Below are 72089 nucleotides of genomic sequence, written 5' to 3'. Positions count from 1 at the left end.
GTGACTGAGTGGGCGTGGTCTGAGTGGTGTTCATGATGGTTGATTTTCCCTACTCTGATACCATGTTGAAGTTTAGAGAGAGAAGATAAAGAAAGAGAGAATCGGAGAAGAGAGAGAGTGTTCCGAGACTTTGAATATTTCTTGTATTTAATATTAATTTGTATCACCTATTTATACATCAGGTGGGTACAAGCGAGAGTGTAATAAATACATGTGTAAAAACTACTTCTAGGAAAAAGAGAATAATAAATATACACAGAGAGCAAGACATCGGAAATAACATGAGAAATAGATGCGACAATTTCCCATGAGGAATGAGTTCCAAGGAGAGGACTTCTGAGGCAAGCTCGACGCGGAAGGGCGAGCTGACGAGCTCGACGCGGAAGGGCGAGCTGACGAACTCGACGCAGAAGGGCGAGCTGACGAGCTCGACGCGGAAGGGCGATCTGACGAGCTCGATTTCAACAGGAATTATTGTCAAGAAATAGATAGTGGAATAAACAAGGAGGGAGAAAAATGAAGACATAATCAGAAATTTTGTCATCTTGGAATCAATCTGGAAGTGGAGGAATGATAGAATTTTTAGAGGTGATAGCAAACTCGACAACGAGTTGATGAGGAGAACGAGCTAAGAGTGCAAGAATTATGTGGAGCGACGAGAGAAAGTCTGAAGAAGAAGGAAAACTCTCAAGCGGGAGAACAAGCTCCGATGTGGAAGAAACCAGATCATGGAGTTAATAAAATTAATACCAACGCTGCTTTCAAGAACAAAAAAGAGATTGTGGGTATTGTGGCTCGCAACGAAGAAAGCATCGCGGCATGGTGGTGGAAGAGTAGTATCAAAGCGCAGCTTGCGATAGAGGCAGAAATGTTGGGCGTTTTTTTGGCGGTTCAACTTTCCAAATATAGGAACATTCTGTTAGCAATATTATAATAATATTGACGGAATATAAAGACATTTTTCAAGAAATTAAATAAAATAATTTTTCAAAATATAATAAATAAATTACAAAATTGAAAAAACATTGATCGGTACGAACACAAGAATGAGTGAACGGAAAAGAAAGCGTCGAAGCTCGTTGGACAGTTTCCTTGAGCTTTTTATCGCCCTGCACAAGTGCTGGATTAGTTTAGCGAAAGTCTCCCAGGATACAACGACAACAAGACAAGTTTAGCACTACTCGGCTTGACTTCGGCGAACTAGAACCTTAGTACCAGAAACTACCACCGGACTACGAATGAAAATAAACAAAGAAAATAATTTCGGAGAGATGGAGAGAAGAAGCTATGAAAGACTTGCTTTCGATGATCTTCGAATGAGAGACTTCGACCTCATTTTATAGGAGAGGCCAAGAACGTTTACAATCATTGTCCATTAATGCTCGATTACAAAACGTCTTCATAAGTGCATAGTAAATGCACGGTTACAAGCCTTGAAAGCTCGTCCAGCCAAGCTCAGAAACGTCTCATTAAATGATACGGTTACAAGCACTAAACTCATCCAAAATCGTATACTTTAACACCTATTAATATAATGATTTTATTTTTATATAATAAAATAAAAAGAAATAAGAAGGAAAAATTTAGGATCTAGGTTCGACCCGACCAGCCCGGTGGACTTACCATTTTCACCTTAAAAATAATAAAAAATAAATAAATAAATAAAAGACAAAAACATTTTAAGAAGTTTGAAGGTAGCCATGACATAAGACCATGTTATAATTGAAGTTGAACCTTCCGACTTCAGAAATAGACTAAGAGGGTCATGAATATTTTTTCTTACAAAGCTCTCTGCCCCGACTCCTAGCTCAAGTTTGTGAGAGACAGTTGGCACACCCCGCCCGTCCTATCTTATGTCGTGTTAATCTTTCTTCGTAGATTAGCAACCGACTTTAAAGCATCTTTAATGGTTTAGCTAATATGCATAGCTCCATTTGCCACATAGATTTTTCAAGCCACAACTCATTTAAGCAACTTTCTTCTTTAATAGTTAGCTAATATCTCTCATCTTTCTTGATAATTTACTATATTTTCTTTTAATTTACATGCAATTTTCATTGGTTGAAAAAGGTGGGGTCTACTAGTTTTGCTAGAGCTAAATGTTAAGCAACTTGCTCTATAGAGCTAATTTGCTTAGCTAAATCAATAGCCAATATGCAAAACAATAGTTAAGCAACTAGCTAAGAACTTTTGATATTTACTAGCGAGTCCCTAAAATTGTTAAGCCAAATATCATTAAAGATGCTCTAAGTACCTCGGAAGTGACAATGAAGAGGTACATCGATCTCCTCTGTCTAAGACCTCGCTTAAATTTAGGCGATTTAAGTGGACTCTCCACGACCAAAATGGAACATGATAATTTTGGAAAATAGTTCATTGTCGCGATGTTATATAAATGCGACAGATTTGCATAAACGAATAATATGACTGCATTTAGTAAAACCCTGAAATCTAGTGAAATACAAAGCTCAAATTAACCATCATATCCATGCTAGCTAAAACCTAATCCAATTTCTTTCTTCTCCCAAATAAAAATACAATACAATAAGCCCAGTCCCATATCAAGAAGAAACTTCGGTTAATTATGGTTAACTTATAACCGAAATTCTCGGTTAATAATTAATTGTTATCCGAAAACAATTCCTCCCAGTTAACCGAAGTTAACCGGGTTGACCGAAACCAACCAGCCAAATTTTAAAATATTAATGAATGAGTTTAATGTGAAACAAAACAATACCTACTAATACTATTAACTTTGGTTTGTGCGACAGACTTGTGGCAATTTTTATCAATTGAAATTAATGCACTTTAATTATTTTAGCTCTATTTAAGGAAAACCTATAATATAAAAAAATATATTAATATTATTAAACAGCATAAGTAATTGTGCAAATTAAATGCATTTCATTGACATTCAGATTATGAGTTTATATTCACGTATGCTAATTTAAAAAATTATACGCCTTGATTGCGACAATCTCATTTATATCAGCAATAACTACAACATTAATTATATTACGTTATTTATTGAGAAAATTCGGTTAACCTCAATTAACCTATAATATACTCGGTTAAAATTAACCGAATAATTAATTTTAACCGAAAATTCGGTTAAAATTAATTGTGCAGTCAATTTTATCCGGTTAAGTTCAATTAAAAAATAAAAAATAAATATTTAATTAACCGAATTTACTTCTTTAGTCCCATATATGATGAAATTTTATGTTGCACAAAACATGAGTTAGTATTAGAGAATGTGATCAAGAATAATACATTCTGATTCTGCAACTGTAACTTTTATAACCATCAATGATTTAAGGAGAAAGTTTATTAGTATATATATAAGATAATAGCACACACCACAAAAAGAAAGAAAAGAAATAAAACCAAGACCCTTTCTAATCCAAGAACTCAACAGCATAATTACGTACTAACACAACTCAAATCAAACAAGATTCCAAGTTGACTAAGTTGATGAGAAAACTGCTTGAACAATGGCATGTTTCCTCTTGGGAAAGCCGAGGCCGACGAGGTGGCTGAGATAGACTTTGCCGTCCTTGAGGGTGGCGGCGGAGGCAATGCGGTGCCTGGGCCCGCTGAAGGAGCCGGTGACCTCGGCGGTGCGCCATGCGTCGAAGCTCTCGACGCGGCGAGCGGAGGGGTTCCCGGCCACCACGAGCTGCGTGGGAGACACGAGCTCGAGCCCGTCCCCGAACCTCAAGGGGCCTCCCTTCACCGGGACCACCTCCACGGTGGGCCCGTCTGCGGCCCCGCCCGTGACCCTGACCCTGAAGAGCTTGCCGGAGAAGGTGTGGACGACGAGCAAGAAGCCGTCGGGGTGGTGGACGATCCCGTTGAGGCCCACCAGGTTCTTGTACCACTCCTTCTCCGAGAACAGAGGGCTCTCGATCCTCGACACCAATTCCCCCTCCGGCCCCACCTTCCATATCTTGCTCCCTTTGCAGTCCGTCACGTACGCGTTGCCTTCCTCGTCCACCGCCACGTCATCCGCAAACGACTGCTCATCGTCTGCGTCAATACGATTACAAAAAGGAAATCAATGTCAAAAGTATATGCCATTGTTGACTGGGTGTCTTGATAGGAATTGAAGGTCACAAAAAAACAATCAAGTCCACCAAAACTATGAGAGAGCAGTAATTCAAACATATGGCTATTTTCCTTCTAAGTTATGAGTATAAGACAATTTATTTATGACCATAAATGTGTGACAGGAGTGTCTTAGACAGAAAATGAAAGCCACAGATACACAAATTTAGAGTGTATTCAACTTAGTTGACTTTTTCTCTAAATAGCTTGTAACTTTTTTTTTCTTCCTTCTCATTCAGCGACCAACAAGAAAGAAAAAGACTATTAATTATGAGCAATGAAAAAAAAATATAATAAAAACAACACACTCACACTACTATAGAAGGCTATTTCCTTCTTTGATTCTCCTATTTTGATCTGATCCTTTATCTACGGAATAACTTTCATATAGCCTAAAGATTCATTATTTCATCATAAAGAGCATAATTGACAAATATGCAATATTCATCAACTTATTGACAAAAACAAACCGAGTATGTTTCATGAACGAGCGACTATGTAAACAATCTACTCCTATTTCGTTCTGATCCTTAATCTACAGACCAACTTTCATTTGATATAACCTAAAAATAGATCATGGTTGACAAAAAGGCTGAAAACTTACTGAAGCCGCTGAGGTGAGTGAAGAACAGCCTCCGCCACGTGGACAGATCGTAGGCGAGCAGGCCGCTGAATCTCTTCCCCATGACGTCAGCGGCGACGACGAGGACTCGATTTCTCGGCGGGTCGATGACGAGCCCCAGCGAGGCATTACCGGCGTAGTCCTCGCCGCCGACAAGACGGATCTCGTCGAGAACGGCGCCGGAGGAATGGTCGTCGGGGACGGAGACGGATGAGATGCCGCCGGAGAAGGAGGAGAGGAGGAATCGGCGGTGATGGGGGTCCCACTTGGCGCACTCGCGGAACCAGTCGGTGGTGTGGTAGAAGTAGACGTGGGTGGCTGAGGGGGCGGCGAGTTCGAGGGAGACGATGTAGGCTATGGGGACGGCGGAGATGAGGACGATGAGGAACACACACTTGCCGGAGCAACACCAACCCATCTCTTCTCTGAGGAATTTGAATTTGGGTTGGTCGCCGATGGGGGTGCGTGCCTGTGCAATATATAGAAAAATAATTTATTTTTTTTGTTTCAAAGAAAACTTTTCTTAGACAATGGTTAAACATTATTTTTTTTTTAAATATCATTATTAATTATCGAATTAATGACATTTTTGTCCCATAAACTATGTCCGAAATTTTGAAAATTGCTTTTTCATCCCTTCAGCTCAGACTTCAATTTATTTCTAGTCCTTCTGTTAATCTTGTTGACAAAACAGACTGAAAATAGACACGTGCTCATCGCGTGTGGACTAAAAATCTCGTCGCCAGCATCATTCTCGTCATCGTCGCCGTCGTCGCTGCCATTCCGCTCGTTGTCGTCGTTGCCGTCTCGCTTTTCGCCGTCGTCGATGACTCCGAGTTCTGCGTCGCCATCCCACTCGTTGCCATCGCCGTCATCATTCTCATCGTCGTCGCCGCTCGTCGCCTTCGCCGCCATCCCGCTCGTCGTTGTCGCCGACGACTTCAAGTTCCAAACGTGGTCCGCCGCGCGTTAATTTCTTTGGGCCGACTGTGTTCCGACGCAACTCTTCTCCGACATCGCTTCTAATCCACACTTCATTCATAATAACTCTAAGTTAATTAATTACTGATTGAATTAGGTTAACTAAATTAATTTAACAACTATAGCTTATTTAGATTTTTGTATGGATTTGTGAATGTATAAGTTAATTAATTTACTTACTTGTAGCGTTAAGTTCATTAAATGAATGAATCTAAATTAGATTATGAGCTTTTGTAAGTAAATTGATTTACTTATGCTATTAAGTTCATTAACAGCATTAATAGAATGACTTAGGTATATATAATTTAATTAGGTGTATGAGTTGATTAATTTACGGCACTAGTAAATCGGATTTTGTATGCATTTTAGTAAATAAATTTACTTATATCAAGTCGTGAGTTAGTTGTAAAATCTGAGTTACAGTTAATTAATTTACTAATATCAAGCAATGAGATATTCTCCACACTTCCAAAGCTTAGATCAGGCCTTTGATGAATATATCCAAGTGATACAATGCGGAAAAAGAACGAAGAAACCAAAGAAGATTACATCAACTCTTTACGCGATGGAGTTTGAATAGGCAACATAGAAAAGAAAGGAGACGTGAAACCAAAATGTATTTCTGGTTAATTATATTGACTATTTATTTGGTAACACTGTTGTGTGATATCTTTTTGAGATTTATACGTAGTGAAAATTTTAGTTCATTAAGTACTAAGAGAGTTAATTATATTTACTATTTTGGTTAATTAATGTACTTGTAAGTGTTTCATCTTGTAATTGAAAACTCATTATTACAAGTTATGTTTTAGAAAATATACGTAAAATATATGTGAACAAAATATAAAAGAATACAAAATGACAACCTGTTGCTATTGCATACCCACATGAGACCAAGGTTTAAAATGCCGTGAGAAGCGGCCGGTTCCAATCCGAGAACCGGATTCTGGACACTAACCGGCACGATTTGCACAAAATTGTGTGGTTCACTGGGAATCGCTGAGAATAAGACGAGATTCGGCTTTCTTCCCGGTTCAGCAAAGCCGGTCCGGTCCAGTTACTATTTTTTAAAAAACTGCGATTTGGGACTTCAGATCTTCATTCACGCAAAAAAATTAGGTCACTGTTTTCCCGTCTCCTCGCAAGAGAATTTTCACGCCAAATTAGGACTTCCCGCCGAGTTCTTGCAGATTTCGGAACCCAGACGAGCAAATTTTCCTTCTTCCCGCCGAGATTCACGAGAAGCTCTGGTATCTCCGTCAGATTCCGACCGAGTTCTTGATATGAGTAAATCTGATTTTTTTTTTAATTTCTTATGGATTTTTGAGTTTTAGTTAAATTTTTTTAGTTCTTTTCATGTTTATTAACATCAATCTGATCTTGGTTTCGAAATGTATTTTTAATCCAAAATTAGAGATTTTTAATCCGAAATTAGGGTTTTGAATGTGTTTGGGTGATTTTGTTGAAATTTCTTTTAGATTTGTCATGATTAAATTAATTTATTTGTTTTGAACATGATTATGAGCTAATATTATTCAAATTCGAATTTTGAATATGTATATGTGTATGTTTATGTGATATGGATTGTTGAAATTTCATATGAATTTTGAATATTTGATATGGATTGTTGAAATTAAGTTTAGAATATATGTATATGATTTTGTTGAAATTTGTTATGGATTGTTGAAATTTCATATGAATTTTGAACAATATGATATGGATTGTTGATATTAAGTTTAGAATATGTGTATATGATTTTGTTGAAATTTGTTATGGATTGTTGAAATTTCATATGGATTGTTGAAATTTTTTATGGATTTTTGAAATTAAGTTTAGAATATGTGTATATGATTTTGTTGAAATTTCTTATGAAATCTTTTAATTCTTATGAATATGTGTTGTTTGTAGAGTAGACTTGAAGAATGCCGCTACCCGACCCAGCAAGAAAGTACTGCACGCCCGTTTCGGGAAAAGCAAGAGCAAACACGTGCAACTTTTGTAGTAATATAATGGGATGAGGAGGGATCATGAGAGTGAAAAATCATCTTGCACATTTGGACGCCCAGAAGAACACTAAAATGTGCGATAAAGTTCCTCCTGGGATGATGGAGGAGATGCGAGCTTTAATCATCGATAATGTTGAAAAGAAGAAGCATAAACATACCTTAGACGAAAGCATTCGCATGACCTTCAACAAACCGTTTCACACAGATGCTGATGAAGAGGGTCCTGAGTACGAAGCAGAACTCCGAGCAGCGATGAAGATGTCGTGACAAGATACAACTCGGTCAGAATGGGAAGCGCGGTTCCGATCGAGACACGAGGAAGTTTATCTACATGGTGCGGTGTTGTCCAAGTTACAAGAAGTGGCCCCAGGTGAAATTATCCGTTTAGAGGCAACAAGGTTTGCAACGAACTACCTTGCCCTCAGAAGTCTCCGAGATAAAAGAGCAGCTTTAAGGTCGTTGTTCACTAGTCAGTGATGGGAAGATGACAAATTGAGCCCTACGCCTGCTGGTAAATCCATCACCAAGACTATTTTCAACCCGCGATAATTTTGGCAATCCGTCGACCGGTTATGTGCAATTTTTGAGCCTATGTACATCACACAAGGTACTCGTACCCGTATTATGAAGGGTCTTCCTCTTACCACAGCAATCTATATTGTCCACCACCACCTCCCATCATTACCCCAGTCCAACCGCAACAAGGTTATTTCTCATGCTCTTTCTCTACATGTATGACTCAATGGGAATACGACTACCATTTGGAAATGTACCAAACTTCGTACGCTCATTTTTTGAGTTTGTACGATTATTATATGATACTTAATCGAGGGATATTTCCGGACATTTTTTGGGTTGTTTTTGTTGAACTCTTGGATATTTGGTAGATTGATATATTTTAAATAAGTTTGTGTTGAACTATTTTCACTAGGTTTGTGTTGAACTATTTCAAATTCATTATGTAATAAAATTTGTAAACTATTTTCATTTTTAGCCTAAGGTATGTATGACATTTTATAATTATTGTTCACTGGATATCTCATTGGTAAGTCTGGTATTTGTCGATAAACTACGTCGGTAATAGTAAGTTCACCGGCACGGTTTACCCTCAGTTTCACTGGATACTTCAATGACCCAGCAAAATCTGAGTCCCGGTATAACATCGGTAACGGTATTCGAATCCTTGCATGAGACTATGTTACAAATAAATAAAAGCGTATAAAATATAGTAAATATATCAAATGATATCATAGTAGTTTATTACAAAGAAACAACAACAAGAAGAAGGAACTATGTTAATAGTTAATTTAATTTCCTATGTTGGTTAATTAAATTAACCTTAATAACCTTGAAAATATTACGATGAACCTTGGAGATGAGAAGGCAAAGCCATGACAGACATGCAAGAGAAGAAAATCTAGACATTTACTGAACCAAACAAACTAGAATCGGAAGAGTTGACTAAATTAACTCTTTTAGTAAATTAATGTTCTTCACGAACCTGTAAATTTTCAGACGCAATTACATGAATCAATAAAAAATAATTCAAAGAATTAACAATTCGAAATGACGAGATAATGAACCTGCAAGAGAAAATTTTCGTTTAAACAATGTAAATTGGAAGAATTAGTGAATTTGGGAAAAAAAAAAAAACCCTAAACTCTCGTGAAGGTATCCATTAACCTTCATGCGCCGCTCCTATCTGCGCAACAAAAAAGAACGCCACAGTGGCGACTCCAATGACGAAGGAATAGGCACCACCCGAAGGATTCACTCCGCCGACACTCGATTCGAAAAATGCCTAGCTTCGCGATTTCGAACCATAAGCTCTCAAGCATCTTCTCCGTTGTCATCTCTTCTTTGTCTCCACCACTACTCATCCGCTTCTTCTCCGACGTCGTCATTGTGTGTTACTCATATAACTTGCACAGTCCGAACACAAGCTCGGAGGCACCGAGAACGGAAGAGATCCAACACCGAGCCCGAGTCAAATAAGCTCGTTCATAAGTTAAGAACGAACCCTATAAAGAAGGACTTCGAAGATAATAGAAGATGATAGGTCAAATACTAGTCAAACTAAATATAAACATGTGTAAGCAAATTCAACCTTAAGTAAAATGTTCACTTCGACGGTTATGCCGAGCACAGATGAAATAACCACCCACTACGCACGTTTTGGGAGCGGTTACTTGATAATTGCCAGAGACGTGGGACTGATCACCCCACGTACTCAACCCGAAGTCCTATAAATACAAGAAGAGATGGCTGGAAGGAGACGATTCACATTCTCGCACACACAAGCATACACCAGAAGTTTCACCTATCACTCAGCACCCTCTATTACTTGCTCATTTTACTAGATTCGTCTGATTTAGAGATAATCTTGCCTAGACACTAGAAGTTCTCGAGATTGCATACTCGGAACTAAGTCCTCTTCGTGAGAAAATGGTTGTGCTAATTTTGTCAGTCAACACTATGTATAATCTCTGACGGTTCAGCGCCGTCTAATCTATGTCGAATGAGAGTATTAGATACATGGGTATAATTGTACCTGGAAAAATATGCGGGCAAATTATTTAATGAAATAAAATTTAGGCTAGAATGGTAAAAAGAGGTAAAAGATTGACTAGTAAAACAAATTCTTATAATTATTCCTTTAACAATTCTTCTATTCAAAGACAATTTAATCATATGTAAATGTGAGAATAAAAAGTAAATATATTATTTATCGTAAGACATATATATTCTATGTTTTAGTGAAATGTCGAGTTTAACCTTTGGTTTTCAAAAATGTCGAGTTCATACATTCTGTTTAACTAAAATGAAGAATTATACCATGAAATGGATAATAGTATTACAAATCTCCATTTCGTTTATATTAACTCTTATATAAGAAAAACCGAATCAAATTCAAACTAGTACTCTAACTTCCAAATTCCGAATTTTGAAATAAAAATAGCCTTAAATTGAAATTAAATAATAAAACTCATATCTCACAAGAGATGAATTCATTCCGTTCGAATTGCAACTCTGAATCCTGGATTCTTTGTTCGAATATGTGATTTTGATGATTATCAGTTGTCGATTTTACCCATTTGTCTCTTTCTATGTTCTTCACGATTAAAAGAATGTTGTTTATTTTTTAGTTTTAAAATAAATTAATTATATGACGCGAATGAATAAAGATAATTAGTGTTTACATATAAATATTATAGTCAACGTTAATGAAAAGTCAATAAAAATTCAATAAAAAGAAGATTTGTGACACTGTTGTCTATTTCATAGTATAATTTCGTTATTTTAGTTAAACAGATAGTGTGAAGTCGACATTTTTGAAAACCAAAAGTTAAATTCAACATTTAACTAAAACACAAGGTATATATGTATCATTTTTTCAATTACATTAAGGTTACTTTTGTGCCGATATGGTAATAGTTTTTTTTTTCCTTCGAAATTTTTGGTTCTTTAGCATGTGTTTGAAAATAGTTTTTTTTTTTTAATCAAGTAATTCATTTGCAATTTCCGATCAAACAAATATGAATTAAAATATATAAATTTGTTTAAATAAAATAAATTATGAATCAAATATATAGTTTTTTTTATTAAGATAAGATTAAACTTATATTTTCTTGACTAGTTTCAATTTTCTTCCTATCAGAAACTTGCCATATGAACGTTTGTCTCATGTATGGTAGGTGATTAATTAGGAATGCCATTTAGCAGTTAGCACAATAGTGGCTTCCTCTTTATGTGTAGTAGGTCAAAAATGTGTTTATTTTATTTGACTTAGTAGAAAGGTACGCAAACAACTTTTTCCTACCTCAATGCTACTTCTCGTTAGACTTCTATTTTATTTATTTTACACGTATTACTTGGACTTTTCTATCGTCCTTTATTTAAAATATAAACTCTATCGTCCTTTTTTTGTATATATGAGGGGCTATCGTCCTTTTCGTATATATGAGGGGCTATCGTCCTTTTTCCCCTTTTTTTATATAAAATTTTATCGTCTTTCTTTGAATGCATATTATCTTCTTTTCTTTTTTGTCATTTCCTATTTTAGATGTTAATTTTCATTTAATAATTTACAAGAACCAAGAAAAAAAAATGTCGTTTTCGTTGCCGTTTCGAGGCTCATGATTTACGGAAAATCGTATGTCGATAGAAAATCGAACGGAAAAAATGTGGAAAAGAGCAAGTGAAATGTCGTTTTCAAATGTCGTTTTCCATAGAAAACCGACGTACCGATGAAAAACCGAACGAAAAAAATGTGGTAAAATATATTTAAAATATATACATGTAATACATACATATATTTTTCAATTTTTAAACATATATAAAGAAAATACATTATGTATATAATCTTTTTTAATAGAAAATTGTAAATATATATATATATATATATATATATATAATATTTTATAAATGTGTGCTATTAATAATATTTAATTTATATAATTTATAAATATGTGATATTATCTATTAGAATTGTCTCATAGTATGTGTGATATTATATATAATAGAATTGGATATTATATATAATTTTTTAATGTGTGATATTATATTAATTTATAAATGTGTGATATTATCTATTAGATATGTGTGATATTATAATTTATAAATAGAGGTTAGACTATGAGACAAATATCTAGTAAAAAAAAAACCGACAGTAGCAAAAAAACGACACAAAAAAGAAAAACGACAGAAAAAAAACGACAGACGACGAAAAACGACAAAAAATGAAAATCGACGAAAAACGACGACGAAACGAAAAAAATAGCTTTCGTCGGCCGGAAACCTTCCGGCAGCGATTTTTTCGCCAGAAATCGACGATTTCGTCGACATTTGAAACCATGACAAGAACTATATAAAGCTCTACCTTTTAATTAAAATTATACCCAAACTGTTCAGACAATTAAAAAAAAAATCAAATTCATATCTACGGCTCCATAGTATAGTGTATGCGTCATGTTTTAGTTTATACTATTGTTGTCGGTCCGTTCCGGGTCGACGGCGCCCGCGGGGTCCCATTGCCAAGAGGCCAAAGATCGGCCTGACGAGCTCGACCTCGGCCTCAGCTCGACCTCAGCCCGACCTCGGCCTCGCGAGTTCGACCTCGGCCTCAGCTCGACCTCGGCCTGGCGAGTTCGACCTCGGCCTCAGCTCGACCTCGGCCTGGCGAGCTCGACCTCGGCCTCAACTCGACCTCGGCCTGGCGAGCTCGACCTCGGTCACAGCTCGACCTCAGCCTGGCGAGCTCGACCTCGGCCTCAGCTCGACCTCGGCCTGACGAGCTCGACCTCGGCCTCAGTTCGACCTCGGCCTGGCGAGCTCGACCTCGGCCTCAACTCGACCTCGGCCTGGCGAGCTCGACCTCGGTCTCAGCTCGACCTCAGCCTGGCGAGCTCGACCTCGGCCTCAGCTCGACCTCGGCCTGACGAACTCGACCTCGGCCTCAGCTCGACCTCGGCCTGACGAGCTCGACCTCGGCCTCAGCTCGGCCTCAGCTCGGCCTCCTTAGCTCGGCCTCAGCTCGGCCTCGGCCTGACGAGCTCAACCTCGGCCAATGGCCGGCTCTAGAGTCTTCCCTCGGCCATTGGCCGACTCTAGAGTCTTCCCTCGGCCAATGGCCGACTCTAGAGTCTTGCCTCGGCCAATGGCCGACTCTAGAGTCTTCCCTCGGCCATTGGCCGACTCTAGAATCTTCCCTCGGCCAATGGCCGACTCTAGAGTCTTCCCTCGGCCAATGGCCGACTCTAGAGTCTTCCCTCGGCCATGGACGGCTCTAGAGTCTTCCCTCGGCCATTGGCCGACTCTAGAGTCTCCCCTCGGCCAATGGCCGGCTCTAGAGTCTTCCCTCGGCCAAGGGGTTCCTCAAACACCCCTTGGTCATCTATAAATACAGGTGTTCATCCCCCGCCACAGGTAATCCAATTTTGAGTCCCGAAACGCTGTCGAACTCGTATTTCACTCGTTTCGCTCATCTTTGGCCTCTCACCACCTCTAAACCCTCTATATCCACCTCAATCCTACTAATGTTGAGCGTCGGAGAGGTAAACAGAGGCACCCCATCTGTTTCCCCTTTGTAGTTCACACCTCTTTCTGCTTGCTTTTCAGGTGCCTGGACGAGATTGACACCACCAACAGCTAAGGGACGGCTTGGGATACCAAGCCCGACACGCTCGAGCCGAAGTGAGACCACTTGGTCTGGCCTTGGGTCTAACCACTTTGGGCTCCTAAATCGTTGTCCGAAAAACTGCGACAACATTTTGGCGCTAGAAGGAGGGGATCTCTCGACCTTGGCGGCACATTCCCTCTACCACTCTTCTTCATCCTCCAACGGCAAAACTCTCGATAGATGAGTCAATTGCCCGTCACCTCCGCGGGTACTCGAGCGACGAGCTCGACATACGGTCTCCGACGCCTCGCGCACCATCTTGAAGGGCAACCTCGCGATAGCGAGAGCCAGCCCCAAGACCCGGTGAATGACCCCGAGGCCGAGCTCCGAGAGGACACGGCCCGGCGGCTTGCGGAGCTCCTTGACCGCCCTGGCGTCGACGACTCGCTTATCTCCGATCTCCTCGGCTACGACGTCGAGGATCGATCCGCCCGAGACGACTCCGACCCCGACTGCGTGGGGGAGTCAAGGACCGATGAGGCAACTCCTAGCCTCGCCCCTTCACGGCCCGAGAGGTCCAATGGTGCATTAGCCGACCCTTCGCACCCGGTGCGACGACAGGCACGGTCACAGTCCCGTGGACTCGCCCCCTCGGTTTCAAGAGGCGGCCGGACACGGCCCCTCGCCGAGGAGAGAGCGACTCTGGTTGACGACGGGGCCGATAGCCGAAGCGCTCGCCGGACAGTCCGACCAAGGGCGACCTCGCCTCACCACGCACCGAGCGTGGACCTTAGAGAGCGCTTGACGGCGTAGAGAAACTCCCGAGGGGAGGATCTCCGCCAAAGGCTCAACTCTCGAAGGGACGCGCTTCCCGCCACAACTCTTGGCCGTCCTCAGGCCAATATCGTGGACCAAGCGTCCAACGAGCGCCAACAGGCGACTTACGCGGTCCCGGCGATCAGCCCCACGAACGGGCTCGACATGTTGACAATGATTCAAAGCCTCCAGAATCAAATCATCGATACGAGGGAGTCGGGGAGACAGAGGCCTCATGGAGGGATCGAGGAGTCATACTCTCCCTTCGCCGCCCAAATCCTCACGCAGCCTTGCGTGGGGAACTTCAAATTGCCGTCCATTCCCCCTTACGACGGGCGGATGGACCCGAACTTCCACATCCAACACTACGAGACATGGATGACGATGCAGGGACAGTCAGACGCCACCCTGTGTCAAGCCTTCAGCCTGACTCTCACAGGGTCGGGATTTGAATGGTTCCGGAGTCTCAGACCAGGGAGCATCTCGTCCTTCCAGGTTTTGCGAGGAGCTTTCCTTACTCGTTTTGCCACTCTCGTGGCACAGAAGAAGTCGAAGACCTACCTCTTGTCTATCCGACAAGGGAGAGACGAGACCTTGAGACAATACATCGCTCGCTTTACCGAGGAGTCTCACAAGGTCGAAGGGTTCGACGATAAGGACGCCATCACGGCAATCACCGAGGGAGCTCGCACGAGCGACTTCCTCAAGTCTATTGTTGGAAGGGTCCCGCGGGACATGGCGGAGCTTATGTCGAGAGCCCGCACCTACATGGGAATCGAGGACTACCTCGACGGCCGGGATGGTCGGGGGGCGGAGGGGCAGAACAGTCACCGCCGTGACAGTCAAGACGAAGATCGTCCCGACCCTCGAAGGAAGAGGTGCAAGGGAGGCCAGGCCCCTGGCGACCGCTCCCGCCCGGGTCCTAGACCCACACACGTCGATAGCTTCCGAACGTTCTCGGAATTCACCCCTCTGAACACTTCGCGAGAGCGGATCCTAGCTTTGCACCGCGACGAACTAGGAAGCCCCGCTCCACTCACGAAGGATCCTGCGAAGCGGGACCGAAGCAAGTTCTGTGAGTACCACCAAGACCATGGGCACCCGACGTCCGAGTGTTACCAGCTCAAGCGCCTGATCGAAGCCCTCATTCAGGATGGGAAGCTGAAAGAGTACGTCCTTAGACCAATCGGGACGGCCGCGGCGCACGAAGGGCGCCCGCGGCAAGGAAAAAAAGGTCCGACGACGGTGACCGTCACGGACCGAGCGGCAATTGAAGAACCGGAGAGCTCGCAACTGCACATTGTGGGCTCGATCATGGGCGGTCCGGAGTACGGAGACTCGGCCACGCAAAGGAAGAAGTACGTGCGTGAAGTTTCCCAAGGGAAAATAACGCACTACACCAACCACACATACGAGGCTCCTCCTCCGACCCCATTCGAGTCCATGTTCTTCACCGGCCAAGAGGCGGTGCGGGTCCTCCACCCGCACAACGACGTGATAGTCGTCTCGGCCCCGGTCGCCAACAACCTCATCCGAAGAATCCTCATCGACAACGGGAGCTCGGCCGATATAATTTTTAAGTCGGCACTGGACAGGATGAAGCTATTCGGAATGAGACCGACCCCGATCTCGACCCCGCTCTTCGGCTTCTCAGGGGAGAGGGTCATGACAGAGGGAACCATCGACCTCCCGGTCACCTTCGGAACGTCGGGGGGGCTCGAGGTCGCTCGCATCGTATCCTTCCTAGTTGTGGACCAGCCCTCGGCGTACAACATCATCATCGGCCGCCCGACTCTCAACCGGTTGAAGGCCATAACGTCCACCTATCACCTGATGATGAAGTTCCCGACTGAGAAGGGGATTGCCATCATGTTGGGAGACCAATCGATGGCGAGGATGTGCTACATCCAAGGAGTGGACGGGAAAGGGAAGGCAAAGATGGTGAGCACCATCCTCTAGCTCGGTCAAGCTGCGGAAGCTGGTACTACAGTAGAAGCCCGCTCCCGTTCTCGTCGTATCATTTTATTTTCGGTTTAAGGACAATTTCAATAAGGCGAATGGCCTGGGAATGTAATTTTTTACTATTTCGACATGGTAATTAGATTACATTTCGCCTCCAAGCCTTTATCTTGTTGCATTATAATTTCTAGTCTCCTCTACGAGTACACAAGAAACTCGGGGGGCTAATGGGAAACAATGCTCAACGAAACTAAAACTCACTCGCTCAAAAAAGAAAAAAAAACAACAAACAAAAAAAAAAGTGTAGCAAAATCTCAGGGGGCCGATGGTCAGGCCGGAGGTCCCAAAGAGAAACACACCCTGTACATATCTCCTCGAGTCGAGTTCACTCCTCGAGTCGAGTACCGAGTCCACGAGTCGACTGATACTCCTCGTGCTGACTCCGCATTTCTCCTCGAGATGAGTTCATTCCTCGAGTTGAGTTCGAGTCCACGAGTCAACTAATATTTCTCGTGCCGACTCTTCACGTAACTCCTCGTGCAGGCTCTACATGAGTCCTCGAGTTGAGTACCGAGTCCGCGAGTCGACTGATACTCCTCGTGCCGACTCTACATGTCTCCTCGGGATGAGTTCATTCCTCGAGTCGAGTTCGAGTCCACGAGTCGACTGATACTCCTCGTGCCGACTCTACATGTCTCCTCGAGATGAGTTCATTCCTCGAGTCGAGTTCGAGTCCACGAGTCGACTGATACTCCTCGTGCCGACTCTACATGTCTCATCGGGATGAGTTCATTCCTCGAGTCGAGTTCGAGTCCACGAGTCGACTGACACTCCTCGTGCCGACTCTTCACGTAACTCCTCGTGCAGGCTCTACATGAGTCCTCGAGTTGAGTCCCGAGTCCGCGAGTCGACTGATACTCCTCGTGCCGACTCTACATGTCTCCTCGGGATGAGTTCATTCCTCGAGTCGAGTTCGAGTCCACGAGTCGACTGATACTCCTCGTGCCGACTCTTCACGTAACTCCTCGTGCAGGCTCTACATGAGTCCTCGAGTTGAGTCCCGAGTCCGCGCTCGCCGCCCAGCTCGTGAGCCGAAAGGCAGCGAGTTTCAAATGGGTTTCAAAGGCTTGCGTCCGCCGGGCGTATTTGGTCTAGCCAGCGTCCACGGGAAACCTCGCCACGCAAATGTGGCTCCGCGCTCGCCGCCCAGCTCGTGAGCCGAAAGGCAGCGAGTTTCAAATGGGTTTCAAAGGCTTGCGTCCGTCGGGAGTATCTGGTCTAGCCAGCGTCCACGGGAAACCTCGCCACGCAAATGTGGCTCCGCGTTTGCCGCCCAGCTCGTGAGCCGAAAGGCAGCGAGTTTCAAATGGGTTTCAAAGGCTTGCGTCCGCCGGGCGTATCTGGTCTAGCCAGCGTCCACGGGAAACATGTCCACAAAAATATGGCACCGCGCTCGCCGCCCAGCTCGTGCGCCGACAGGCAGCGAGTTACAAATGGGTTTCAAAGGCTTGCGTCCGCCGGACGTACCTGGTCTAGCCAGCGTCCGCGGGAAACCCGGTCACACAAACGTGACACCAAGGCCCCCCGAGGCCCAAGTCGTGCAAATTGATCACGCCTTCATTGGTAGGTCGAGAAAATAAGCCACGCACAATAAAGTCGTGCTAATCGATCACGCCTTCATTGGTAGGTCGAGAAAATAAGCCACGCACAATAAAGTCGTGCTAATCGATCACGCATTCATGGGTAGGTCGAGAAAATAAGCCACGCACAGTAAAGCCGTGCAAATCGATCACGCCTTCATTGGTAGGTCGAGAAAATAAGCCACGCACGATCAGCCCGAAACAAAGGCCGTCCCTCGCGACGCACAGAGGCTTTCCCTCGCGATGCATTAAAGGCCCTTTTGCGGCGCGCTCGCAAACCCGAGAGCGTTCGTCCCCCGTCCACACGGCGGCGTAAGCATTGAGTTTCCACTCGACCTACGCTCGATCGCAAACTCGGGGGGCTAATGTTGTCGGTCCGTTCCGGGTCGACGGCGCCCGCGGGGTCCCATGGCCAAGAGGCCAAAGATCGGCCTGACGAGCTCGACCTCGGCCTCAGCTCGACCTCAGCCCGACCTCGGCCTGACGAGCTCGACCTCGGCCTGGCGAGCTCGACCTCGGCCTGGCGAGCTCGACCTCGGTCTCAGCTCGACCTCAGCCTGGCGAGCTCGACCTCGGCCTGGCGAGCTCGACCTCGGCCTCAGCTCGACCTCGGCCTGACGAGCTCGACCTCGGCCTGGCGAGCTCGACCTCGGCCTGGCGAGCTCGACCTCGGCCTCAACTCGACCTCGGCCTGGCGAGCTTGACCTCGGTCTCAGCTCGACCTCAGCCTGGCGAGCTCGACCTCGGCCTCAGCTTGACCTCGGCCTGACGAGCTCGACCTCGGCCTCAGCTCGGCCTCGGCCTGACGAGCTCAACCTCGGCCAATGGCCGGCTCTAGAGTCTTCCCTCGGCCATTGGCCGACTCTAGAGTCTTCCCTCGGCCAATGGCCGACTCTAGAGTCTTCCCTCGGCCATGGCCGGCTCTAGAGTCTTCCCTCGGCCATTGGCCGACTCTAGAGTCTCCCCTCGGCCAATGGCCGGCTCTAGAGTCTTCCCTCGGCCAAGGGATTCCTCAAACACCCCTTGGTCATCTATAAATACAGGTGTTCACCCCCCGACACAGGTAATCCAATTTTGAGTCCCGAAACGCTGTCGAACTCGTACTTCACTCGTTTCGCTCATCTTTGGCCTCTCACCACCTCTAAACCCTCTATATCCACCTCAATCCTACTAATGTTGAGCGTCGGAGAGGTAAACAGAGGCACCCCCTCTGTTTCCCCTTTGTAGTTCACACCTCTTTTTGTTTCCCCTCCGTCTATTTTTTGGACGTTATGTTAGTTTTAGGTCATGTTCTTACGTAACTATCCATCAACACTTTCCTCCCCCTTTCTATTTTTTTAATAGTATTTTTCATTTTGTCTATATTTTTAATATTATATTTATAAATAAATATTAACTCTCTCTTTCTCAATACTATTTATTTATTTATTATTTATTTTTTGCATGAAAACTGGGACTTATGATTTATAGCATTATTCATTTATCTTCATGTCACAATTTGATGATATACATTTAATTTCTTTTTTGACTATACAATAACTTCCTTTATTATAATTGAGTAACTTACAAATAAGCAATTCTATCAAATAAAAAAATTAAAAAAAATAAAAATAAAAACTAACAAATAAGTAAAAGCTAAGAAATGATATAAAATACAAATAAAGTACAAACTACTTTTTTAATAAGTAGGTATAACTATTTATTTATGAGTAAATAGCGACATAAATACTTAACATTTTTCATTTCGTACACTTAAATGTCTATTATTTTTTTTTTTTTTTTTTTTTTTTTTTTGTTGCTGCAAAACTACCGATTGTTTATTTTCTGTTACACCAATACTACTTCAACGTTATTTCTTAACAAAATTACACATGTCGCAATGAAGATTTGATTATTTATAAAATGTTTGATGAAAAAATTAAAAGAAAAACACGAGTGGAGGTAGGAGAGGAACTGGGTCTGATCAAGGTAGGTGGGGAACTGGTCGAGAACGACATGAATTGAGCTCGCATGAACGACATTACTAATGGTGGAGAAAAAGAGAATTGATGGAGAGAGAGAGAGAGAGAGAATAGAGGAAAAAAATGATTTTTATCTTATTTTTTTTCCTTAATTACTTTTTTTATAATTTTTTAGTAAATATTTTATATAAGGAAAAATGGTATGAAGTAGCCAATTCAAACTATGACTTTTGCAAAATAGCCATAGTTTCATTAGGTATAGCAGCCAATTGAGAGTACTATGACTTTTAATCATGTCTCGATTAATTTTAATCCAGTCTTCATAAAGCTTACATTCTGTCTTTATAGTTCGTTGGGATTAAATTTAATCCAGCCTAGATTAATCTTACTTGGACTAGTTTGCTTATAGTTGACAAACTATGGCTATTTTGTAAAAGCTTAAGTTCTATTTGACTATATAGTCGCTTGACCCATTTATTAAATTTCTCATTAGTGGCCAACACAAAATTTTCGATGTGAAACATGTCATATAAGTGGTACCTAGGATAGTCTAGTGGTAATTCTACACCGGCTCTTGTGTGGAGGTCGTGGGTTTAATCCCCACTGCAGCAAAGCTGCCTTCAAAAAAAAAAAAAAAAGTGTCATATAACAATTTTGCTTATTACTGTGATTTTTCTATTTTTCCGAGGAAAAAAAAGAAGAGAGTTCACTTCAATTTGTTTGGCCCAATAATTTAGACCCAATAAATAAGAAGCCCATCAGTTTGGTAGTCCATTTAGCTAGGGTTTTGACTCTCGGGATTTATTTGTTCATAACAAAGCCGCGTTGCTGTTGCTTCCGACTAAATCTCTTCGGTTTTATTTTCAGGTAATTTCTCTACGATTCGTGTTCACTCGCTCATAATCAGTTGTTCTCCACTACTGTACTTTTTTTTTCTCTCCCATTGATTCGGATTTAACTCAATTATATTTCTCTTCTTTTATTCGTATATCACAATCTGACTTACGTTTCTCTGTTTTGATCCTTTTTTTTCATGTTTACAGAGCTTCCCGATCCGATAATCTTAGCAAGAATGTCAGGGTATGTAGCGGATTCTTATACTCGTATAATTCCTATTTTTTATTTATCATTTTTGCTTATAATTTGTATAATGAGATTACAAGAGTATTATAGACTACTGGTTACGTAGTTATTTTAATGTGGCCCTTTTAAATTTACGCGATAATTGCATTTTATCCTGGATATCAAGAAAAAAAGGTATATTTATTTATAGTCTAGCCATGTTTGATTCGGACGAGTAAACTATTAATTTTATTTATTAATTCACATATTTAGTTATTTTAACTATATTTCAGTATAAATAGATACAACTAGGGTTCAGTGAGAGAGAGAGAGAGAGATTTTGGTTTGTTGTTAATAAAGCCTCTCAATTTGATGATGCTTGATCAATAATTTAGCCTGCTTATTACGAAAGTTGTTGATCAGTGTACTGTTCTGTTCTGCTAGCAACCCTAGTTGGTATTAGGCTCTTAATATTATTTTGCGTGTTTGTAGTAGTTAAACCTACAAGTTTGATGATGCATATGCAAGATCAATATTTAAAAGTAAACATAGAGAGTCATTCAAGATGTGGTTTTTTGGTGTAATGTACAAGCTATATTTGGAAACTTGTTTTACAATGTGTTAACATTATGTGTTGGGGTTTGAACAGAGAAGACGGAGCTGTTGCCCCAGCTGTGGAGGCCCCGGCGGCGGCGGCGTTGGGAGAGCCGATGGACTTGATGACGGGCCTCCAGTTGGTGCTGAGGAAGTCGCTGGCCCACGGAGGCCTCGTTCGCGGGCTTCGCGAGTGCTCGAAGGCCATTGAGAAGCACACGGCCCAGCTCTGTGTCATGGCCGAGGACTGTGACCAGACTGACGTCGTCAAGCTCATCAAGGCTCTCTGTGCCGACCACAACGTTAAGTTGATTGCCGTCCCCAATGCCAAGACCCTCGGTGAATGGGCCGGGGTAAGCTTTTGAGCCTTCATTTAAAGCCTTGTTTTTTTCTTCCGTTGAATGTAATAAATGTCAAGAAGAACTATCGGGTTTTAATTAAATTTTTGGACAACAAACTGGTAATAAACCAAAATGATAATAAAAATAACATTTAGAAGCTTATATAGTTTGGAAGCTTTCATTTAAGGCCTATTTTTGCTGAATAGGATCAAAATGGTGCTTGTGTTGGTAGATAAATGTTGGGAAAAAATGGTTTTATTCCAAGTTTTTTGTTAACATAGGTTTAATGGTAATAAAACTAAGATTAGCCTTTCAAGTAGAAATGTTATGTTCCATCTCTAAACCCAATTAAATTGGAGTGTTGTGTTACTTTTATTGTTGGTGTTCTTGTTTGAAGACAATGCTGTGTCTGTTGATATCAAAGTTTGTTTTGGTTTTCACATTACAGCTATGCAAGATTGATGCTGAAGGTAAAGCAAGGAAGGTGGTTGGTTGCTCGTGCCTCGTTGTAAAGGTATGTGAACCGATCTTCGTCGCAAATCTTGCGTTTATCTTTAATTATGTTATTATTGCCGGTATTAAACAGTTTAGTTTTATTTCTAATATTTTTGTTTTTTTGTGGCTAATTGATATCTGGGTTGGTGCGTTGTGCAGGATTACGGCGAAGAGACTGAGGGTCTTCATGTTGTTCAAGAGCACGTCAAGTCCCAATAGATATATTGTTTAGTGAAAAATTGAGAGTTTGATGTCAATTTGCAATTAGGAAGTTTTGAATGCTTTTTTAATTTCTTCTAAAGTTTGAATGCTTTCGATCATAATGTCCCAACTTCGATTGTATCTTTGATTATTATCATCAGCCTTTTTATATTAAGTTTTGAGAAACACCCCTGCATTTTCGACGTGTCTTGTGATATTGAACTTTTCTTGGTGTTATGACCCGGGTGGTTTAAAACTCTTTTTTCCTCTTGAGTTGCATCATTATATGTCTTATGGCTTCCATAGCGACTTAATAACACCTACTAACCGGCCACTGTGTACTCCTTGACCTTGATGTAGTTTCATTTCGAGTACATGTTTGGAATTACTTTGAACATTCTCTTCAACAAACACTAACCACCTTCGTTCCCTCTGGATCAATTAAATTAAAGAAAAGAGGTTTGAGTGTGACACTGGATAGCATCTACACCTATTAACGACTAGAGATTTTCTGTGTGGCACCGGCTTTCATGATTTCTCATCCTCAAACCAAGTTCATCCTATTGGATTTGATGTTGGAACTTGCCTTGGGGTAAATAGCTAGCTTTGAGGACTTAATAGACCGGTCCTCGAAATAGTTTTGGCGAGAAGCGTTTGGTTGGGTACTTTAACCGACCATCTCAAGACTACTTGGACTCTCTACCGTCCTCTCTTTAGTTATAGGTCTCCTCTTTTATTTATTTATTATTTTCTATTAATTAAATATTATTTTTCATTTTCATTTCACCTAGATTTTCGAAGAACATCAATTATTGTGAGTTTGACATTTTGTTGTTGTATATATGGTGTTAAGACCCTAGCATTTTAAGTTGGGAGACGACTTTAGTGGCTCCAATTTGTAGCGTATGGTAAATCAAGGAAATATGGGTTCGGAAAGACTAGGAAATAAGAAAAAAATCTTAATGAAATAAGAGAAAGATTAAAGAGAGAAAGAGAAGAAAAGAACCAAATAAAAAAAAAAATTGGGAATTTAGCAATTATTTCTACAGTTTTTAGAAATATCACATATATCTCTTCAAATTATTATATATAACATATTTATATCCTAAAAAGTTTTGTTGAATCAAATATAATCATAATTTTTAGTTGACTTTATCATTAAAAAAATATGAAATGCCCATAATACCCTTGATCGAATATTCTACTTATATTTCATTTTTTTTAATATCTCCATTTATTTTTTCATTTTATTTATTAAAAAAAACGTCCATCTTATGATGAGCTTGGAGATTGCTCCGGGGGCCCAAGAAAACAATGACAATGTTCTTGGAGTTTTGTGAGTTTCGTGGAAGAAGAAGAAGAAATAAATGTGTGAAATGGATTTGTGTTGATACGTCAGCAAAAAGGCAACCCTCTTCCATCTCAACAAGTGAGGCTTGCCTCTACCTGAGCTAAAGGCAACCCCCTTCCGTCTCAACAAATGAGGCCCGCCTTGACCACAACAGGGTAGGCTGGCGTCGACCCCGGACCTGGAAGGAAGACCCTAGTAAATGACAAATCTACCCCAATTATCACCTCACTATAAATACTTAGGACAAACATATGTCAATGGGCTGGCGAACTCTCTCTCTCTCTCTCTCTCTCTCTATCTAGACTATGCCAAATTCTCTACTCAACTATTTCTCTCGCAAAAAAACATTTTTGAGATTCAAATCAAGAACCACGAGAAATCAAATCAATGCACTCATTCAATATTATACAAAAAAGAAGAACAATCTACTTCCATTATCTCTAGAATGGGGGGAAAGAAAAATTCACACTCTCTCTCTCTCACACAAATATTGGGTACCAAGACAAACTATATTCCGTCTACAAAAGTGTCCAAGTGCTTGAGAAATCGATTATCATGTTCTTCACTTGTTAAGAGGAATATTTTACCACCAATCCCACGTATTTGAAGGCACGTGGTCAAGTCTCTACACGCCATGTGTCCATAAGTGTTAGTATTCACTTATATTTTTTTTAATAAAATGAAAAATAAATAGGTGATCTCAGTAAAATTATTATAGACATTTTATATTTTAAACAAGTTAAGTCAATAAAATAAAATGTTAGTTTAAACTTAAAGGGTATATTTGATATATAAATGAGTTTTAGGGTATAAACATGCTATAAATAGTAATATGAATGGATACATTTGATATTTATAAGAATTTTGAGAATAATCGCAACATTTCGATTAAACACCAGGATATATATATATATATATATATATATATATATATATATATATATAAAAGATATTTTAAAAAAAAGAAAAAAAAATCAAATTACTCTTATTTATTTCTGTCCAAATTCCAAAATTCTACGAGAAATGAATCCAAAGTCTAATATGCGTGAGGACGTGGGCTCATTCCAAGCCCAAAGATCTTTTCGTCATCAAGGCCCATAAGTGAGGTAAAATGAATCCAGCCTTGGATCAGACTGAAAGCCCTCTTTAGTCGATTCTTTTTCTTCGTCTCGATTATTCCTCATTGAATCTCTCTACGCTTCGACGTTCCGAAATCCTCCGTGCTTCTCTGGTAAACGAACTAACCCTAACTTTGATTTTTGGATCCCTTTTCTCTGTTAAGAATTTTGTTCTCTGATAATCACACGATAAATTTTTTATGTTTTTAAAGTAGTCGGTGATTGATCTTCTCAATTTCAACGATTTCCCTCAGTGTTTTTAAATTTTCCTTCTATCTTGTTTATGTTTGAACCTCGTTTGTTTTATTTTCAAGAAATCGTTGAAATCCACTTCCTCTGCGGTGAAAAAAAATTATCTGAATTTCTAGGGTTTCACTTGCTCTTGAAGTTTTTGACACAGCAAATTATGAAAATTTATCAGAAAAATTAATCTCGACCAAATCATTAGTGATTGTAAGTTCTATTTTGAGTTTGTGGCTTGGTGAACAGTGTATAACCGTAATCCATATATTTTCTCTAGATGTGCTATGAATTCACAAATGTTCTTTGTTTGTATATCTGTGTGTATATGATATAGCGAAAGAGGCTAATGTATTATAACCCCTTTGTTTTTAGAGAATTAAAAATTTATAAAAAGACCCAAATTTTTTTATGCTCGAGTACAAGCAATTTACAAGTCTTGAACAAAGCGATAAACACTCAGAGACTGGTTTGATTAGTCCTTCGAAAATTAAATTGTTAATACTTGGCTCATGATGAATGCGTAAAAGAAAATAAATAAGAACTGTTTTAGGCTTGTTTGTGTCATGAATGTTGGTTTCATTTGCTATGTGTTTAGGAAAGGAAAACAGGCACACGATTCGTTTTTAAGCTTGGTATTGGGGCAACACTGGAGTGATATTTTGGTCTTTTATTTTTCTTTAGAGTTGCAGATTAGTTTTCAGGCTTGCTTGTGTCATTAAATAGACAAATTTTTAATCCTCAGCATGGACGGAATTTTCCATTCAAATCCCATAAATTATGGATTCGCATTTTGCAGAAATGGAGAAAAAGCCATTTAAAAATATTGTAAATGCTCACAAAACTGGGGCTCGGAAAAATATAAATCTAGATTATTAAATATTTGTATAGTCTCAGATTAGATATAAAACCTCTTCTTATGCCAACAAAATAAAGTGACTGATTTCATCCAAATATGTATAAGTAAGAAAACTCGGGTTTTGGTTTTTAGGCTTGTTTATGTCATGGGCCGATTCTCTTTATTAATTATCAACATGGGTTTACGTGATTAGGCTTGGTTTTAGTTAGTAAACACTGGTTTATAAGAAAATTTTCGGAGTTGCAGTTAATTTTAAAAAAGGCTGGAATGGCGGGTCACAAGATTGCTCACGCGACCCTGAAAGGGCAGCCGAGCGTGGTGAAGGAGCTGTGCATTGGAGCAGTGCTGGCATTGGGCTGTGGGTTCCTCTGGAAAATGCATCACTGGAACGAGCAGAGGAGAGTCAGGACGTTCTACGACTTGTTGGAGAAGGGCGAGATCAGTGTTGTCGTCGACCAAGAAGAGTAAAAACATTTCATCTCGCCTCCCTTTTGTGGTCATTTTTTGGGTTTGTGTCGGAATCTAATCTTGAGCTTTGTGGCTTTGGGTTTTTTTTTTTTTTTTTTTTTTTTTTTTTAAATAAGAAATTCTCTCTACACAGTTGTGGAATTTTATATTTTTTATGCATTCATAACTATCTTTCAGATAGAAATCTGAATCTACATTTTGCTTCTTACTTTCTGTCTTCTCGTTCGACTTTATTGTGATTAATTAGCACATTACACAACTGATTTATTGATGAATAAGATAGAGATGGTACAAGACCTGTAGTTACACTGTTTGGAAGAAGATGAGCTTTTCATTATTATTATTACAAACAATCAGGAGAAGCCGAAGCCACGGCTGGCCCAATTTTCCATTGGGAGGGCGATAAAATATTCAGGCTCTATAACCTGTTGTATGGTCAATTTAATACATGTTTTACGAGTTCTCTTCTCAAATAAATAAAACAAAAGTTGACATTTTTGCATATACTGAATCCTTGGCGCTCCAGGTTTCAACGGTCGACCAGCCATAAAGACAAGCCTTGACTCTGCATATTGTCATCATTTAAATGGTCATAAGGCGAGATGAAATGAGATTGTCCTTTAAGACCTTCAAAAATTAACAAACAAATAAAGTTTTTATACAACTGAGAGACTTTACCATAACAATGATCTTGGGCCAAAACTCGACTCTTCTGCCTCTCCTTCGCCACCTCCACTGGCAGAGACTTTGTTGGTTTCGGAATCGACGGCCTCAGAGCCCACAATCTCTTTACCCTCGGTCGTGGAGTTGGAGACACAGTGTTTGTGCAACCATCTATCAGTTTCCCAAAGCACGTGCAAAATGCTCTCTCGGGAGGCGTATCCGTGGCTCTCAAAGGGAAGGATCACAAGCCGGCACAGAGCGCCATGACCTTTCAGAGCATTAAAGAATCTATCCGACTGTGTAGGACAACATAAACCAAAACTCGGGTACGTCAGAATATAAGAAGATGCTGCAATGTAAAGGGAATAATAGAGCTTCATGATGCTTTCACCTGCATTGTCAAAGTCCCGGGATTGTTATCTTCTTCTCCGTGGATTAGGAGAATTGGCTTCTTGATTTTATTAGCCGACATGAACGGGCTCATCTCTACGTAAACACTGGTAGCTTCCCAAAGAGTTCGGTCCTCGTTCTGCATGAACAAAATATAAATGGATAAGCAAGATATGAAAATATAAACAAAACACAAATGTTAAAAGCAATGAATCATATAAGAACTGAAATCAACATGCGCCGTAAAATGGACAAGAGAGGGGCTAGGTCAATGGTAAGCGCTCTAACCTTCCAAATGAGATGAGATACTCAAAAAGTAATAAATTGCGTAGAAAGAAAATTAGTAGTGAACGAACCTGAAACCCAAACGGTGTGAGTGTTCTGTTGTAGGCGCCAGAGCGAGCAACTCCGCAGCAGAAAAGATGAGGGGCGTGTGCCAAGAGGTTTGCAGTCATAAATGCCCCATAAGAATGTCCTCCAATAGCAATTTTATTCGGATGAGCCACCTTGTTATACATACAAGAGTTCAGTTGAAAATAATGGGCATTTGAAATTGCTGACAAGTGACAACAGACGTATTTCGGCATATTGGAAAGCTTACTCCTCGGCGGATGACTTCCTCGACAGCAGCCTCGGCACTAGCTACCAGCTGCTCCACATAACTGATGAAAGTGAAACGATGCTTTGATTGATTATTCGGAAGAGAAACAATATCTCTGAGGTGACTCAAAGACTGTAATAATCAAGATACAAGTTTTCGTCAAGGAAGAGATTTACCTATCATTTGCCTCCTCTTTGCCCTCACCAATAATTGGTATCGTTGGCCCGGATAGGATAGCAAACCTGCGAGACTTTCGACCCGTGAGAAATTGACCGACCAGTTAAAACCTAATTACTAAAGGTAGAAGACAAAATAAAAGGTGGTTCATGCCTTCTAGCCAGCCAAAGGAGAGCTGACGTGGGACCAATCCCGGCAAATTCATTGGGAGAGCCACGGACTTGACCAGCAGCCTCTTTGCTTTTAAATTCTCCGGGGTAAGACCAGATCAGACATGGTAGAGGACCATCTTTTGAGGGGTCATAGCCTGGTGGAAGGTATAGTGTCGCAGTGAGATCAACTCCGTCCTTCCTCTGGTATCTGATCATCTCTTTCTGCAATGATGCTAGTTGCGGATAAGGATGAGGGAAATCTGTGATTTGACATGCTTTCTTCTCTGGCCAGCTAAGGATATAATATTGGGTGTTTTCCGTCTTTGACTCTTTGGAAGTCAAGATTTTCAGCTGATCAAGGCGTAGATCTCCTTCTTTCTCGTCAGACATCAAAGCAACGACAGACTCAAAGTACTTTTCTTTGTCGCTGTTCCATATTCTCTCTTTGCTTCCTGTGTTTCTGGGAGAATTTTCGGTTTAGATCAAAATACTGTTTAATAAATTTTAGGGAAGAAATAAAAAGAAACAAGTTAGTTGAAGAACTTACATCTCAAATAAATCTAAGAATGGGATGTTTCCTTCTGGAGTAGCACCACTTCCATTTAATAAGACGTATGTGCCTTCGTCATTTTCTTTCTTAAACTTAGCAATTACGTAAGTCCCAGCAGGAGTTCTTCGCGACATGGGTGAGCCGGGATCAGAGTAAACGTCTTCTGAAGACCTGTCGAATAGTATTCGAGGGCTCACATCCTTTGATCCGGGAGAAATAACCCAAGTTCGCACTCTCCGTGTTTTATACCATGATTCATAAACTAAAGCCAGCGAGTCATCACACCAAGAGATTCCTCTGTAAAGATGTAAGAGTACCAAATAGATTCAGATACTAAGTTAGCGTTTTAATTCTCGAAGAACGGTGATCATTCACTTCATACCCATAACGAAGATCAAGCTTGTGCAGGATTTCTGGCTCTTCATTTTCCAGTGGCTCAGCGGGTTGTGTGTAAACTATATCACGAGGGGATACTTCAACTTTAGCATCTCCTCCGTCTTGAGTCTCGACCCTAAAAGTTATAAATGAAACACCATTATCTTTTGAAGTTATATGCAAAATCTATTAGTTTATATACTCACATATATATAAACTTATATTGTAGACATAGTTTTTGCGGTATATACCAGTACAGGGAAGATGGTTTATCTGCCCTCCAATTTAGGGAGCGCACACCTTTCCTCACACTACTGGAGGCAATAGGGATATCCTCTGCAAGGGGGAGATCACAAAGCTCTCTAATAAACCTTCCATCGGCTGTCCAAAGATCAATTTTCTTTGGAAATCTTCCACAAGGCACATTGAAAGAATATGGTCGATGAAGTGAACTAATCAGAACGTACTTCTCATCAGGGGAAGGGTCCATCGATGTATACACAGCCGGAGGGCCAACTTCCTTCACTGTCCCATCCAAGGAAGCCAGAATAAGTTGACTTGTTGCGTAGTAGTCAAACAAATCCGCATCATACTCATCCTTGAGCAAATCCTGGAAGGTTCTAACTTGAATAACACTCTTTTGCTCATTAGATTGGATCTTTGGGCCAAAGGGAATGACAGGTTTCTTAGGAGGGCCTTTCCTAGATAAAGGTATCGTGGACACTAGCAGAGTAGAATTATTCAACCAAACGAAGTTGTCAAAAACGGCATTCAAACAGATATCCGGGTTGTCAGTCAGAGGCCTCGCTTTCCCTGTTTCCACATCAGCAAGCCATACTCTGATCTTGCTACTCTCATTTTCCTCATCCTGAACTCGAATACCAAAGGACAGATGCCGGCCATCGGGCGACCAGGTCACAAAATTGATCTTGGCACCGTCTGGGAGGCCATGGACCTCGTTCTCCGGTCCCAACGTACCATCTGGCATTAGCTGATGGATTGCAATGCCGGTATAGAACGACATACGACTCCTCGTATTACATTTTCCGTCGATGCGTACACCGGCTAACTTTTCTTCCGGTCTCGCCAGTTCTGCCAAAGGAGGCAAAGCTCTCCGCTTGAGAAAGAGTATTTTGTCCCTGAAGGGCGAGAATGACAATGTCGGAAGAGGCGGGGCGTCGACGATGTCCTTAATCTCCGGCGGAGGGATACGATATCCTACTTCCGAAGGCAATTCGTCTGTGTCATTTCAAAAAGGAAAACGGGATTAACTTCTCTTGAAAGATCATTTAATATCAAGTTTAGATTATAGCTGCCACAAAGAAGACTGAAAATATGCGTGTACATACTATTACTATGTATGATGAAAGCAATAAATCATTCAGATCATTCACTTTGATTTCTTTTATTTTATTCCATTCCAAGATGATTAATCAACAAACTTTGATGTGTTAATCCACAATCATCAACCAATCACTAGCTCGTGTTAAACTCTTCGAAAAGCTCACACAGGTTCAAATATGTGTCCTGATGACGGCAATACTACCACCATATTGATAACCGCACCACAACTAATAATAATATAAATTCATTTCCATAAATAAATAAAAAAAAACTACACTATGTACCTTCTGTTCCAAGATTATTAAAAACCAAACTTTAACGCGTTAATACACGATCATTATCCAAATACTAGCTCCACTCTTCAAAAAGCTCACGCGCATTCAAATCTGAATATTGTTAATGACGATACTAGATACCATAAAGAAAGAATGAACTAGGATATCGGTAACCGCAGCACTACTAGTAATATTCATTTCCATATATATATATACAACTACACTTTGCTATCTTCACTTCCAAGATGACTAATAAACAAAGTTCTACGCGTTAATCCACAATCATCAACGATTATTAGCTCATATCCAACTCTTTGAAAAGCTCACATGGGTTCAGATCTGAATGCTGATAATGGAAATACTATATACCATATAGAAACGATGCATTAGGATATCTGTTACCGCAATACAACTAGTAACATTCAGTCCTTTCTAAAGGAAACAATCGGTGGTAAGCTCGGTGCAATACTTTCAGCCCTGCACATGAAATCGTGCATTTTGTAGCCCAAAACCAATATCATTCAGATTCCCAGAGTTGAAATTAAATTCAGATGGCATGAAAACAATTAGCTTCACAACTGAACCAATTCCAAACAAGTACATTTCGATTTCACTCACACAAAAATTAATTTTAACAGATCGCAAAGTAAACGATAAAATCAAAGACAACCACTTCTCAGTCCATAATTCCAAACACGAAAGCAATATGCTCCTTAGCCGAATTTTCGAACCACGCACAGAAACAAATTTCCGATCACTTGGTTCAACAATACGATTGTGAAGCCAAATTCAAGTGTTTCACTACATTTCCCCAAAACACAAAATACCTTCATACTCAGCAGCTATACCAGTTGCCGGAGAAGAAGAAGTCACAGAGCCGTTATTGGCGTTCTCGGCGATAACGGCGTTTAGGGGAACAAGGTTCCGGAGCCGAGAAGAGGTCGACATGGAAACGAACTTCCCGGCGGAGCTCCGGCGAGAAGAAACAGAGGAGATGGGAGAGAGAGTGAAAGTGAAACGGGAAGGTTTTAGAGAGAGAAAGGAGGGAGGAGAGAGAAAGAGACGATGATAAAGAGCGTTGAAATGGCATCTCGTCATTGGGTTTGGTTAGCCAGCCCAATTGGATTTGGAATCGGATTACCTTTTTTTGCGTTACTATAGTTACCAATTTGGTACACTTTTTTGAGACACTGTTTGGCTGTTCCTAGTACGTTAAACTCGCAACCAAACACTCCAAACTCAGTTTTTATACAGTGAAGCCAGTTCCCATCCCACTGCCCAGCACAAGTAGTCAGTGCCAGTGAATCAAATGTAAGGTTAGAGTAGGTTTGGTTTCTCTGTTTTCATTTGCAAAACAAATATTCTATTTTAATCATAAAAAGAAAAATTATGAAAATTTGAGAAAACTGTAACCTTAAATTAACACCAAGCTCCATGTTAGACAAACTAGGAAAGTCAAACTTTTAGGTATGTAAAAAGTCGAAAATACCTTTAATTTTTTTGTGAAAATTTGCAAGTTTATCGATAAAAAAAATTAAATTTACAATTTCAAACTTTTTTTTTCAATATAGTAGTTATAATTTTGAACTTTCTAAAAGAAATATCCAATGATTTCGAACGTTTTAATGGCATTTCAAACTTTTGACAAAAATCTTCGAAGTAAAGTGAAAAACTTTGAATTATTTGATAAAAACTGCATAACAAATTTTCACAAAAAAATTAAAGACATTTTAGACTTTTTACATAATTAAAAGCTTGAATTTTCTTATATGTTTAAGGAAAAATATCCAGAGTATCTCTCGTGTTTAATCGAAATGCGATATTTATCCCTTTGATTTCAAGAAATATCAGACATATCCCTTCAGTTTAATATAAATGACATATGTCTCCCCTAAAAAAATATTATATTGCAAATATCACCTTTTTTGTTTATTTTTTACAAAAAAATAATTTGAACTCCCTCAAATACCCTTAGTAAAATAAATATTTATCTAGTATTTTATTTAAAAAAAATCAAAATCTCTCTTTATAAAAAAAATCCTTGAATTTTTATATAGAAATTTTTTAATTTAATTTTTTTTTTTGTATATATAATAAAAAAAAAATTATTTCATTAAGGGTATTTTGAGGAGTTCAATTTTAAAAAAATAAAATAAATGAAAATGGTGATATTTGCAATATAGCAATTTTTTAGGGGAGTCGTATGTCATTTATATTAAACTGAACGGATATGTCTGATATTTCTGAAAATCGAAGGGATAAATCTCACATTTCGATTAAATACGAGGGATACTCTTGATATTTTCTCTATATTTAAAAAGCTTAGTTTTCGAATGCGAAGTTTAGCTTCTCAAGTTTTCTTTTGCAAAAGTAGAGAAAAGTGATTTATTGTAGGAAATAATACATAAAGTGAATACATGTGCACACACATACCGTCTTTTAAGTGTAAATTTGTGTCTTTGATACTTAATAATCCAATTTAATCAGATCAACAATTTTCCTGTAAACTTTATTTGAGGTATTAAGAAATCTAATTTGTAGTTATTGACATGTCGTTTTTAGGTATCCATATTTCAAATTTTATCCCGAAAAATACACATTTAGTTGTCTTTTTATATATCTACGTTTTTTTTCATAATCCCTGGAGTTATTAATTTTTCATCAGTCCAACACTGGCAATATGCTATGCTATTATACTATTTCTCACTTTTTGTTTGTAGTATTCATATTTTTATTTGAAAGAGAATTTTATTTATTTTTAAATAAAATATCTTTTAAGATTCAAAATTAATAGATATTCTCTATTTACTCGTCTACAATATGATTTCTCATCCTTTTGTCTATAAACGATATACAATGTTTAGATGATGTCATTTTCATGATGTCGTTTTAAATATGAAGTCCCTCATCGCTTTGTATGCTTTTACATATTAGATTATTACTACATATTCAACAAAATGGTGATTATTTTGAGGCTGTGGCACATGCTCCTTCACAATAAAATAATTTAGTATATTCCTTGATTCATTTTGAAAGGAGGACAGAGACAGTCGTGTTATGACACGTATCAGTAACGCATAGTAACCAATCAACCACGGCTGGTTACTTTATATTGAGAAATTATTTCCACTTGGCAAACTGAAAATGACAAAATTACGCATCAACCACATAAAATATTTATTTATAAAAAAACGCAATCAAAGATTACAATTTATGCACAGTTTTGTCATTTTGCATCTTAAGTTAATATTTTTTAAAAATATATAATATAATAGCTAGAGATTTTTATGTTAAAAAGGAAAATCGTACAAAATAACCCTTTGAACTTATTAAATAGCAAAATAACCAAATTTTTCAAAAAAAATTTGACAGTCAAGATTAAAATTTTTGACGATTATTGTTGATGTCGATTTCAACAATCTCAAATTATAATATATGGGTTTATTATAAATATGGGTTTCAGAAGACGTCGTATAAGAAGCAAAGAAAATTCAAAAGAAATTGACAAAAACGAATATAAATGCTTGAAGTTTTTATTAATAACCGAAGAGATTACAAACTAGAAGATGGCGAAGTGCCGAACTCAACGAGGGCGAACTCAGAGAGTATAGAGATAAGAGATCGAAAGTAAGATTGTAAGCTTGCGTGTGCGAAATTTGACATATCGGCTTCTATTTATAGTCGAGGCTGGTTTGTTGAAGTGGACACGTGTTCGTCGGTTCGTCTCTGCCACGTCGCTAGTCGAAATTATCTCAGATCCGATCTTCGCGGCGGAGTCTTTTATCTGACCATGACCGATTCCTCTCGCTGGGTCAACTCGGGCGACTCTTCTTGTGGCGAATTGGGCTTGGGCCGACCTCCGCGAGTCGAGCTGGGTCTGTTGTTGGGCTTTGGTCGTGCTAAGCCCAACTTAAATGATTTTATTATTATTTTTTAGAAAATTGATTTTTGACCCCCACAATTATTATAAGTAATTTAGTATCACTTTAAAAAAAAATTATCTTGGTTTCAACAAAAAATTTGACACCAGATTACTCATATTTTGGCTATTTCACTAAATTAAGACAAACTTTGTCTATTTTACAAATTCATAACTTTAAATTGGCTATTTAGCTACATCCTCTTATTAAAAATAGGTATATATATCACCCGATACTACCAACACCGTATAAATTCTAACCATGAAAGACGAGACCTTATAACAATAATAATTCAATACTAGAATTGGATGAACCGCATCGTGTATGAGCTTTCGATGAATAAAAGACAAACCACACTAGACTTCGAGCAACACATTAATTATTTTAACATACTTTTAGAAGTTAATAGATGAACCAAAACGCTTGAAAACCACCATTAGAGCCACTTCCACGACCTCAACCACCTCCACGAGATGGTCCACCACCATTACCTCCGAATCGTCCACTTCGATTGGAGTTTCCATAGTTGACTGAAATTGTTGTTGTGAAACAGCATTCGCAGACAGATCGAGCAACCCGTGATGATTCCTCGACGTGCTTGAGTTCAGTGCATGGAGTCTCAGCTCCTGAGATTGGAGCATGAACTGAACTTCATGTAGACTTAGATCGCCTTGATGAGAAGTAAGGTTAATCACAACAGACTCATACTCTTGACCGAGTCAACCAGTGATGTAAACTGCTCATCGTCATTGATAATCTGACCAGACAAATTGTTGTTATCTGCAATGTTTTTTTTATCTTAAGAACATACTCATCGATTGACATTTCTCCTTTTTTTGTAGTTTGAAGATGAAAGTAGAGTTGCAACGAGCTTTGGAATTGGTGGAGTTTAGACAATTGAGAGTCAACTATACTTCCACAGAACTTCTACAACGATTGACGTGACCAAGCATATTCCCCGAGATTGAATCAAATAACCAAGTCATCAAGAACTGGTTGTAACGAAGCCAATTTTGGTACTCAAGATTTGGACGACGAGTCGTCGCTTGAGTAGGATATGTCAGATATGCTATTGAATTGATGAACAAATAAGGAATTGGAACCGTTCCAAACAAAATTCCTTTGAGTCCATGATCTTTGACTCGGCATCATTTGAGATCGCCAGAGCACATAGTTGTGCCTATCAAGCCTCATAGGCAGAGGATTCACATGAGGAACGAAGGTTGAGTTGACTGGAATATTTTGGGCGATTCTCCGGTGATCGGCTTTGACAAAGCTTGCGATGCCTATTAATGCTCGAAGATGGATCAACACTTAAAACCAGAGTGGTTTGATCCAGGGCCGGACCCTGTGACCGCACTAAGGCAAAATTGGTATGAGATTCTCCAATCCAAGCTCTTGTTTGGGAAAATGATAGTTTGAACTATTGAGCTCACTCCAGCTATGCTTGTGTGAAATTTGTGAGTTCACTCCAGCTATGCTTGAGTGTTCCTCAAAGACAAAGAACACTTGAGCTATTAGAGCGTGGAGGCAGTGCCTCTGACGCGCACTCCAACACTCAACATTAGTATGATTGCGTTAGGGGCTTAACAAATCTCACGAGAAAGATCTCAACAAGATATGAATTTGACATAGCTTCGGGGCCCAATTTTCGGAGGATTTATCGCTCTTAACTGCTTCAAAGCCTTGCGGGAGCTGTAAGATATCCCTTTGTCTGTTGAGATTCTCCATCCGTTGGCCAAGGATCGTCCCCACTTTTCCGTCGCAATTTTGTACTATTGAGCTCGCTCCAGCTATGCTCGTGTGTGATTTGTGAGTTCGCTCCAGCTATGCGTGAGTGTTCTTGAAAGAAAAAGAACAGTTAAGCCATTGGGGCGTGGAGCCAGTGCCTCTGGCGCACGCTCTGACGCTCAACATTAGTGTGATTGCGTTGGGGGCGTAAAAAATCTCGAGAGAAGGATCTCAACAAGATGTTTGGCAGAAATTCGAGTGTGAAGAATTTTGTTACTTCCCCCTCGCGGAGTATTTATAGGGTTTGAGTTGCTCAAGGAGACCCGTCGGACTTGCCTTAGACAATAAGGAAACATGGGCTGTGTGACGCCGACCATGTTGCTCGGACCGGTTGAGCGATGGCCGTGTGGCTTAGGTCGGCCATGTTGCTCGAACCGATCGAGTGATGGTCGTGTGGCTAGGCCGGGCATGTTGCCTGGATTGGCCAGGCGAGTGGTGGTCGTGTGGCCCGGGCCGACTGTGTTGCTCGAACCAGCCAAGTGGTTGTCGTGTGGCTCGAGCTGGCCAAGTGATCGGTCGTGTGCCCAAGGCCGGCCGTGTTGCTCGGGTTGGCCGAGTGATAGCCCGTCCGGGTGATCGGTTGTGTGACCCGGGCTAGCCATATTGCTCAGGTTGCCCGAGTGATCGGTGGTGTCCCTTGGGCCGACCGTGTTGCTTGGTCCGGCCGAGTGATCGGTTGCGTGCGCCGGGTTGATCGGACGGGTGACTAGTTCGTGCGCCCTGGGTCGCCCGTGTTGCTCGGACCGGCCGAGTGACTGGTCTATGCGTCGCGGGCCGACCGTGTTGCTTTGATCGGTCGGATAATTGACTGTCCATCCGGACGGTGATGGACTTGTCGAGTTTTCCTCCGTCAAGACCTTTGGCTTGTTTCTTGACGTCTTCTCGATGATCGACAGAGTGAGCATAACAGACCTTTTTATAACTTAGCTCATCGGATATTTGCATTCTATCCGGTGCTCTTGTTTGGTGGAGAACTGGGTGTTCCGATAATTTGAAACCGAAGAATCGCATAAAATTAACCCCTAAATTTATTGGTTGACGGCGTCCAAACAATAAACTTATTATGTTTAGATAAACTTTGGACTAGAGATTTTATTAATCTGAGAATCTCAAAATACAATAACCAATAGTTTGGGTATTAATAGTAATACCAAACTTCATTGATTCGTTGGTATCGAGCTCTACCTGCGTGGCATATTCATTCGCCAGTTAAGCAGAGTTGCTTCTAGTACGACACACGGAATAAACGGCGTACAGTAGATCACTATCTATTGCATAACATGAAACGACGCTAAAGAACCAAAACTTTTAGAGCTTGTGTCTATTGGTCCAAAAGCTTCATTAACAATCGTGATTGATGAAAAAAAAAATAGACTATATTCTATTTTTTTTTAAAAATGTTTAATTTTTAGAGCTTGTGTTTATTTATTTATATAATAAATTAAATATCTTTAAATGAAGAGGAATAATGGCCTAGAAAAAGCGATTGTCTTTCCTCAAAAAAAAAAAGAAAAAAAGAAAAAAAAAAAAAAAAAGCGATTGTCTTATGAGTCCAGCGAGGGAAGGAAAATAAAAATCTAAACGACACATAGAAGATGACGTGGAGACAGTCTAGTGGTGGCAAGAAGAAGATAAGAAATGTGCGCTGAGAACTCGATCACCATATCACAATATATCTCTCTCCCTCTCTACCACAAGACAATCCCTCGGTCGTATCAATAATCACACAAATCTCATCATCAGCTCACAGATCATCACCAGACCACAAGCATGGCAGCAATGGCCGGCGTGAGCGGAGTCCTCTCAGCGCCGCGATTGGTCAACATCGGGGGCAGATCCGAGCCGTGGAAGCCGATGGCGATGATTCCGTCGAAGCCGATGCGGATGTGGAGGAGGCTGGTGGTGGCGAAGGCTGCGCCGGACGGGCTGTCGGAGAAGGTGGCGGAGAGCATAAAGGAGGCGGAGACGGCGTGTTCGGAGAATCCGGCGAGCGGGGAGTGCGTGGCGGCGTGGGACGAGGTGGAGGAGCTGAGCGCCGCCGCGAGCCACGCCAGAGACCGCCAGAAGAGCACCGATCCCCTCGAGGAGTACTGCAAGGACAATCCCGAAGTCGAAGAGTGCCGTACCTATGAAGACTGATCAGATTAGGATTACCTCTCTCTTTATTTTCCCCTCTCCTTCTCTCTCTATCCTTGTTATTATTATTATTATTATTACTGGATTAAATGTATACGCTAAGTTTTGGTAATGATATTGTGGCATTTTACTTTTGTGGTTTTCGGATATCTCGCTACTACTAGTAATATACTAATATGATAGAAGAAGAAGTGACGTGAATGATTTTTTTTTTTTTTATTTCGATTCATTTCTGAAGTGTCTTACTCTAGTAGTCTAGTATCTGATAGAGATTAATTGATTAATTAATTAGTTCCGTATTCATACTTTTGAAGTCATTGCTTAAAGATCACATCACATGCGCGTTTGTTATGTTAACTTGATCCTCTCTCTCGCTCTCCCTATATAGCTACTTTTTCTTCTTGCTTTGCTTTATTGTTATTATTATTATTAATTGTAATGAAGGGATCATCACTATGACAATCTCGCATACGTTATGTTTTGTGGCTACTATTATTATTATTATTATTATTGTTTTGAGTTATTGGTATCTCTCTTCGGTCATCATTAGTCATTACTATGTCATGAACGAAGCTTGTGGTGGGTTACGAAGCTTGTGGTGGGTTTGTTGGGTTGTTTAGCTCTTCTGGTTTTGTTGAGATGTTTATTCGGATGATAAAGTCGCATGATTTTTTTTTTTTTTTTTTTGCTCAGAGATAAAGTCGCATGATTTTTTTTTCTTTTGTTCAGAGATAAAGTCGCATGATTGTTTTGGGTGATTTAGAGTTTAGACTTTAGATCTAGCAGAATCACATGATGCTGTGGTGGTTTTTTAGGTATGATTTCACAATTGATTATTATTTAAGGCCTGCTGGCAAAATATGTGTATTAACTGAAACTATGTGGCAACCTAATAAGTGATGTCTGTGCTTCCATTTCATTGAATCACATGAGAATCCAACTTTTTTAGCTTCTTATTGTTATAATTTTTAGAAGAAAAAAAATGGTTTTGCACATAGATTCAGTTTCTTGGTATTTTAATCAAATTGAATAGTAAAGTAATAATGTCAAAGTGTGAGTACGGGTAATAGATAAAGATCAACAAGCTTAATCTTTATTTATGGGTTTTCTTGGAATTGGAATTAATATAAAACTCTGACGAGATGTCAAGTCGCTCACGGCTAAAAGTATCCACTATTTTCATCGCATAGAAAAGCACTAGTCTATTATCAATATATATTCGTCAAAGCTGGTCTAGGAAAAGAAATGATCATAATCATATCTTTGATGGATAACGTTGGCAACTTTAGAACAAGAAACCAATGAGTCTAAAACTGGCTGCTCAGTTTAAGGATTAGTATTCCTATCCTTATCCTCTTTGCATTTAACCTCAACCTAACAAATAACAAAAAATAAGAAGTTCCTGTCTTTTCCATCGCTCAGATTGTAAGAAAGAATCAAATGCAAACAATTCCCATAAAACACAGGCATTAGAAACAGAACTACTTCTGTACATTCCGTAGCCAAAAGGTCCAAAACATAGCATAAAAAAATTATATTAACGAAAAAATGATGAACTCACAAAGCTAAAGGCTAATAATAATAATATTACAAGCAATCAAATTAAAAATCAGCTGCGATCATGGGCTTGCGGACGGAACAGAAATTCTGTTCCGAAAGCACCAGAATCTGAGGCAAAAATGAAGAAAAAAAAGGCAGACACTGGAGGCTTTCTAGTATTGCTATTAGATTGTGAGAAACAACCGAACCAAAGCATTCCCATATAACAAAAGCATAATCATTACATAACATCCATCTTCTGTACATTGGAATTCCGAATCGGAAACCAAAACATTACAAGAAGGAAAATAAAAAGCCCAAATCATAAAGCAAAATCCTAATAATGATAATAACAATAAAAGGCACAGCACTGCTACTACTATAACAATAAGTACTAATAAAGACGTGAAAAAACACACAACCAAATTTGTCTATCTTCAAGCGAAGAACATGTCGACGTCAGACAAGGGGTGGGCGGGGTAAGCGCTCTGCCAGGGCTCGAGGAGCGACTCGGGAATCTCGGGAATGTCGACGGAGAGACCACTGACTTCCTCGACGATCTGGAGGACCGAGTTCAGGGACCGAAGCCGGTCCGTGAGCTCTGCCATCTGGGCCCTCAGCACGTTGTTCGAAGAGTCCAGTTGGAAGAAGGCCTGCTCTTTCGCCCTGATGCTCCGCACCACCTGGCCGTTGGATATCTGGAGCCGGCTCGTCTCCGCCGTCAGATCTTCAAGCTGTTTCTGCTTCCTCATCCTCGACCGCCGAGCCGATTCCCGGTTCGACAGCATTCTCTTCCTCTTTCGGCTGTCCTCCGTCGGATCAGACCCGTCCGATCCCGAACTCGCTGGCCGTGGAATCGATGCCATTCTTTTCTATTGTAGTTTTTATTTAAATTTGCCTCGGAAACAATGACTCAGTGGTTCTACGAATACTAGGATCTCTCGATTAATCTATGAATAATTTAGAATAGGACGGAATAATTTGTATGAACTGATATTGAATTAAACAAAATTAGGGCTGGGTATCTATATTAGGGGAAATAGTTCATGAGAAGACGTAGAACCAGTAGAGAAACACGACGGAGAAAGAATGAAGCAATCGGATTCGACGCAGCGAAGAAGAGAACGTCATAGAAACACTAAATTCATTGATCTGATCGAACCACAAAACACCCCAAGATTCGAAACCCTAGAAAATATTGCAAAATCCCCAAATTTAAAATTAAAAAACCCTAGGTCAAATCAGACAGAGTTTCTAGATCTCGAACGACTTTGAGAGAGAAAATAAAATAAATATAAAAAGACAAAAATAAGCGAAGAAACTAAAGAGGAAAGAATGAAAGAAAAAAGAAAAGGAACTTAGCTCAGACAAAGAGTTGCTTATACAGCGAGAAAAGCGTGTAAAGCGTATAGAAATGCGAGAGAAGGGAAGGTTTTGGAGAGGCGTAGAGACGGGTTTATATAGGAAAAAGCCGGCGTGGGATTTCAGATTACCGGATTAATTAAATCGGATTTGATGTAGTAGTTAGGTGACGTGTCGTTATCTGATTGGTATGTGATGGTTTTCATGGGTGTCGGTGTCATAGCTGTCGTCACTCTGCACGCCAGCTGTTACACGTTTTAATGCACTTACCGCTTTCCACGCCCCTTCCTTTTCTCTTTTTATTTCCTCTCTCATTTTCAGTTTCTTATCTGTATAAAATATAAAGAATAAATGGCCTCAGGTATAACTAAGCGGTCCTCGAAGTTTCAAAATTAATTTAAAGTTTAAACGTGTTCAAACTTTTTTTTTTTTTTTTTTTTTTTATAACTTTTCGTCCTTCCGTTAACTTTGTCGTCAAAAAATCAGTTAAATGATTACGTGTCCAATATATGATGACTTTAAAAAAGAAAATTATTATTTTGCCCTCATCTTTAATTATAAACTTTTTTTTTTAAATAATTTTGTTTTGCTTTAATAAATAAAAAAAGAAAAAATATTAAAAAAATAATTCTTTAATATATTAAATTTATGGCTCTCTCACAAAAAAAAAAAAAAAATCATTTTTTAACTCAATCAAACATCATCGCAAAGAAGGCAAAGTCTTTCGCGAGACATCCAATATGTGAATCACATCATCAGTGAGGCCATGAAAGGCGATGGAAGATTGTGAACATAAGTCGAGAGTCCACGTGTACTAGCCTAGTCAGCAATAGGCAGTTATTCTGTTAGAGTTTGTTACTCAGCCTTGCGTGGATTGTACGCTAAGGCTTTACATATATAATCCTGCTTGTAACGATGAAACTGTTAATGAGAATCTCATTCCTGAATTGAGTGTTGATTTCCAAAACTCTCTAGATTCAGTTTCTCTCCCAAACACTCTCAGATCTCAGATCTTCTCTTGGTATCAGAGCCAATTAGACTCGCGTCAATGGCTTCTTCGATTCCTGTCTCAGCCTTTCCGTTCGCCGCTAACCTAACGCCGACGAGTCTCAAGCTCGATCGAGAAAATTTCATGTTCTGGAAATCTCAAGTGCTTGCTGCGATTCGTGCTCACGACCTTGAAGGATTTCTCGATGGAACCAGAAGCAGACCTCCTCAATTCGTCGAGGTGACTGTCAGCTCGGCATCGACACCAGAAACCATGGCGATCGGAGCTGAAGATCCGTCAATTCGACCTACCACAACTCCGCTCACCAGAATCAATCCAGATTTCTCGATCTGGCATCGCACTGACCAAGCGATCATGTTCTGGCTCATGGCGTCGGTATCTGAAGGCATGCTAGGTCATGTCGCTCGTTGCTCAACCTCTGCTCAGATCTGGACAACTCTTCTGCAGCTCTTTGCCGGAAACTCCAAAGCCAGAATCATTCAACTGAGAACTCAACTTCAAACGATCCGCAAAGGAAACCTCAATGTGACTGACTATGTCATGAAGGTTAGAACCATTGCTGATAGTCTTGCTGCTACTGGACAGGTTATCAGTGATGATGAACTCCTAATCTACGTTCTTGGAGGTCTCAATTCTGACTACAATGCTATAGTTGCACTGCTGAGCACCAGATCTGAACAAATTTCTCTTGCTGAGGCACAATTCATCCTACAATGTCATGAGACAAGACTTGAGCAGCAAAACTCAGTCGCAAGTGTTGATCTCAGCAATGCCTCTGCCAATCTCACTGAAAGCCGTTCTCGTGGACGAGGAAATCAGCAGAACAGAGGTAGAGGCCGCGGCAATCGAGGTCATGGAGGCAGAGGAAATCGTCCAACATGCCAGATCTGTGCTCGAACTGGTCATCTTGCCTCTGCGTGCTGGTATCGATTTGATCATGACTACCAGCCAAACCCTCAGACCAGTGTGACCACTCAGAATGAGCAGCCATCTGCCTTGGTTGCTACTCAGAATGTGACTGATGATCAAGCGTGGTACATAGACAGCGGTGCCACCAATCACATCACTTCCAACCTCAACAATCTTGCCGTGTCGGAGAGCTACAAAGGCAAAGAGAAAGTAGTCGTTGGTAATGGTAACTCAATCCCTATACTAAATATTGGTAGCTCAAAACTTGCTAGTAACTCTGCCAAATCTTTATTACTGAAAAATATCCTGCATGTTCCACATATTACCAAAAATCTGGTTAGTGTATCAAAGTTTACACGAGATAACCATGTGGTTGCTGAATTTTGCTGTGCTGGCTGTCTAATAAAGGACAAGAGTACGAGGCAAGTTCTTCTCACAGGCATTCTCAAGGATGATCTCTACAGCTTGGATGTGTCGAAGCTCAGAGGAAGTCCAGTCAAAGGTCATCCAGTGAAGGAATCTTCAAAGTGTCAAAGCAATGTAGCTGAAACTGTGGATAGTTCAAATGTTGTTGTATGTACCTCTAAAGTCAGTGTCTGTACTAAGAGTCCAACTAGTCAGGAGTCTAATAACAGTACAGCAAATCTGTGGCATAAGAGTTTAGGACATCCCCGTCTAAAGGTGTTTAATTATGTAATAAAACAGACTGGAATTCCAATTGGCAAAGACACAGATTTTTGCAAAGCTTGTCACATTGGAAAGTCTCATCATCTATCTTACCACAGATCAGACTCACATGCACAACAAGCACTAGAACTGGTTTATGCTGATCTCTGGGGTCCAGCTCCAATGTCATCTGTTGAAGGTTACAAGTATTACATGGCTGTAGTTGATGATTGCACAAGATATACATGGATTTATCCACTCAAGACCAAAGCTGATGCCAAACAAATCTTCCTCAATTTCTTAACACTGGCTGAAAGACAGTTCTCAACCAAGTTAAAATGCTTGCAAACAGACTGGGGTGGAGAGTTCAGATCCCTCTCACCAGCACTGACTCAGCTAGGCATACAGTTCAGGCATCCCTGTCCTCACACTCACCCTCAAAATGGACGGATTGAGCGCAAACACAGACACATAGTGGAGCTTGGGTTGACTCTACTGTCTGAAAGCTCAATGCCACTTCAGCACTGGTGGAATGCCTTCTCAACTGCTGTTTTTCTGCTAAATCGCCTACCAGCATCAGTTCTTCAGTTCAAAACACCTTATGAACTAGTGCATCACAAGCAGTTCAACATCAACACCCTGAAGGTATATGGCTGTGCATGCTATCCTCACCTCAGAGACTACAACAACCACAAATTGGCTTTCAGGTCAGATCAATGTGTCTTTATTGGCTATAGTGATAAACATAAGGGCTACAAATGCTTACACAAAACTGGTCGTGTGTATGTGGCAAGTAGTGTAGTGTTTGATGAGACCTGTTATCCATACTCACTGGGATTCCCTCATTACCAGCCTAAACCACATTCCATTACACAAAGCCACCCTGTTCAAATCCCTTCTCTTACACCACCCCTGACCACTCAACAACCCAGTCAAGTACCCACATACACACCACCCTCCCTTAGCCAACAGACAACAAACACCAACCAAGCCTCATCAGTCTCAAATCAACATCCAAACACACCAACAACACCACCATCACCTGAGCCACAACCAACCTTTGCTACTCAAAATTCCCCTCAAACAGCTCATGATGATCCTGATCACCACACCAATACCAGCAGAGAGCTCATTCTCTATCAACCACCAACCATCCCTCCCATCTTTAGAGCCTCTGACAACTCTACTCACCCAATGATCACCAGAGCCAAAGCCTCCATATTCAAACCTAAAGTCTTCCAAGTACTCACTCCTATCCCTACCCCTGATTCCCTAGACACCCCTACCACAGTCCCAGATGCCATTGCTGACCCCAAGTGGAAGGCAGCCATGGATGAGGAACTCCAAGCTCTGTCAAACAACAAGACTTAGATACTAGTTCCTGCCTCACCCCACATGTCTGTAGTGGACAACAGGTGGGTCTTCAGAGTGAAATTCAAACCAGATGGCACAGTTAACAAGTTCAAGGCTCGGTTGGTAGCCAAAGGGTTTCAACAAACTAAAGGCATTGACTATTTCGAGACCTTCAGTCCTGTGATTAAGCAGCCTACAGTTCGTGTGATACTCACTCTTGCTGTGTCAAATAACTGGGACATTCAGCAGATTGATGTGAACAATGCCTTTCTAAATGGCGATCTTCATGAGACTGTCTACATGTATCAACCAGCTGGCTTTGTTGATCAGTCACAGCCAACTCATGTCTGCAAACTCCTCAAGGCATTGTATGGCCTCAAACAAGCCCCAAGGGCGTGGTATGACAAACTCAGAGATTATCTGCTAAGCTGGGGGTTTCACAACAGCAAATCAGACACCTCTCTATTCTATTACTTCACGGACAAGGTATCACTCTATCTGCTGGTTTATGTTGATGATATCCTGATAACTGGGAGTGACAACTCTATGATTGAGCGAGTTATCAGTGATCTTAATGGTGCCTTTGCCCTCAAGTCTCTTGGCTCTCTTGGCTCTGTGAGTCATTTCCTTGGTTTTGAGTCCACACGAGACAAGTCTGGTCTTCGGCTCACTCAGTCCAAGTATGCTCAAGCTCTTATTGCTCGTGCCAATATGACAACTTGCAAACCTTGTCCCACGCCAATGCTGTCGTCAAAACCACTTGTTGCTGCAGATGGTAGTCCTGAGTGTGACTCCATTACAACCTATCGAAGCCTTGTAGGTGGTCTTCAGTACTTGACTCTCACCAGGCCTGACATTGCCTTTGCTGTGAACAAGCTCAGCCAGTACCTGAAAGCTCCAACCTCGGCTCATTGGAAGGCCTGTAAGCGTGTTCTGCGCTATGTTCAGGGCACCTTGGACGTTGGTCTCTCGTTCACTCCTTCCACACGCATGTGTCTCGAAGCCTTCTCTGATGCTGATTATGCTGGCTGTCCTGATGATCGTCGGTCCACGTCTGGCTATGTAGTTCTTCTTGGTGGCAACCTTGTTGTTTGGTCTGCTCGCAAGCAAAAAGTTGTCTCTCGCTCCAGTGTTGAATCTGAATACCGCGCACTGGCTCAGACCTCGACTGAAATACTCTGGCTCTCCTCTCTTCTCAATGAACTGCACGTCCCTCTCTCATCCCCTACTGCAGTCATCTGGTGTGACAACCAAGGTGCTGGATCGTTAGCATCAAATCCGGTGTATCATGCTCGCACCAAGCATATAGAGGTCGATGTTCACTTCATTCGTGACTTGGTGTCCACCAAAGCTGTTGAGATCCGCTTCATCCCTACTGAGGATCAGCTTGCCGATCTTCTTACTAAACCACTTCCTGAGAGTCGCTTCCACATGCTCTGCACCAGACTTGGTCTTCACGACGGCCGTCCAGTTCACGGGGGCGTGTGAACATAAGTCGAGAGTCCACGTGTACTAGCCTAGTCAACAGTAGGCAGTTATTCTGTTAGAGTTTGTTACTCAGCCTTGCGTGGATTGTACGCTAAGGCTTTACATATATAATCCTGCTTGTAACGATGAAACTGTTAATGAGAATCTCATTCTTGAATTGAGTGTTGATTTCCAAAACTCTCTAGATTCAGTTTCTCTCCCAAACACTCTCAGATCTCAGATCTTCTCTAAGATTGATCCCCTTTCTGAGCTTCTTTTTTTTTTTTTTTTTTTATATAAGGTTATACTTTTTTTTTCTCCCTTTCCATTTTTTTAGCTTCCAACTAGAGAGAGACATCGATGATCGATGGCCACGACGGCGCGTGCCTTTCGATGCGAATCTACGGTGATGAATCGAAGGATATCAGCAGAACCACTGCTCTCCTCCCCGTCGGAATCCTCCTCCAGCTCCGCCTGACTGTCCGTCATCTAGTCATACCCGTTCGCGTGGTCCACATACACCTTCGCGTCCTCAAATACCCACAAGCAAGCCTTGCTCCGCGGCGTGACTCCTTCCCGGAGGTCCGGAGGAAACCTTCCATCTTCTTGAAATATCCCCAACCGCTCGGAATCCCTAACTCCACGAATCTCTTTCTCTCCTCTTTGTACCTTTTCTTCATCGTCTCCAACACCGCTCAGCACTGAGCCTCGGTGGCCTCGATCCTCGCCGCGTGAGAGACTTTCTCTGCCACGTCGGGCCACTCCTCCGACCTCAAGCTCCACCGTATTTCCAGGACGAACTTCTCCCCCTAGACTTCGAGAGAATCGCGGCGGCTCTCTCGCTCCAATTTCAATCTTCTTTGAGCCTCCGCTTCTTCGTTGCGACGCCGTTCTCGTCGGAGTCGTTATCGTGGTGGAGGTGGAGATTAGGGTTGGGGGCGAAAGGAGTGGGGTCTCTGGAGCGGGATCTTCGGGGGATGGAGAAAGGGAGGGGAATGGATTAGGAACGAAGAGCGAGGTCGCCGTCGGAATCGGAGTCGGTGTCGGAGAAGAGAGATTGGGAGAAGAAGAGTGAGGTTGAAATGCTGTGTTGAGAGAGAGAATATGAAAATAAAAAGAAATGAAAAAAATGAAAAGAATAAAAAGGAAATGCTCCTGAAAGAAGGTTTTTTTTTTCTTTTAGTAAAGAAAAAAGAAAATGAGATTAATATATTGCCTTTCTTTCACAATTCACGTGACAAAATCATGATCACTTAACTGACGGTTTCATAAAAAATTAAACGGAAGGACTAGAAGTGATAAAAAAAAGAGATTTGTAAGTAACTAGACCACTTTAAACATGTGATTTTGGATCTAGCTTATGTTTGATAATTTTTAGGGATATAGCCAAATGACTTATGTGGCAATAATTAAGGTATGATTTGCCCTTATTTATTAACAAATTCGTCACTTTCTCTCTCCTATTTTTTTCAAATAATTTTTTTTGTATCAAAACTTCAAAAATTCATATATTTCTCATACGAACTCGAAATTGAGTGATTTCAGATCATACAAATTCGTGGCGTCGAGATCTTCAAAAATAGACCCATTGTGTTTGATGAAAAATTATGTTTAATGCATCATAGTTACGTTTCCATTTATTTTTTTGATAATTTCAAAAATTTCCAATTATTTCCATATTTAAGGTAATAACGTGATTTTTCTACATCTATGGTATTAAACATGATTTTTCATCAAACACAATGGATCTATTTTTGAAGATTTCGGCGTCACGAATCCGTAGGATTTGGAATCACTCAATTTCGAGTTCATATGAGATAGATATGGTTTTTTGAAGTTTTTATGTAAAAAAAAATGTAGGAAAAAAAATAGGGGAGAGAAAGTGACGAATTTGTTAATAAATAAGGGTAAATCAGACCATAATTATTGTCACATAAGTCTGTTGGCTATTTTCCTAAAAATTGTGAAACATAGGCTAAAAACAAATTTCATAGTTTCATTTTGGTTATTTCGCTACACTGCCCTAAAAAAAAAAAGTTGAATATGTTTAAAACAGTTTTGAAATTTCGAGGCTTCATTACACATGTCATAGTTGAAGGTGCAAAGATGTCATTTCTTCATATATAAATTTTATATATATGCATTTTTTTCTATATAGTAAAGGTGAGTATTTATGTTAGGGAATCAATGGATATTTTTGTTTTTAAAAACTTTCGTGTGAATGGACTTATTAGATAATTAATACCTATTTTAAAAAAGGACAAGTATTTTGGACTGCATTAATATAAGCCTTAATTTTTATCTAAGAGATTATGAGTTTAAACTCAAAATAAAGAAAAAAAAATCTGCACGATTTCTAAATGCATATATTGATTTTCTATGCGAGGAGTGATTATATTATAATTCAGAAATAATGCATAAATAAATAAGTAAATAAAACTATACCATTTTGTTGAAAAGAAATTTTTGACAGCTTCTAAGGAAAAATGAATGGAACTTTGTTAGTGGTTTGCTACTATTTTATTTTTAATATTACTATAAAGAAATATTGAAAGATTTTTTAAATGACATAAGATCGGTCAAGTTGGGAAAATAAATTAAAGTTATGGACCTATGGTACCAAAAGGACAACGTTACATACTTTGGTTCTTGTTATACTATATTTTTTTAAAGGATAAATTACAAAAAAATCTCTCTGAATTATGGACTGATTAACAAATTATCCTCTCAATTTCAATTTTTCACAGAAATTACTTTGAACTCTGGTTTTGTTGCAATGTTGCCTCTTCCGTCCAAAAAGTTTCGTTATCATCCAAGTTTTTAGCATATGACTCTCACATGATCAATATAGAAGGCAAATTAGTAATTTTGCTAAAATAAGTAAAGAAAATAATTTATTAAACAAATCAAATAAAAGATATTAGGGGTTCACTCATAAATCATAACCCTCTTCCATTCCTAAAAAAATGTCACTTCGTCTATGAGCATAAAATCCTTAAATTGAGATTATGGGTTACAAAAAACTTAAACAACTATAAAAGTATAATAAAAATTCGCGAAGATCAGATGCCTCTGTTGATAGCCAGAGTCCCTCTTAGCATCTTTGGATTTTCATTCCAGTCCGGGATTGTTGCCGACGAGTCCAAAGAATTTGCCCTCGCTTTTAACGGGGTTAAGTCCGTTAAAAAGAATTTTCGTTAGAGTATTGAGTCGTGAAAATACGACTTCTCCGGAGCTTGAAGAATAAAAAATAAAAATAAAAATAAAAGACAGAGTCGAAGTCCGACGACAAAGCTTATGTCGCTGCGACGTTAAACAAGAACCCCAGTCTTCGTTTTTTCTTAGAATTCCTTACATTTTTTTATGGAAGAATCTGTAGGAGGGAGGAAGAAGTGCCTTGTTATTTTATTCTCACTTAAATAAAAAAGAATATAAAAGAAATAATAAAAAAGCTTTCATTTTTTGGTTTTGCAACTTTTGGTGGATATAACATATTCATCCTCATGTTCCTCAATCAGATTCTATTCTATTATATTCATTTTCAGTGCTTGCAGATATGATTTGTTTTTTTAATTCCTGAAAAGTTTCTTTCTTTCTTTTTTTTCCTTAATCTGAGACTGAAGAAATCAATCAAAGGAGCAAAAAAGAGGAAGAAAAAAAATCCTGACGTTTTGATTGCTCGTGTTCAATTATGTAATAGAAAAAAATTCTCTATTTGTTTGACAGCTTTGGAATATACTTACTAGGGTTTTGTGAATTGGGGTGAAGAAAGAAAAGTAGTAGTGAAATTATCGATGCCAAAAGAAGAAGAAGAAGATGAAAGCCAAGGTGTTATCACCGGCGAGTATGTTTGGGGTTCCATCAGATTCGGGTATGGATATGGAGTTCATGGACGAGTTCTTCTTAACGTTGTTGGTTGGACACCAGAGAAAAGGCTCAGACTTCCTCAATCAGACTGCCTCTTTTCTGGCCACCAATCCAATTCCGAACCTATCTTGCTTGAATAACCCGTTCTAGACATCATCAACACCACTGGCGCGGCCTAAACAACAACGACAGAGAATTTTTTTTCTTTATTGTTATTTAATTTATTAAAATATTATAATAATAATAATAATAATAATAATAATAATAATAATAATAATCGAGGGTATTTTGATAATTATACATGTTTTAAGTCACATGTGACATCCACGTCAGGAAAATTCTGACGGAAGGAACAACAGTGCAGCAAAATCAGAGTTCAAGGTAATATTTGTGAAAAGAGAAATTGAGGGGACAATTTGTTAATCAATTCAAAGTTCAGGGGGATTTTTTTTAATTTATCTTTTTTTTATTATATACTTTTATAAGTCTATTCCTTTTTTTTTTTTTTTTTTTTTTTACTATTAAGTCTATTCACACATTTTTGCTGAGAATATCATTAGGTATTCTGTTGCATGGTAGGTGAGAGGGGTTAAGAAGTCACGCAAAAAAGAAATCTTTCTTGATTAATTGTCATTTTCCTCGTTCTATTCTAATAATAAATATTTAATGTCCTAATGGTTTTGTCACATATTTAAAATGCTTTTATGTTTCTTAATTGTTGGAATTTCGATATTAGCTGTACAGTTCGTATCTCGTGGAATATTCGGTGATGATTGGGTACAATAGCAATTGGGTAATTAATTAAATCAGCAGAAAGTATTATATAGTTATAAATGCACACACTAAGGAATAGAGAAAGAATATTAGCTGTACGATTAATTTAGTAGAAAGTTTTATGATTCATGATCCTCAGTATATAAAATGGTTAATAAATTGTTGGGATTTTTAATGAGAGAGTATATACAAATATCAATTTTTTTCTTTGTTTGGTGATAAATAACTTTATTCATATATTTGGCCGATACATCGAACTTGTATACATGAAAATTTATCGTCAACGTAATACTACTTGGACTTCTTCTTATTCAAAATCCAAACACAACCGTGTTAATTTACTACAAAATTTAGCTATGTGAGAATTGGGAATATAATATCCTCAAACTTCATCCCACATTTTGCGAGGAATGAGAGTCTCGATAATATTAAATAAAAGGAAAAATTGTATGAAATAGCCAATTCAAACTACGACTTTTGCAAAATAGTCATAGTTCCATTAGGTATAGCAAAATAGTCAATTTAGAGTATTACGACTTTTAATCCTGCCTCGATTAATTTTAATCCAGCCTTCATAAAGCTTACATTCTGTCTTTATAGTTCGTTGGGATTAAATTTAATCCAACCTAGATTAATCTTACTTTGGCTAGTTTACTTATAATTGACAAACTATGGCTATTTTGCAAAAGCTTAAGTTCTATTTGGCTATATAGTCGCTTGACCCTAAATAAAATGGTACATGAAATACTTCATTTCATTTATAAGGAGTTTAAGAATCCCATTTTAATGGGACATTTTAAATAATTTTGAAAAACTAACTTTAAAATGACTATTACCATGAATTTTAAAAATAAATAGAAAACATTCACTCAAATTTGTATTTTTCGCAATTATTTTTCTTAATGCAATGCTTACATTCATTTTGTATTTTTCTTTCATATGCACTAAATGGGGAGCAGATTTTACACTTAGTCTACCATATTGTACAAGTAAGAATTGTTTTTCATTGGACACAATGCTGATTTACTATATATAAACCTTTGGTTAAATTTTTTTTAGAAACGTTCACGTGATCAAGTGAAAGAAATTCAAATGTTAAATAAGTATAAATAATTAGGTAGTGATTATTTACATAGGCTTTAGTGAAACCACACAAAGTCGGAAACTCACTCCCGATCTATAAATATTATCATCGCTATATCATGAATATACAAAATTGTAATACTGTAATGTATTACATTGTAATACAAATGTGCATTGTAAATGTGTAGTATATACCTTCTATTATTTTTTTCGCGCAAAAAATATAAAGGATTATTGCATTATAGATTCAGAAGCAATAAAACCAAACCTAGAAGAAGAAATCGAACCAGAGGAAAAAAGAGAAGAATAGATTGAAAAGAATTGATTCAATTAATTAATTGAAAACAGACTGAATGTCTGCATATATACAACAAAGAGAATGCCACGTGGGCACAACAAACTAACCTAGCTGAAACGACAATAAATTAATCAAACTAGAACGACAGAGAAAAAGAGAACAAAGTGATTACAGAGAAACTAATAAATATATTGACTTCAATCCTCAATACTCCCCCTCAAGGTGGCTCGTAAATATTCCGCAGAGCCATCTTGCCCAAAAAATTCTGGAGAAGCGGTGAAGCAAGTGGTTTGGTGAAAATATCGACAATTTGCAGGGCTGACTGAACTGGCAGGAGCTTCACTTCGCCATTTCGAATATGATCTCGAATGAAATGACAATCAATCTCTATGTGTTTAGTTCTCTCGTGGAACGTCGGATTGTGAGCAATATGCATCGCCGCTCGGTTATCACAGTACAACACAGTAGGACCTGGTTGCTTGATTTGCAAGTCACGTAGCAACTGTTGGAGCCAAAGTAGCTCGCTGGTTGCAACTCCCATGGCCCTGTATTCAGCTTCTGCTGAAGAACGTGAGACTGTGGTTTGTTTCTTCGACCTCCAAGTATACTTTTGTTAAATGTAAATGAGAGCCACCAAGGCAAAAATACTATAGATGGCCACAAGTGAATCTCCCAGAAAGACGCAAAAACCCGTGACTGACCTCCTTGAATCGAGACAGGTTCCCCAATCCGCATCGGAGAAAGCACGTAAGTGCAAAGACGAAGATGCAGAATAGAAAAGTCCAAGAGCGGGCTGACTCTTTAGATATCGTAAAAGGTGACTGCATGCTTGATGATGAGGAGTCCGTGGAGCCGCCAAAAACTGGCTCAACTCGTGAACTGCGTAGGTGATGTCCGGCCTGGTAATGGTCAGATAAAGCAATCGACCCACTAAGCGTCTGTATCCAGTGGCATCGTCCAGGAGATCTCCATCCTCATTATTGAGGACAACTCTTGGGTCCATGGGTGTTTTTGCTAGTTTGGATTCCAGAAACCCCATATCATTGAGGATATTAAGAGCATATTGGCGCTGGGTAACAAGAATGCCCGATTTTGACCGAGCTATTTCTAATCCCAGGAAGTATTTGAGATTCCCCAAATCCTTGACTTTGAACTTGCTCTTCAAATAGGACTTGACTTCGCTGACTTCTTGCTTACTGGGACCAGCAATCACGATATCATCAACGTATAAGACCACAGCCACAAAGTCATTGCCTGAGCCTCGTGTAAAGAGGGAATAATAAGCCTTTGACTGAGCAAAGCCAACTTGCAGCAGGACCTCGGTGAACTTCAAATTCCATTGGCGTGACGCTTGTTTTAGACCATATATTGATTTGTGGAGTCGACACACCATACTCTTCGAAGTAGACTCCCCCTGATTTCCATAACCGAGAGGCAACTCCATGTAAACTTCCTCGTCTAAATCTCCGTTGAGGTAGGCGTTATTGACGTCCATCTGGGCTAGAGACCAATTATTCGCGGCAGAAATGGCTAGCAAAAGCTTCACTGTGACCAGCTTTGCAACCGGAGATAACGTTTCTGTGTAGTCGAGTCCTTCTCGTTGCGTGTAGCCTTTTGCCACTAGGAGTGCTTTTCTGCGTGCCAATGTTCCATCGGAGTGGAACTTGTTCTTGTACAGCCATCGACACCCTATGGCTTTCTTATCTTTGGGCAATTCCACAACCGACCAGGTGTGGTTTGAACTCATCGCGTCTAACTCCTCTTTCATTGCGTCTCTCCATTCTTTATGTTTTACTGCTTGGTGATAGAATTCTGGTTCAAATATAGAAGAAATAGCCAGAGTGAATGCTTTATACGAGCAGCTAAGATTATCATAAGAAAGAACTTGAGAGAGATGATGAGGAGAAGAGTGTTTCGATTTGGTCATTGTGTTAACCAAATCACAGTGATAGTCTTTAAGGTAAGAGGGGACTTTAGGTGGTCGTGTTGATCTTCTGATGGGTTGAATAGGACTTGACACATCCGATTGCATACGAATGGGATCTGGTTCGGCATCCTGTGCAACTTGTACAGCCTCTTCTCCATGATTTTCTTCCTGTGTATTAACTTGATCTTGAACAGTCAAGTTATTATTAGTATGACCACTGTTTTCATTGTCATCGTCGTTGACAATGGACATCTGCGGAATAATAAATCACTAAAGGGGTCAGAAGAATTCATGTTGAAGTTAGTATTGTTAGTAGAAAGAAAAGGAAAAATGGACTCGTGAAAGACAACATCACGACTTATAAAAACTTCATGATTATTTAAATCAAGAAGCTTATACCCTTTAATGCCATGCGGATAACCAATGAAAACGCACTTCCTTGCACGGGGCTCAAACTTTGTCCTGTTTTGTTTGAGAGTTGATGCAAAAGCGAGGCAACCAAAAACTCTCAAGACAGTGTAATCAACATCTCTATCAAACAGAACATTGTAAGGTGTTTTGTTATGCAAAATGGGTGATGGAATGCGATTAATCAAGTGAGCTGCAGTAAGGACACATTCAAACCAGAATTCAATAGGCAAATGTGACTGAAAATAAAGAGCTCTACTGACATTTAGAAGGTGTTGATGCTTTCTTTCCACAATTGCATTTTGTTGCGGAGTCTCAACGCACGGAAACTGATGCAAATTGCCCTTAGAGGCAAAGAAATCAGTGAATTTGAGTTCTCTCGCATTATCAGACCGAAAACACTTGACGGTTTTTCCAAGTTGGTTTTCAATCATAGTTACAAAACTAGGAACAATCTTGGTAACGTCAGATTTACTTTCAAAAGATAAATCCAAGTAAATCTACTAAAGTCATCAACCAAAGTAAGAAAAAACCTAAAACCCGTGTGAGATGTTGTGTGAAAAGGTCCCCACACATCTCCATGGATAAGATCTAGAGCAGCTTTACTTTTATCGACAAAGTCTGAAAAAGGGAGTCTATGTTGTTTTGCCATAGGGCAAACACTACAAGGTACATGTAGGTGAGAAGAGTTAAACCGTAGGATATCTTTGAGTGAGAGGATCCTTTTGAATGAAGGATGACCGAGCCGGCTATGCCATCCTTGCTGAAACCATGTTTGTTCTGCCATTGATGTCAATACTGTCTTTAGCCAGGATATAGAGATCATCGACCTGCTCACCCTTCCCAATCGTCCTCTTCGTGCATAAATCCTGAATAACAAAACCAGTGTCCGTGAAAGAAATAACAGCATTGTTATGTTTAGTGACAGCTCACAGATAACAAATTCAACTTGAAGCTTGGTACAAATAATACTTCACGCAAGATAAGTTCAGAATATACTTTCACTTCTCCAAAAAAATGAACTGGTATAGTGGTGTTGTTAGGTAGAGTAACAGTCGATCTAGTGGCTGGTTTCAGTGTCGTGAACATGGATTTTTTTATTGTAAATGTGCTTGGAAGCACCAGAATCTAAAATCCATGTCTTACCGAATTTACTAGACGAATGTATAGACTCTATAGAACAACAAAAACATGTGTTGAACGATGCGAGATTGGCATCAGCGGAGGACTTTGAGGAAGAGGATGAGGAGGCAGTGAGCTTGTTTGACAGCATCTCAATGAGTTGATGGCACTGGTCATCTGTCAGGGCATTGATCGAAGCACTCCGATTTTCTTGTTTGGACTCTGAATTGCTCGCCTGATTGCTGGTCTGAGTCTTTGACTTTGGCGTATATCCAGGGGGATATCCATGGATCTTGAAACACTTGTCAATAGTGTGCCCAAGAATCTTACAGTGCGAGCAATATGGACGGTTTTTCTTGCTAAATTTCTTGGAGCTGGAATCCTCTTTAGCCGCCATCGCCATCACATTGGATTGATCCATCTGGACCGAATCAGTTCCAAGGGCTCTGTGTTTCTCTTCTTCAGTGACGAGAGAGAAGACCTTGTTGATGGGAGGAATGAGATCCATGAGTAAGACTTGTCCTCTTGTGGTGGCGTAGGAGTCGTTGAGTCCCATGAGGAAGACCATTGTGTACACGTTGTCATTGAAAGCAGCAAGGCCTTTATTAGCTCCACATGAACATCCTCCATAGGTACAACACGGTTTGAAGCTCTGAAACTCCTCCCATAGAGCCTTGATCCTTGTGAAGTGTATCGTCACAGACCTGGATTCTTGAGCGAGATTAACCAGATCTTTGAGAGTCTGGAAAATTCGTGGACCATTGCTTTGCTTGTATCGATCACGAACCCCAGCTTGTTCTTCATGGAGAGGGTTATCAACATCGATCGTCTCCATGAGGCGTAGTTATCTCCACTGAGCAATTGCAAAACCAAAATTGCGCTTGGATTGTCGTTGTGATGCAGATAGAAAGGATTCGCCGTAGGATCATCGTCTTGGAGATTTTGTGCGCCGATTCCGGTGGAAGCGGTAGAGGTGATTTGCTGCAAATCCTTCTACGTGTTCGTCAGACTTTCCATGACTTTGATCGGGGAAAAGCTAGGTCAGGTGAGAGTGCGCTGGAATTTGCGCTCCGATACCATATTGCATTCTAGGTTCAGAAGCAATCAAACCAAACCTAGAAGAAGAAATCAAACCAGAAGAAAAAAGAGAAGAATAGATTGAAAAGAATTGATTCAATTAATTAATTGAAAACAGACTGAATGTCTGCATATATACAACAAAGAGAATGCCACGTGAGCACAACAGACTAACCTAGCTGAAACGACAACAAACTAATCAGACTAGAACGACAGAGAAAAAGAGAACGAAGTGATTACAGAGAAACTAATTAATATATTGACTTCAATCCTCAATAAGGATGAATATAACTAGCTTAGAGATATAATTTTAAACAATTTCAATAACTTGATGCACAAATAGTAGACTATTAGACAAAGCGTACCCACAATACATATTAAAAAAACAAATGATGCATAAGATAAATATTTAAGACACAACTTCGGAATTACTAAAACAAATATCAATATTTATACATCGAGTTTCGTATTTAGATGTATGTTATATACTAATTATGCACACCTATTTGTTATTTTCATAATAGCTTCAGGTTCGTCACAAAGTTTGATATACACATCTCTTTCTACTAACTTATACTCGTTGTGCAACTTGGTAAGAAATTTATATATATGAAATTAATTAGAGATAAAAAAGAAGTCACTAGTTAATATATATATATATATATATATATATATATATATTCATTTAGGTAATCGCATGTTTTGTTTTGCCTATTTGGAGAATAGGCATTTATGCTGTTAGTATTTCATAAAGACTTTGTTTCAATCAATGTCTAATCGATACAGCAAAGATACTAGTCCATGATAAAAGATATGCTTCCACTTTAAAGTGGATTATAAAAGGCCAAAGCACTAGTTGTGCATAGTCACCTAGCCTTTGCATGCAATGACTATTTGCTATAGTTTATATCGACTTTTCTGGACAGTGCTTGTATTTAAAGCATATCACCCATCAAAAAGACACTTGTAAGGATGCATGTTCAAATGGAGATCAAGGAAATTCTCCAACTTATGCTCTAAAAAAATTAGGTATCATATTACATATAAATTGCATAACTATATAATACAAATATATAGCACAATAACTGTATAATCAAGGAGATCTATGCCACTTCTATCTTTTCATAAATTAAAAAAATAATACTTGGTATATATTGTTAAGAAAGACATGATATCTTAAGATTTATTTTTCTTATCAGTTAATAAAAAGATCTTATTAAATTTTCCCTTTTGATTTGAGTTAGTTGACTTTTATCTATTCCACTAGGAAATAACTCAATTCCACCATTTCGAGTCAACACACCCAAAGTGTTGGTGATAAGATATATCTGGTAGACATAGAGAATTTTGCATAACATAGGCTTAAAACTAATAAACAATCACATATAATTAATACATCTATTGGCTTGATTCCAACATAAAGTCATATTGAACTTGAAAAAAAATCATGTTACGTACTCGAATATAACCAACACTAAGAAAAACTATTTATTCCTCTTTCCTATGTGTACTAAGGAGCTTAAAAATATATTAAACAAACTAAACTTAAATATAATATTTACATACATTTTTATGTGAAATTTTTCCTCAAAGTCTTAAACCTTCGAATTTGGAGTTGAAATTTTGAAATAACATTTTTTTATCGCTCCAACGACTGTAATTTTAAGAGTGTCGTGTATAGTCTCGATCCACTCATACACTTCCACAAGTTGTTGGAGGGTGTGGGCACTGCAAAAAAATTACATTGCAAAGACCATGTGGTAGTATGTGTATAGATCGAGAACCTACATGATGATCTTTAAAAGAGCACTGTATAAATTGGATTTAGATAGATTGCGCCTCCATGCCGAACGACCATACCGATTTTAATAAATCAAGGGTAACAATGACTACTAATAGCATGTTGCAGCTCGGGCGTTCCATTGTCAATCATTGTCCAAAGTGTTGGTCCAACAATAACTTTTATCAGCATTAATATAAAAAATGTCATTAAAGTTGTGGAGTCTTTCCACGACGCTTTTTATATGATTATCGTAAAAATATTATTATTCAAACCACAAATTTGCTCTCATCTCTCGATTTCTCGTTTATTTCTCTTCGTGTTTGCGTATTCTTCGAGCTCTTTGTATTTTGTATGCCGTTTTTATCTTCAACTGCATATTCGCCTTAAAGTTAGACAACTCATATTCACCTTAAAGTTTCGCCTTAAAGTTTGTCACACCCATCGTGTTTACTGAGTATTTGACTTAGTCATCGTCACGAAGGTTGTCTTTTTGTGTTTTGTCCGCCGTGGCGCCGCTCAAGGTAAATAAGTTAGAAGCTTATTTTTCTTCTTATTCTTTTTTTTTTAAAACGTTTTGTTTGTTCCTTAAGTCTTTGTTATTGTTTTATTGTCATTTTTAAAGTATTATGTTGTATTTTTGGGACTACATTACACCATTCGACCCCGTATTTGCTTTCGTCAAGTTCATCATTTGACGAAACACTTCTTCTTCATACCATCTTTGTGTTCTTGGCCGTCGTGTTCGTCATTAATTTTTATTTTTGTCTAAGAAAAAAGCACTCATAGATGGTGCTCATATGCAAGTGCCATCTATCACCTTTGAATTCTTTAGACAGCATCATCTAGTGAGTGTCGTCTAAGGTATTCGACGACTTTTTATAGAGCATTGTTGACAGTTTTTACCCCGTCTAATTTTTTTGCCCTCATCGTCTACGTGGCTCTCATATAGCGGATATTGATTTAATTGAGTCATTTGTCCCCATTAGTTGCATTATGCAAAATGATGATATGCCATTGTCAACACTAAAGTCAGATCACAGAATCATCTCCCCATACAGGATCATGTAGAGCTTCCATTTAGTATCTCATGCAATTATATTATATTATTCGTTCAATTGCTATATAAAATGGTTGTATTAAATTGTTTTGATGATTTAATCCAAAAGACTCATTAACAAGATGCCCATACATGATCATGTAGAGCTTCCTTTTTAGTATCTCACGTAATTATATTATATTATTCGTTCAGTTGCTATATAAAATGGTGGTATTATGTTTTGATGATTTAATCCAAAAGACTCATTAACAAGGTGTTGAATGATATTTTTAGTAGTGAGGAATTAGGGGTAATTTAGTATATCCAAGTATTATCTTTTTCAAAATTCAAATAGGATTAGCTATGCTCTCATCCTCTAACAAATATTTTATGTTATTTGGTTTTTATTCTCCTAAACTTAAGGATCAGATGTCGAATCCTATAAGTACTTTTCCACGATTTATTATCATTAAGAAAGATTATTTTGAGAAACCAAATTCTTAGAGCCACCCTGCAAACCCTAAAAAAATGGTTAGGTTTGGATCCTTCATGGCATATCAATCCCATTCAAGCTCAAAAATTACATTAGAAGACATGAGATTTAAGACATTCTTTAAATCGTACGACTTCAATAGTTCAAAATTTTTAATTGGCTTTGCAAGTCGTTTAGAAAACATCTCCAACATTCTTTTAAAGTCAATTAAGATAATGATTTTAAAATGTCTACGTAAAATATTTCAAGACATTTAGAAAATGACTTCAAATGTATACATAATTTTAAGACCTTTAAATTTTGACTATAAATAATAGCTGAAGTCTTATATAAAGCAACTTCATATATCACATCTTTAATGTTAAGTCATTTTATGAATGTCCTCAAATATGTTTTGGCATTATTTTATGAATGTCTTCAAAATATTAGTTTTAAATAATTTTATAAACGTCTTAACAAACATACTGTATGAAGTCTTAATTTTTACGATGACTTTATCTCATCCACATGTACAAATTACTTTCGTTTTTCAAAAACTGTCATTTTCTTTTAAGAAAACTGTTGATTCGGAGCGGTGGTGGGTTTGTTGGCCACCCTCGTAACGGACGTGGATTCGGCTCTCACGGCGGAATGTCGGGCGATAGCGGAGGGAATACGATTTGTCCAAGCCTACGGGTGACGGATTGCGGCGATCGAGTCGGACTGTCAACGAGCTACGCAACTCATCCACAATCGGAACACACGATGTCTCCAGCAAGGTCCGTTGATACTAGATATTTTGGCCTTTTTGGATTTTCAGTCTATTCCATGTTTTTGGGCGCCTCGGGACTGCAACGAGGCTGCAAATTGTATCGCTAAGACTCGCCTAAACCTTTTAAATTGTGATCTGTGGTGTTTGACATGCCCGGCGTGGCTGGAACCATCTATTTTCAAGGATATTAATTCCTCTTCTATGGATTAATGATATCAGACTTTTTCCCAAAAAAAAAAAACTGTTTTTAACACATAATTTTAAATATTATCATTATAGTTGTTTATGATTTATATTTATGAATAAACTGAATTTTTTTTTAAACTGTACTTTTCTTAATGGATTTAAAAACTGTAATTTAGCCTCTTGAATTGAAACCGTCAAATTTGTTTCCATTTATTAGTTTTTACTTATATTCTTTCCTAGTACGAGTACGAGAGTCGTCGGCCACGCCATTAATAGCTCCGGAAGATACGGCGGCGTCTAAGAGAGAAGAAGAGAAGAGTTGGGAACCCTAGCCTAACAAATACTCAATCTGAGCCTTCAAGCATATACCGCCCAAGGAGAAGTGAAAGACATAAAAAGAGATAGGAACGATGCGGGAGATTTGCCTCCCTCCAAGCACACCGCCGTCATGATTAACAAGACTCTGGCAGCCATCCTCACTGCATCCTTGATCACTATGGATATCCTAAATCATGTTTTCATTTTCCTCAGTTAAGTCTCGCTTTATATTAGTTATTTTTCATTTGTCTGTATATTGAGGGCCAAATTTTGAGTTGTTCATGAAGAGTTTTAACGAAGCCTCCCAGGTGCTCGATGAAATTCCTCAAAGACCATGTTGTTTTTTTTTTATATAAAAAATTGACAAATACTATCTCAAGGACGTGCATGACGTGTGGCGGAGCGACGACACGACGATGTCGCTTTGTTTGAAAGGAGTTTTTATGGTGGTCCTAGGTAATGCTGAGAACGAGAAAAAATTGAATGCTTTGTTGTAATTGTTGGCTGGATCGTGAAAGTTGTTTTATTTGTTGACTTGATTATTTTCAATTTCATTTCCTGAAAATTTGTTTACAGGTACAAGGTACAAAGACGGAAAGATATTCAGAAACTTTTGTCCTTCATGATACAAGGAGCCACTAATCTGCCGTTCGTTGCCGCTAACAAGAACCCAACAAGGGATTTCTAAATATTGAAAAACAATACAGAGTCCTAATTTGTTCAAAGTTAGAACATGTAAAACTACTAATATATTTTATTATTATTAGCAACATGTAATTTCTTTTATAATTTTTGTATTTTTTAATCGTATTGATAATAAAAAAAAATTTGGCTCTTATGTGTGTTGTTATTTTGCATATACATCTGCACGAGATCATTTATTTATACACAAAATAAATTACTATATAGGTACACTTAATTAAACGTCTTTGAAAATGCCTACATGTCAGTATTTATGCCTACGTGGATCCCTAATTGAAGACGTTCTCATTAAATTTCTAGACGACTTTCTTAGGGATTTGGAGACGTTTTTTAAACGTTTTAATAATTGGCTCCACATAAGCATTTTTCTGCCTACGTGGACAATTTTTTAAGTCATTTTTTACAATTTTAAGGTCATTTTTCTTAGAAATTTGAAGACGTTTTTAAAACGTCTTAAAATATATGGACTTTTTAAGTCACTCACTTAGAGGTCGTTTTTTGGTACGACTTCGAATCTTTTTTAAGTCATGTTTTTAATGTCTTAAAACATAATATTTGTAGTAGTATCCCCTGCTGCTCCAACCACTTAAACAGTTTCTAATAGCACGTCTCTTCCAATCACCAACCATAAGCTCAATGGCCAAAACTGCCCTCAATGGTTTCAATCGATCATGCTTTTTATCTGTGGAAAAAGGGAAGGATGATCACCTTATTGGCGCTGCTACTCAACCGGATCCTGCTACACTAGAATTTAGTACTTGGAAGACCGAAAACAGTATGATCATGTCATAGTTAATTACTTCTATGACCTCTGACATTGGAGAGAACTTCGTCCTTTATCAATCTGCCAAGGAGATTTGGGATGATCCTCGGGACACATATTCGAGGTACGACAACACATCCAAATTATTCAAATTCGAGAGCATCCTCCATAATTTTCACCAAGGTGACTCCTCAGTCACGGTGTACTTCACTATTCTCACTCGCTACTGGCAACGACTTGACGTATTTGAGGTTCACACTTGGAATTGCCCAACAAATGCGGCCACCTATTTGTCCATTGTGGGGAAGAAATGTGTCCTTAAGTTTTTGCTTGGCTTGAATAAAACCTTGATGAAGTTTGTGGTTGGGTCCTCAGCACCAAGCCACTTCCATCGCTCCAAGAGGGATTCTCCGAAGTTCGTCAAGAAGAAAGTCATCGGTGTATAATGTTGCCTACCTCAACTCCGTCAGCTCTTGACGCCTCAGTCCTCTTGTCTCACAGCGCATCTGCAGGGCAGTCTACCTTAACCTATGTGTGACCGTTGTAAAAAGCTTGGCCACACAAATGAGAATTATTAGGTCCTCAATGGCAAGCCCGCTGATTGTAAGCCGAGCCGCTCCTCCGATTCTCGGGAAAGTCATGCCAATACTCTCTCGCACAACCAAGGATCCAATGCTGTCCCACCGAGTCAAGAGATGGTTGACTTCTTGCAAGCCATCATGAATCAGTCGCAAGCATCCTCAGCACCCACTGCTAGCTCAAGCTCTGAAATTGAAAGAAGTACACATTCTTTTGAGATGAACGCTTAGCATGATTTGTCCCAATCTTGGATCATCAACCATGGTGTCTCATATCACATGACTGGTGACACACGACTACTTCATGATCTTCAATCATGCTCTTTGGAACACATAGTCTGTACTGTGGATGGATCATGTCCCACCATCACCGCCACTTGAATCATCTGTCTCTCCGACACTATCCAATTGAATTATGTCATATTGTGCCTAATCTTGAATACAATTTGTTGTCAATTAATAAACTCAACAAGGATCAGAATTGTATTGCTAAGTTTTCTGCCGCTTCATGTGTGTTTCAGGACTTGATTTCGGGGAGGCTGATTAGCAGTACTATTTTTTGCTCAAGACTCTACCTTTTAAGGCCACCACCACCATCTCTCGTTGCTGCCCCTTCCGCCTCTCATGCCCTTTACAATTTTGTTTCTAGTCTTTGTCAAAATAAGTCATGTGATGTTTTGCTATGACATTTTCGATTAGGTCATCCAAATTTGTTGTACCTCAAACGGCTTATGCCATCATTTTTCATAATAAAGATGTTGATTTGTTTCATTATGATAATTGTCAACTTTCCAAACACATACACACAGTCTATAAACTTACTCCTTATACTCGCTCACACTTGTTCTCATTATCTCATAGTGACATTTGAGGCCTATGTCGCACTGCAAACTTTACTGGGTCTAGTTGGTTTCTATTGTTTTTTTATGATCACACTCGCCTCTCATGGGCGCTTATGATGAAGGACAAATCTGAAACGACATACCTCGTGAAGAAATTTTATCACATGGTCCAAACACAATTCTTCGCCAAAATCTAAGTCCTTAAGTATGATCGAGCTAAAGACTTCTTTAATCGGACTCTGGCCAAATTTCTTCACTCACAAGGTGTTTTCCATCAATGTTCTTGTATTGATACTCCTCAGCAGAATGGCGTGGCCGAACGAAAATATCGGTATCTCCTTGAGGTAACTCGATTTCTCTTATTTCAGTCTAATGTCCCTAATCCCCCTACCAAGCTCTCTTTGTTGTATATCCCACCACTCACCTCCTCGCAAAAAATTGAGCCAAAAGTCTATGGATGTTCTGTGTTTGCTCACCTACATCCACACACATGCGGGAAGCTTGACCCCAAAGCCATTAAGTGCATCTTTATTGGGTACTCCGCCAACCAGAAAGGGTACAAATGTTATTCCCCTATCACCAAGAAAGTCTACAATTCAACAGATGTCACTTTCTAGGGAAATGAACCCTATTATTCTCGGTCTTCAGTTAAGGGGAGAGTCTACTAAAATTACAACCCGAAGAGAGCTCGCCCCTTCTTTTACTTCCAGATGCCGATACTTATTACCCGTCTATAGCTAACCTTGTACCGGATACACCCGTCCATCTAAAAATCTATACTTGTCATTGTTGAGAGATGAATCCCGACCACAATCCTACTGACATCGTCCTATCAATATGTCAAAGTTCCCCGGAACCAAGGCCGAGTGACACAACACAAGGTATGATTGAACTTATTCCTATTCAGTCCATTATTGCTAACAATGATGACAGGCCAATTGCATTCCGAAAAGGAGTGAGATCGTGCACAATGTACCCGATATAGAACTTTATCTCCTTCAACAAGTTGTCCACATCCTTTGGTGCCTTCCTCACCAAGGTGGACCAAATCCGCGCTCCTGAATCCATCTACAAGGCTCTACAACAAACAAAATTGAAAGCTGCAACATTTGAGGAAAATTGTAATTTGAAAAAAGAATCACACGTGGGACATAGTTGATCTTCCACCGAGAAAGCGAACCGTCAATTGCAAGTGGATCTTTACAGTAAAACACAATGCTGATGGAAGTGTAGAAAGTCTAAAAGCTCGACTTGTGGCTAATTGGTACACACAAGAATATGACATCGACTATCATGAGACATTTGCTCCGGTAGCTAAACTTAACATCATTCGGGTTCTTCTGCCAGGAATCTAGATTGACCTTTATTTGAACTAGATTTCAAAAACGCCTTCTTGAACGTGGATCTTGGGAGGAAGTGTTCATGGAAATTCCTCAAGGCTTTGAAGGAAGCTCCAAACTCGGTCAAGTGTACGAATTGCGAAAGTCCCTCTACGGCTTGAAGAAGTCCCCATGAGCATGGTTTTAACGCTTCACCACCGTCTTAAAAGGGGCTGGATACGCCCAATTCCAGACATACCACATCATGTTTGTTAAACACAGTGCAGAAGGCAAGGTTACCATCCTAATCATATACGTAGATGACATTGTTCTCACAGGAACTCATGATGAAGAGATTGCCGACTAAAGAAGCTCCTCGCCCGCTAGTTTGAGATCAAGGACCTAGGATTTCTCAAATACTTCCTTGGAATTGAAATTGCTAGATCAAATAAAGGCATTTATATCTCCTAAAAAAATTATATCCTTGACCTACTCGAGGATACCAAAATGCTAGGCTGCAAACCGGTAGACACGCCAATCCCAACATCAAATTAAGAGTTGATATCGACAGTCCGCTTGTGAACAAAGGGAGATATCAACGGCTAGTTGGAAGGCTAAAATACTTGTCGCATAAATGTTCCAACATCACATTCATTGTGAGTGTAGTGAGCCAATTTGTGAATAAACAAACTAAAGTTCACATGGAAGAAGCATACCATATACTAAGATACTTGAAGATGACCCTAGGAAAAAGTCTAATGTTCATGAAGAATTTGGATAGAGGTATAACCATCTATACCGGCTGATTGGGCTGGATAAACCAATCATTGGTCTACCTCGGGATATTATGCTATGATTTTTGGAAATTTTGTGACATGGCGCAGTAAGAAGCAAACGGTGGCAGCTCGCAGCAGCGCAGAGGCCGAGTATCGATCTGTGGCACTCGGGATGTGAGAAGGAATATGGTTAAAAAGACTCCTTGAAGAGTTGAATATGGATGTCAAAGAACCTATTCAAATGATGTGTACCAGGCTGCAATAAACATTGCAAAGAATCCAGTTCACCATGACCACACCAAGCATGTGAAAATCAACTGACACTTCATAAGTGAAAAGATAAGTAATAAGATCATCGTACTTAGCCATGCGTCGTCTCACTTCCAACTCGCAGACATCTTGACAAAGCGACTTCACCGACCACACTTTGATCAGTTATGTTCCAGGTTGGGAATGATAGACATTTATTTCCCCGCTTGAGGGGGGGTGTTGAACGCTTTTTAGTAGTAAGGAATTATAGGCAATTTAGTATTTCAGGGTATTATATCATAATTCAAATATGATTAATTATGCTCTAATATTCTAATGAATATTTTATGTTATTTGGTTTTTATTCTACCAAACTTAACGATTGCATTTCAGATTCTATAAGTATTCTTCCACGTTTTATTGTAAGTAAGAAAGATTATTCTGAGAAGCCAAATTCGTCACAAGGTTGTATGTTGTTGTAAAAGAAGGAGTTCTAACCATTTTTTGAGCACAAGTAGATGTCGTCAACGATTTAAGCTTGGTGATTATGGATATGAAGGAGAGATACTTTGTGACATGTGGTATGATAGAGAGATTTCAAGATATGGAAAATTTAAATTTGTTTGGCCATTTTCATTTATAATCTACACAGCGTAATAGGTTTTTAAAATACCAACTTTTCATTTAGTTTTTTGGGCGCTCTCAAACTCACTATGCTTTCTCATCAACTATATTTGGCTCTTACAAGATTCATGGAAGAAACATACAATTATTCAATCCTTGGTAAATACATCTACAATTGATATTATAAGATATTATACTTTTACATAGCAAAGTAAAAAAAACTACTGCTTACATTAGATTTAATGTTGGGTTATGTAAGGTGCTTGGTACTGAACGAGGATTTATGGGTACTATGTTACCAAGGGTTTATATGTTGAAATTGAAAAGTTACGATATTAAAAAATTTTGTGATGATATAAGATCTAGTTCGGTATTGGCTGATTATTTGTTTGAAACGAGATAACATAAACCAAAAATTCACAAATTCGGATTAATATCTAAAGGAAGTTGCAATTAAAATAAAGAATTTTCAAGAGCAGAAGAAATATCTGAATAACATTAAGAGGCAAACGACTAAAGTGTTCTTCAAAACGGTTGAGGACGATGATAGCAAAAATGAGAAGAAAATGGGTATATTTGGTGTCATGTTAAAAAACTTGTTCTTCGCTCCTTCACGATGGCAACAACGTGCTTCAATTAGAGAAGTGAAGATAACTGAGAGTTTTAGGAAGTTAAGTTTAGTCTTAGATTTCTGTCTCTGTCTATTATTGCAAACTTTGCTATTGGTGCCAGTGTAATTTTGAAGGCCCCTTATGAGATTTGGGTTTGAGATTAATATTAGGAATTGAGTTATTTGTTTTTTTTTCATAAAGAAATGCTAATTTTGATTACAAAAATTTCATATTTCACAAATTTTATAAGGAGAAAGTCAAATGAAAAGTTAGATTAAGGGATCATAAAATATAGTAGTAGTACCTAGCATAGTTTAGTTGGTTATTCCACCACACCTTTAATGTGGAAGTTGTGGGTTCAAACACTAAGAGCAAAGATGTCCTTCAAAAAATATAAAATATAGTAAACTGACGGGTTTAAAAAGATTTTGTTGAAAATACAAAACATAGATATAACATTTGATTGAAACCTATGATATATATATATATATATATATATATATATATATATATGATATTTTCGTATTGATGATATAGTGCACCAACAATTTAGGGATGTCACAAAGTTAATGATTTACATGTGAATGTTTAAGACTCAATAGTGAATTCATTCACACAAACAGATAAAACTATAAGTAAAAATAACCTGAAGGAAATATAATAGAGAAAAATTACACAGACTAGTCAATCTCAAACGTTGAGATTGCATACTAACCAACATTTAAAATGGTTTCGAGAAATAGCCAGATTTGCTAATGTGGCGTTTCAGCCAATTTTTGAAGGTTGAAAACAACCTTGCTGAGATTGCTGCGTTTTATTTTTAGAAATATACAAAAAAAAAAAACACAAGTCGACAGTCAATATTCTTTTAATTTTATTTGCTTTTATTTTGAAGTCCTTATTTATCTACAATAACTTTTCTCTCTCTCTCTCTCTCTCTCTCTATATATATATATATATATATATATATATATATATGCAATGATTAACTCTGACATCGGACAATAGCACAAAACAATAAAGATGATAGAAAATCTATTAGTGTTTACGATCACTCTTATTGCAACCACTATATTAGTTCACGGATCAGAAAGCCATGCAAGAAAGGTATGTACTGTTAGTGATTATGCACCCAAAATTAATAACCGTGCGAAAAAAATAATTAATTACGCTATCTTCAGCTAATCAATTTAATGGTTATTCAAACAAGATCTAGTTTTGTTTAATTAATTTAACCATGAGTGCATTTACGTCAAGCAACCAATTTAAAGAGACGAGTTATAGAAAACTTACGGGTTTCCTCGAGTCTTCGTCTTCTTTTCGTCTCATCCTAGCCTCCTAGCATCGTCTTCCACGATCAGACCTCCAGGTTCTTAAACTCTCGGGATCTCCTTCGTTTCGCCTCGATGACACCTTAGTCTTCCGAAACGTAATCTCCGGACGAACAAGAATAAGGTGTGGACCACACTCTGAATCTCACTACGACTCTGATTTATGATTTCAAATCATACCATGTTTATGAAAATGGAATCACGGAATTCCGAGGGAGAGGGAGAGAGAGAATTTCGTCCAACACATCATGGATAGTTGATCGAATTTTTAGCTATCAGCTTGAGTGTGATTTTTGCTTTCTCTTAGACCCCTATTTATAGTGGTAGAATGGAGATATTCTAGGAATCTCCTAGATATATTTTATTCTCATTTATTATTTCCTATTTTGTAGTTAAGCATTAACCATTGGATCTTGACTACAAATCTTACTTTTTCCTCTCATCCATCATATCATAATCTAGGATATTTATTTCCTTATTTTTCTCCTATATATAAGGAATCTAGATGTTTGAGAATAATGATGACAATATCTTATTTCCTTATTTAATGGGAGAGAATATCTATTTCATTATTATTCTCCTAGATATTATGAAATTAATTATGAGAGAGAATAAATGACAATATTTTATTTACTTATTTAATGGAGAGAGAATATCTCAACCATTATTATTCTCTTTTTTATTTAATTAGTTACCTGATTTCTTTTCCACAAATCTAGCAACTAATTAAAGAGAGAATATTGGGTAATTAAAACTAAATGTAGGCGCCCAATTTAGACTGATATTGGGCCAAGGAATTTCGAATTTTACAGTGTCCATAAGGCCCAACTTAAAATTCAATTAATTATTTACTTGATCCAACAATAAATAATTAATTCCACAGTAAATATTTAATTCGAAAAATAGACAAATTTCCAAATGAATGTTGCTAAACAATTTAAAGCTTTGAGATTGTAATAATAATATTCATTATTACCAGAGAGTTCTTATCCATCTTTATCAGAGCTGAATCGGGGATTATTGACCTAGTAATAGAAGCTTCACAAATCCGATGAAAAAGACGAAAAAGTTCTTTCTCTTTTTCCATCAATTTTTCTAATCTTGATCAAATATTCCACTATATAAGCCAAGACTGAACCCTCTTTTATTCTAAAATTATATTTACTCATCGTGACGAGTGTCCACTGATCTATTCAGTTCGTGATCAAGATCCTCAAGGTTCAACCCGTATCGAGAAAGGTCAATTATTTCGTTGTATCTTTCCTGATATATATATATATATATATATATATATATATATATATATATATATATATATATACCCTAAGCACCGTTGATTCCCCAGCGAAAGATTCTTCCGAACGTTACTTACTTCGAAATTGCTAGCAATCTATCGCTTCTTGAATCAACCCTTAGGTGAGTGACCATTAACCTTTTTTCAGGAAGGCTAGATTCCATATTTGTCAACCATTTTCTTCTCAGATCATATTATGAATTCTCAAGACATAAGTTTAATCAGCGTCTCAGTAACGAAATGAGTCAAAGAATCCGGC

At 39.1% G+C, this 72089-nt stretch overlaps 6 protein-coding genes across 7 annotated transcripts; 3 read left to right on the top strand and 3 right to left on the bottom strand.

The window, feature by feature from the left end:
- Positions 1-3280: 3280 nt before the first annotated feature.
- On the bottom strand, positions 3281-5255 carry LOC149389904 (uncharacterized). Its single transcript, XM_089624778.1, has 2 exons — positions 4712-5255; positions 3281-4029 (listed from the first exon to the last, which is right to left on the bottom strand). The coding sequence occupies exons 1-2, from the start codon at positions 5145-5147 to the stop codon at positions 3467-3469; spliced, it is 999 nt and encodes a 332-aa protein (XP_089480904.1). The 5' UTR covers positions 5148-5255; the 3' UTR covers positions 3281-3466.
- Positions 5256-20956: 15701 nt separating this feature from the next.
- On the top strand, positions 20957-23182 carry LOC149389903 (small ribosomal subunit protein eS12-like). Of its 2 annotated transcripts, none has more exons than XM_089624066.1 (5): positions 20957-21077; positions 21254-21290; positions 21922-22219; positions 22656-22721; positions 22862-23182. In XM_089624066.1, exons 2-5 carry the CDS (start codon positions 21283-21285, stop codon positions 22919-22921), a joined length of 432 nt encoding a protein of 143 aa, XP_089480192.1. In that variant the 5' UTR covers positions 20957-21077; positions 21254-21282; the 3' UTR covers positions 22922-23182. The 2 variants fall into 2 exon arrangements, with proteins under 2 accessions (XP_089480192.1, XP_089480193.1); XM_089624067.1 differs by lacking the exon at positions 20957-21077 and adding an exon at positions 21111-21132.
- A 3537-nt stretch (positions 23183-26719) lies between these two features.
- Positions 26720-27042, top strand: LOC149389902 (Cytochrome c oxidase subunit Vc family protein). The gene has a single exon (XM_089623606.1). The coding sequence runs from the start codon at positions 26739-26741 to the stop codon at positions 26937-26939; it is 201 nt and encodes a 66-aa protein (XP_089479732.1). The 5' UTR covers positions 26720-26738; the 3' UTR covers positions 26940-27042.
- A 140-nt stretch (positions 27043-27182) lies between these two features.
- On the bottom strand, positions 27183-32711 carry LOC149389901 (Prolyl oligopeptidase family protein). Its single transcript, XM_089623603.1, has 11 exons — positions 32294-32711; positions 30099-31086; positions 29855-29983; positions 29470-29769; positions 28924-29382; positions 28770-28835; positions 28594-28654; positions 28349-28498; positions 27994-28131; positions 27618-27898; positions 27183-27504 (listed from the first exon to the last, which is right to left on the bottom strand). Coding segments are annotated over exons 1-11 (2844 nt in total). The 5' UTR covers positions 32565-32711; the 3' UTR covers positions 27183-27503.
- Positions 32712-38755: 6044 nt separating this feature from the next.
- On the top strand, positions 38756-39445 carry LOC149389900 (calvin cycle protein CP12-1, chloroplastic-like). Its single transcript, XM_089623604.1, has one exon. It carries the CDS (start codon positions 38948-38950, stop codon positions 39314-39316), a length of 369 nt encoding a protein of 122 aa, XP_089479730.1. The 5' UTR covers positions 38756-38947; the 3' UTR covers positions 39317-39445.
- A 1605-nt stretch (positions 39446-41050) lies between these two features.
- BZIP53 (basic region/leucine zipper motif 53) lies at positions 41051-42295 on the bottom strand. Its single transcript, XM_089623623.1, has one exon. The coding sequence runs from the start codon at positions 41716-41718 to the stop codon at positions 41290-41292; it is 429 nt and encodes a 142-aa protein (XP_089479749.1). The 5' UTR covers positions 41719-42295; the 3' UTR covers positions 41051-41289.
- Positions 42296-72089: the final 29794 nt, after the last annotated feature.

Source organism: Urtica dioica, chromosome 8 (assembly GCF_054948205.1).
Source record: "Urtica dioica subsp. dioica isolate 48M chromosome 8, U.dioica_male_clone48M_v1_H2, whole genome shotgun sequence".
Taxonomy (NCBI): domain Eukaryota; kingdom Viridiplantae; phylum Streptophyta; class Magnoliopsida; order Rosales; family Urticaceae; genus Urtica; species Urtica dioica.
Note: the sequence above shows the minus strand (reverse complement) of the source record. Positions and strands in the feature narration are given on the sequence as shown.

Coding starts and splice junctions, on each gene's coding strand:
- LOC149389904 (XM_089624778.1), bottom strand. CDS start 5,147: ATGGGTTGGTGTTGCTCCGGCAAGTGTGTGTTCCTCATCGTCCTCATC. Junction 4,030..4,711: donor CACTCACCTCAGCGGCTTCA/GTAAGTTTTCAG, acceptor GTATTGACGCAG/ACGATGAGCAGTCGTTTGCG.
- LOC149389903 (XM_089624066.1), top strand. Junction 22,220..22,655: donor CCCTCGGTGAATGGGCCGGG/GTAAGCTTTTGA, acceptor TTCACATTACAG/CTATGCAAGATTGATGCTGA. Junction 22,722..22,861: donor GCTCGTGCCTCGTTGTAAAG/GTATGTGAACCG, acceptor TGCGTTGTGCAG/GATTACGGCGAAGAGACTGA.
- LOC149389902 (XM_089623606.1), top strand. CDS start 26,739: ATGGCGGGTCACAAGATTGCTCACGCGACCCTGAAAGGGCAGCCGAGC.
- LOC149389901 (XM_089623603.1), bottom strand. CDS start 32,564: ATGACGAGATGCCATTTCAACGCTCTTTATCATCGTCTCTTTCTCTCT. Junction 31,087..32,293: donor TATAGCTGCTGAGTATGAAG/GTATTTTGTGTT, acceptor GAAATGACACAG/ACGAATTGCCTTCGGAAGTA. Junction 28,132..28,348: donor TCACACCGTTTGGGTTTCAG/GTTCGTTCACTA, acceptor TTGTTCATGCAG/AACGAGGACCGAACTCTTTG.
- LOC149389900 (XM_089623604.1), top strand. CDS start 38,948: ATGGCAGCAATGGCCGGCGTGAGCGGAGTCCTCTCAGCGCCGCGATTG.
- BZIP53 (XM_089623623.1), bottom strand. CDS start 41,718: ATGGCATCGATTCCACGGCCAGCGAGTTCGGGATCGGACGGGTCTGAT.